At 35.2% G+C, this 72,089-nt stretch overlaps 2 protein-coding genes, 2 non-coding genes and 2 pseudogenes across 4 annotated transcripts; 3 read left to right on the forward strand and 3 right to left on the reverse strand.

The window, feature by feature from the left end:
* Nucleotides 1-3,057: 3,057 nt before the first annotated feature.
* On the reverse strand, nucleotides 3,058-3,663 carry LOC124820701 (uncharacterized). Its single transcript, XM_047292453.1, has 2 exons — nucleotides 3,383-3,663; nucleotides 3,058-3,271 (listed from the first exon to the last, which is right to left on the reverse strand). The coding sequence occupies exons 1-2, from the start codon at nucleotides 3,661-3,663 to the stop codon at nucleotides 3,058-3,060; spliced, it is 495 nt and encodes a 164-aa protein (XP_047148409.1).
* Nucleotides 3,664-20,928: 17,265 nt separating this feature from the next.
* On the forward strand, nucleotides 20,929-21,035 carry LOC148200502 (small nucleolar RNA R71). The gene has a single exon (XR_015786444.1). It is a non-coding gene; the product is annotated as a small nucleolar RNA R71 (small nucleolar RNA).
* A 10,512-nt stretch (nucleotides 21,036-31,547) lies between these two features.
* LOC148200503 (uncharacterized) lies at nucleotides 31,548-35,762 on the reverse strand. Its single transcript, XM_088112968.1, has 3 exons — nucleotides 35,482-35,762; nucleotides 35,174-35,370; nucleotides 31,548-31,588 (listed from the first exon to the last, which is right to left on the reverse strand). The coding sequence occupies exons 1-3, from the start codon at nucleotides 35,760-35,762 to the stop codon at nucleotides 31,548-31,550; spliced, it is 519 nt and encodes a 172-aa protein (XP_087969094.1).
* Nucleotides 35,763-53,025: 17,263 nt separating this feature from the next.
* Nucleotides 53,026-53,132, forward strand: LOC148200504 (small nucleolar RNA R71). The gene has a single exon (XR_015786445.1). It is a non-coding gene; the product is annotated as a small nucleolar RNA R71 (small nucleolar RNA).
* Nucleotides 53,133-64,116: 10,984 nt separating this feature from the next.
* LOC148200505 (uncharacterized) lies at nucleotides 64,117-67,308 on the reverse strand (annotated as a pseudogene).
* A 2,123-nt stretch (nucleotides 67,309-69,431) lies between these two features.
* LOC148200506 (pentatricopeptide repeat-containing protein At2g02980, chloroplastic pseudogene) lies at nucleotides 69,432-70,778 on the forward strand (annotated as a pseudogene).
* The last annotated feature ends 1,311 nt before the right edge of the window (nucleotides 70,779-72,089 follow it).

Raw genomic sequence — 72,089 nt, forward strand, 5'->3', positions numbered from 1 at the left:
TCATCTTTTCGTACCGAAGCAAGTAGCAAACAGCCAAAGTTATACTTACTCTTCTTTCGTTTCTTGTTGATTAGTTTGTCCCGCTTTTCAAATGTCAACTATATATTGTCAAATAGTTTAATAATGAATTAAAAGTTTATTAAATGGGCCACACCATAAAATATATAATAGTACGGAAATACAGAGCTTCCTTACAAATATAACAGATTGTTTCTTTCAAAACTAAAAATGAAATTTATAAAAAGATCCTGGCATCTAAATTAAATTTAAAAAATCTTCTTTTTAAATTATTCGTCAGAATGATTGTACAATAATACATACACGCAAGCGCATATATCTATCTATATATATATAATATATATTGCAATTATTTGAAAAACACTATTATTTATTTAAAAGAATTTAGAAAAAACAATTAGTTTGCATTTGTTTGAAAACATTGAAATAAAAATAGAAATTGAATTTTATAAAAATAGTAAACATTATTTTTATATATAGTGATTTTGAGTTTTTTGTTTTCTATATTAGTGGTACTAAAAGAAATACTAATAACATATTAACGTCGTCTTATAAAAAACAAATGCTAAACTGTATTATAATTTTTTTAAAATGCAATTTCTATAGAATATTATTAGTAATGTTTTAAAATTAGTGTTATTGTTATTATCATTGCCACTGAAAATCTTCTTAATTAGAATTTTTAAAATGCATTTTGAGATCAATTATTAGTGAGTCAAACTATGGGATTGTTTGATGAATGGTTTGTTTAAAATTTTACAATAAAAAGGATAAATGATATCAGTTACATTATATTGTAATAAAACTGCACACCATAATTATAACAATGTTTCTCTTCACACATACTGACTCAGACTTGGCCAAACCCTTTACTATCTAGTATAAATGTCGAGCCATGAATAGTTTTGTACCTGTGTGCAGAAACAGTTGACTCACTCAAAACTGTCACATAAGGTTAGTCCTTAAAAACGCCCTTTGCCACCATGAAGAAAGGCCCCAGGCTAGGACCTCCTGCTCTTCTCAATACATGACTCATCACTCTTTAATTGAGCATGGATGATCATTAGAGTGTCAGGATAACCTACATATCGACTTCTTACAATTTATACTAGTTTCACATGAAACCCTAAATAAGAAATTCCTCCTTGGAACTCTCTACACAACTTTGTAAGCATTGATATCACTTCACATTCACATAGTACACCAATACGTAAGACTACTGATCATACATAAAGGAATAGAAACAATCATACAAGTCATAAAAAAACACCCAATAACACAATTTATTCATAGCATATTGATACTATTATTTAGGTAAGGAAAACAACTTTGAAACCCTCACCATTAGCACCAGAAGGGTCCAAAACCCCCAAAACGACCTAAAGAACGTCAAAAACCGATAACCAGAACCCCAAATTTGAAATCCCAAAAACTGAAAAAAGATCTAATTCTGCTGGGTTGCACCTAGCACCCGAAAAAGGGGTGCCCGGATGCCAGACCCTTGGAACAGGGGCGCCCAAGCGAATTATTCTCGCAAAAACGCCCGAGGGCCCCTTTGGAGGGCGCCCAACGCTGCACCAGGTTCTAAAATTCACATATTTTTACTTTGGTGACCCTCTATACAAGTTTAAATGATTCCTAAACACTCTTAGGTGCTGAGAAACATCTAAGAACATACCTCTTGCTTGAATTGACCACTCCAAACCCAAATTGACCTATGAAAACTCAAATTCACTCTAATAAGCTACCCAACTCAAATCTACCTCTAATACCACACATGTTACTGATTTTGCTGCGCAACCAATTTTATATTGACTCAATAATGGACTCTAATCCAACTCTCACTCCAACAGAACTGCCCATTTTTAAATTCACTACCCACACCCTATTAAAGGACTTAAATTCACTTCAATCAAGCCTCATCAACACTTTTATGCATAATAAACCAGATTTTACTAGTTTAATCACCCTCACAAGTCCAAATAGACTTCAAAACAACCCCTAAATATCCCTCTTTTCCCAACCCAATGCTTACTAAAAAATCCACCTACCAAAATCCTAAATTTTCCCTCCCAAATAAGTAAGATTTGTGCTCATTTTATCTTCCTCCCATAACATCCTAAACTTTAACCATCTAATGTTGATAACAAACCATAAATCACTCCAAAACCAATTACAAACTGCATATTCCACAAATATAATCATTATTTCAAAACTTGACATACCCACTTCATCAATTTAAGCTACAAAACTAGAGTATAGTTTTGACACCTTCCCAACCATCATTATTAATACCCTTTTATCTCAACAACACATTAACTTCATCATATCATAACTCATAACAACAACCAAACTTCATAATTCTAAAACACAACATAGTGTACTCGCATTCAACATTTTTCCCAAATTTAACATCATAAATTACCATATAACCAAACACACACAATTCACAAATTTCAAACATCTTACAATACATATGAAAAGTAAATTAGCTTCCCTTACCTTGGAAAAAGCTAAGACAGTCCAATAATTACTCGACCGACGCTCCCACCACGAAGAATTTTAGGTAAACGCCTATAATTGACAGAATGATAGTTGGGATGAAATCTTAGGACCCATAATTAACCAAGAATCAAAGAAGAAAAACACTTTATACATGCGGGACAAATTTGATACACATTATCAAAGACAAAGATAGACTGAGAAAAAGGGTTAGAAACTTACTTGCTCTATTGTAGAAATTGATCGGTGGATAATGAAGACAACTTAGCGGTGATCACATAGGAACTTCCTGATCGTCAAATAGATGATTATAAAAGAAGAAAGGGTAGAGAGAAGGTAGAGAGAGTTTAGAGAGCGGGTTCTAGAGAGATGAAGTATTTTTGAGTAATGAGACAATTGTATGAAGTTTTTATCTATAATATTGACTTATTTACTATTTTAAAATAAAATAGTCGGTCTCAATATTTTAAAACACCTATTTACTCTAATATCCATTTTTAGGTTCTTACATTCTCCTCAACAACAAAATTTTCGACCTCAAAAATTAGACTTACTCATGACTCCCTCTAACTCCCAAGTAGAGTCACCTGTCCTTTTATCCCAGACAACTTTGATTAGACTGATGGTCTTTCTTCTAAGTTGTTTCATCTGGCTCTCCACAATCCCTATGGGAAGAACATCCACTAAGAGATCATCTATGACATGCATATCGTCCACCTCTAACACATAAGAAGGATCTGACACATATTTCCTAAGCTGTGAGACATGAAACACTAGATGTAGATTTATAAGTTGAGGAGGTATAGCTATCTCATAGGCCACTGGTCCTACTCAGCTTAGAATATGATACAAACCAATGAACCTTGGAGACAACTTCCTAGAACGAATGTCTTTACTTATACCAGTAATAGGAGTCACTCTAAGGAAAATGTGATCCCCAACCGCAAACTCTAACGGTCTCCGTCTTTTATCAACATAGGATTTTTGCCTACTCTGAGAAGCCTTCATCCTTTCCTGTATAAGCTTCAATTTCTCAGTGGTCTGCTGAATCAACTTCGGTCCAACTAATACTGACTCTCCCTCTTGAAACCAACAAAGAGGCGTCCGACAACGTCTACCATACAGTGCTTCAAATGGTGCCATACCAATGTTGGACTGATAACTGTTGTTGTAGGTGAACTCCACCAATGACAACACCTCATCCTAGACTTCCAAATGATCCAAAACACACGTCGACAACAAATCTTCAAGTGATTGGATCATTCTCTCAAACTGACCATCTGTCTAGGGATGATACGTGAACTCATCTGCAATCTGCTTCCCAGCTCACTTTGCAAAGTCTGCCAAAACCTGGATGTAAATCGTGGATCTCTGTTAGACACTATGCTCGACGGTACTCCATGCAGCCTTACTATTTCTCTTATATATAATTGAGCAAGCTTTGTCATAGACATCCTCAGGTTCACTGCCAAGAAATGAGCACTCTTAGTTAACCTGTCATCTATAACCCAAATAGCATAATGACCTCTAATCGTCCGTGGTCAATGGATAACAAAGTCCATGGCTATCCTATCCCACTTCCACTTAGAAATCTCCAACTACTGTAACAAACCACCCAGTCGTTGATGCTCCACCTTTTCTCTTTGACAAGTCAAACAAGCAAAAATAAATTGTACTACATCTCTTTTCATCCCAAACCACCAAAAAGATTCCTTGAGATCCTGATACATCTTAGTCATGCTAGGATGCATGCTAAAATGACTCTAATGTCCTTCTTCAAGGATCAATCTCTTCAGTTCAACATCATCAGGAACACAGACTCTGCCTCTGAATCTCAATACACCATTAGCTCCCAAAACAAACTCTTTTCCCTATTTTGTACGCAGTAAACTTACTAATTTTTATAGTTCGACGTCGGATAATTGTTTGTCTCTGATTTATGAACCAAGCCAAAATCTTACCCCTTTTGCCTTGGTTCACAATCGAGGCAAAAGGCCTACCCCTTTTTGCCTCGCCTTTATATGTCTCGGTTGCGGAACCGCTACCTATAGGCAAAAATAATCGTTCTCATTTCCTTGACTACACTAGTGAAACTAAACTTCTGTTACATCACCATCCAAAGCTTGCTCAACCGAGACATTTTCACCCTTTGCTCACACCCACCAGATGATCATTGTAACAAGAACCAAACATACACAACAACCAAACACAAAACACACAAAAAAGGCTAGGCTAATGAAGAAAAGAATCAGACATAGAATATTAAGATTCATCATGCATCATATTTCACACAAAGTAAATCAAACATCATAATCATGCCAAAGACCAAGCACTAGTAGAAAAATGGGATACTAACGCGCCCATTGGCAAATACTTATTGTTTCCATACCGGAGAGCTATGTTGTGTGGTTATGCTCATTGCATAAGTGTCCTCCCAAACATATCAGACAAGTAGTTGATTGGTAACAACCTCAATGTTTGGACTTTCTTTGTTATACAAATGAATGCTAAAACCTTTTGCTTTCAATAGTTCCATTGGAACACATATGATTTTGTCTGAGAGATCAAATGCTAACAGTATAAAGCTTGCATGGTTGACTCTCAAGGTTTGACATATACTAAAGTCATACTTTCTTATAGTTGTTTTGTTTTAATGATTTTCACTAACTTTTTACAATTGTGAATATATTAATGTAGTGTCACAAACAAAGTGAGCATATGAGTGTGGATACTACGTAATGTTTCAGATGACACACACTATTCGTGCCCATATTAGAAGTGGCAAGAAAACGGTAATATTTAAATTTAATGAATTTTGATTTTATCCATCATTTGGAATTCATATACACTAATTAATATCATATGTCTTGTGCAGAGATTGAAGACTCCTACTCCACTTCCTGAGAAGCCACTTACATTCCTAAGGAAGGCACTTGCAAAACATTTAATTAGATTATATAATAGTTCATAATTATTAGGATTTAGAATACATTAGCACATGTTGATTTATAGTTATTAAATTTTTTACATTATCCTTTAAAAATTATGTGTTGATTCTGTATTGTATATATTGTGTTTTACATGCAAGTCTGTTTTTGTGATAGTGCATATCATAAAACCAGACTTGCTATTAAAAAAAATTCCAGAAAAATAGGCCTCGATTGTGGCCAAAACCGAGGTAGAAAGCCTGTCTATGACCCCGGTTCAACCACAACCAGTGCCCTAGGGTGCACGTGATTTTTTTAAAAAAAATAAAGGTCTTTGGCATCAGTTCTAGCTTGAACTGCCGTCATAGGCCCACATTATTATCTCGATTGAACCGAGGTAATAACCCCTCCCCTTCCCCTCTTTTTTTTTCTTCCTTACTACTTCTGGTGTAGAAGAACCGAAGCAATGTCCATTGGGATATTACCTCGGTTGGAACCGAGACCAAAAGTCCCCCACCTTTTTACCTCGCCAGTATAGGCCTCGGTTTGAAAACCGAAGTGTATTGTCAGAAACAACCGTTATCATTTTCCTTCGCTGCACTAGTGAAAGTTGCACCATCTATATAAAGTATGAATGCCAAGCTATGGCGGGTAATGCACTTGTAATGGTGAAACAACTGGCCTACTCCAAGCTACCACAGAAGGTTAGTCCGTTAAACAACGCCTTAGGCCAAGGTAAAGCCCCTAGACTAGGACCTCCTACTACTTTCACCACATGCCTCACCCCTCTGTACTTGAGAATAAGTGATCATTAGAGTGTCAAGATAACCCCAAGACTAAGCTCCCTACATTACAAAATTCAATTGATATTACTAAACAAGGCTTACATTATCATTTCATTTTTATCCATAAGAAACAAAAAAAAAGTATAGAACAAAAGAAACCAACCTACATACAGAATGCCCCAACAAAATTAAAATTTTAAGTTTTTTAAAGATAATCTATTATCACACCTGATAATCGATTATTCCCGAGAGAAATCATGTAAAAATGATTTTCGAACTACAATAATAGATTATCATATGTGATAATTGATTATTTCTGAGAGCTTTGAAGAAATAATTACCTTCTGGCTAGAATAATCGATTTTGGAATAATCGATTATCAAGTGAGACAATCGATTATTCTTGTCAGTTTTTTTACAATAACCTGATTTTTCTAGTTTTGGTGCATCGTAGACATATCCAAATGATCAATTTAGGATATGTAACACAAAGATTAATACGAAGACATGTTTATAGATGAAAATAGAGTATTACATTGGTCATTTGGATAGAAATTAGATGCACAAAACTAACACAAAAGTGCCTAAACTCAAATTCACACCTCTAATTCAGAATTTTGTAACCTAAGGGTGTGAACAAGTCACAATGAACCCAATTATAGACCTCAAACCCTCATTTTCATCACAGACCCTATACTTTAGAATTTCACTAGTCAAAACCCCCCAAAAATGAATAAAAGTCATACAAAACTCATCTTATCAACTACCAATAAGTTCTACATCAGATTTCTCCAATCTCAAGGTCTCAACCAGTCTAAAATGACCTTATAAGAACACCAAAAAGTGAATTTTACTCATACAACCTATACTTCAAATTTTCACCTATCAACACTGCATTTTATGCCTAGAAATTACTTATAAATTAATCCAACCACTTCTCCTCAATACTATAACAGAGTTGACATCGTTCAACATCTCAACAACAACATTCAAAACCAAAATCATTTCCAAACTTAACTAGCAATGCATACCAACATAATTCAATAAAAAATCAACATTCCAAACACTAAATTATCAAAATATAACACTAGCTTCCCTTACATTAAGCCAAAGCTACTAAGCTTTATTAACATTGAAACTCTGAGTTAGAGTTCAAGGAACTCTAGAAACACCAACAAGACACAAAATTGTGATCACAAAGAGTCCTTAGATCCTCTAACCAACAAAGAACTAGGAATGGAGATCAAGAAACACATGCGTCAAGAAATCACTAAGCATGATCTCAAACTAAGAATTGCAGGAAAAAGGAATCGAAACTTGTTAGAATCGCTGCAACGGAATTATTAGCGTGGAACAAATCAAGAGGGGGGGGGGGGGTGAATTGGTTATATACTTTTATTGTGCCTTTTATTATTTTTCTCTTAATTTTTCTTACTGGGCAGATAATTAAATATAAATGACAGAGTAAGGAAAAGAGAAAAATTGCACAGGTGATTTTATCCTGGTTCAGATCACTCGGATCCTACGTCCAGTTGCTTATCTCAAACAAGATAAACCTTTTTCACTAACACAAAACAATTACAAATATTAGTCACAAAGAAAAACAATTTGTAAGAGTTTAGAAATACCACCTCTCTTGAAACCACAAGAGACGAACTTACACTTCCTTTGAATCTTCACAAAGGATGACCACCTCCTTCGAATGCTTCACGAAGGATGATTCTCCTCCAGGCACTTCCTCGGATACACCAAGGATGAACAAGTTATTCCTCTGTCACCGCAGTAGCACTTCAGGACTTTGCAGACAAGAGTTTCCTTAGCTTCAACAATCTCACAGAGTTCTCAAAGAGTTCAGAGATCTTTAGCACAAGGGAAGAGTTGTTTTTGATATCAGGAGTGAGCCATCTTATAGACTCAGCCTAATACCCTTCCATTCTTCGAAAACGGGCCATCTAACGCTTTTAATCGATTAACACAAGTATTAATCGATTAAAATGAGTACAACGGCTAGTTTTTCAAATCTGAAACCCCCAACGGCTAGTGTTAATCGATTATTCTCAGGAATAAGCGATTAACTAATCGATTATTATTAGCTTTAATTGATTATTACAGGGGCAATTGGACTTTCAGTGCCAGCCTCATTTTAATCGATTAAAACTGGGTTTAATCGATTAAAACAGCTTGTGGATGATTCTCAACAGTAAATAAATCAAATATAAATTACAAGAATCAACCCTAATACATATTTGAGCATTATTACATCAACTTTGATTATTATAAAAGCTTTATAAAATACAGAGATCTTCAATTTGTCTTTATGGATCTTGACTTGTGCAAATCTGTTCATCATCAAAACTTCATCTTTGATTTTTGCTAACATTCTCCCCCTTTTTGATGATGATAAAAAATTCTTCTGAGTTTAAAGCTTTTTAATAATCTGAAACAACCACAACTTACGAAAGGAGAGATTAATAGAAAAATAAAGAAATAAAGAGTTTAAACTATCTTCTCCCCCTTTTTGATCATAAGAAAAAAAACATGTGCTCCCCCTTAATAAAAAGAAATTATGCATAGAAGAAAAAGAAAGGAACAACAACTTTTTATTGAATTTTAAGAAGTGCATAATTATAAAGATAAACAACAAAACCAACAAAGAGGATCTAGAACTCATCACTTGCGTCACTATTAAAGTGACGCTCTAAGTCTGAAATCTTAGTGTCTAGATGCTTGAGATGAGTACATATTTCTTCATGGCGAGTGTTTTGAATGTTCATCATCTCATTTTGGAGGCGAGCCATCTCAGTCATTTGTCTAGAGAGACTCTCTAGACTATATTCCTCGTGCACATGAGATGGGCCAGCAACATGTGTGGGGTCAGGCATGGGGATATCCGCAGCTTCGTCTTCATTTTCTTGCCCACCAATGGCATCCTCAGGGTGGATGTAGGAAAGTCCTTGTTTGATAAAACCCATTTGCCTCAGGGAGTTATCTCCAATCTTATGACCCGGAAGGACAGTCTCATGATGTTCATTTGTGACATCTACTCCTTTGTACTCACAAATTTGGGAAACAAGAAGAGGATATGGAAGAGGTGCAGCATCTAACCTTTTGGCTTTGAACATTATTGTCTGAATCAGGTGAGGCTAATTGAGTGGAATGCTCTGAAGTATTCCATACATAATGATGAGATCAGTCTCAGAGCATTGGGCATGATTTGACCCTCTAGGGCACAAAAGCCACACAATAAGGTAATGCAAGAGGCGTGCTTCCATCTTGAGTCCACCGGTAAGGAAGAGACGAGCATTGTGTTGTCGAGGATTGCGAAGAAATGACTGGTACACCACTATCTTGTTGAATTGAGCAAAGTCATTCAGAATAATTTGAGAATTTTCTAAAACAGGGACTTTTGCTACATTTGTCCAAATGTCATTGTCCAAGACAATGTCCACACCTTTCACCTTTGTTTGGAAAACCCCATCACGAATCTTAAATTAAAATAGAAGATGCGCACAAGATCCGGATAGTACCTTCCACGGAGTTCCATTATGTGTTGAACTCCTTGTTCAATGATGAGATTGGGAAAGGAGAAATTGTAGGATGTATACCAAACGAGATCAATGAATTTTTGTTTGATGAGCTTCCTTTCCTTCCAAAATTGGGAGAATGACTGTTGATCTTGCTCATCGGAAAGCCACCCTTCTATGGTAGCATCTCTTCTGCGAACATTACTTTCCGAAACACCACTTGTTCTTCTTCTCCTTCTTCTTGAAGATTCAGCCATTGAGATGGATGGAAAGTAGAGAGTTTGGTGAAAGAAAAGAGAAAGCAAGAGGGATATGCTCAAGATTGGTTTAAGTATGGAGAGTGGGGACCAAGTGGGGTATAAATAGGCTCAAAAATGCTCCCCAACGTTCAGATTTTGGGTTTTTGCCCGTTAATAGCCGTTGGCAACGGCTAGTTTAATGAAAACTGCACAAATTTTTCGAAAAAAACAGTCTGGAGCGCATTTAATCGATTAAAATGAATTTTAATCGATTACATAATCGATTAATACTTGGATTAATCGATTAAACCATTCGTAAATGTATAGGTAATGCTTTTAATCGATTTACATGCAGATTAAACACGGTAAGCAACGAAAAATGCAATATTGAGTCCAAGAATGCCTATTTTACTAGTTCTAATATGCCTAGATCTCTTCTAAGCTCAAAAAATCTATCCTTAGGCAATGCTTTGGTGAAAATGTCCGCTAATTGATGCTTAGAATCTATGAATTCCGTTTCACAATCGCCTTTTTGGACATGGTCTCTAATGAAGTGATGCCTAATTTCTATATGCTTGGTTTTAGAATGCATGATAGGATTTTTGGTAAGTTTTATAGCACTTGTGTTATCACACTTAAGCAGAATATGATCTAAATGAATATCATAGTCTTCTAATTGCTGTTTCATCCATAAGATTTGTGCACAACAACTACCCGTAGCAATGTATTCAGCTTCAATGGTTGACAAGGCTACACAGGCTTGTTTCTTAGAGTGCCAAGAGACTAAGGAACTACCTAAAAAGTGACAGGTTCCACTAGTGCTTTTCCTATCTATCTTACAACCTCCATAATCAGCATCAGAAAATCCTACAAGACTAGGCTCAGCTCCTGAAGGATACCATAAACCAAAGGATGTTGTCCCCTTAAGGTATTTAAAAATGCGTTTTACTACAGTAAGATGAGACTCTCTAGGGCTTGACTGATACCTAGCACACACACATACACTTTGCATGATGTCAGGTCTACTAGCAGTAAGATATAATAGAGAGCCAATCATACCTCTGTATTTGGTCTGACTTACCTCTTTACCTGTCTCATCTTTGTCTAAGTAGCAGGATGTTCCCATGGGAGTTGATGCTTCTTTAGCATTGTCCATCTCAAACTTTTTAAGGATTTCCCTGCAATACTTGATTTGAGATATAAAGGTTCCTTCCTCCATTTGTTTGATTTGAAGTCCGAGGAAGAAAGTAAGTTCTCCCATCATTGACATCTCAAATTCTCCCTGCATGGACTTAGCAAAATTCTCGCAAAGAGTTGCGTTAGATGAACCAAAAATAATATCATCTACGTATACTTGAATAATTAGAAAATGTTTTCCAATTCTTTTAATAAATAATGTTGAATTAATTTTTCCTCTGTTGAAACCATTTTCTACAAGAAAATTGCTAAGACGTTCATACCAAGATCTAGGTGCTTGTTTTAAACCATATAGTGCTTTCTTTAATTTGTAGATGTGATTTGGGTTTTTAAAATCCTCAAAACCAGGTGGTTGTTCAACAAATACATCTTCCTTGATGTAACCATTTAGAAAAGCACTTTTAACATCCATTTGAAATAATTTAAATTTCATTATAGATGCATAAGCAAGAAGTAGGCGTATTGCGTCTAACCTGGCAACTGGAGCGTATGTCTCATCATAATCTATACCTTCTTCTTGACTATATCCTTTTGCCACAAGCCTAGCTTTATTCTTGGTGATGTTTCCTTCTTCATCCAGTTTGTTTCTGAACACCCACTTTGTTCCAATTACTTGATGAGTGTCTTTTCTGGGAATTAATTCCCACACTTGATTTCTTTCAAACTGGTTGAGTTCTTCTTGCATTGCGATACACCATTTTTCATCTTGAAGGGCTTCTTGAATATTCTTTGGTTCAATCTGTGACACAAAAGCAACATTCATACAATAATTTACAATATTACTTCTTGTGTTTACCCCTTGTGTGATATCGCCAATTATGTTGTCCAAAGATAATCCTCTAGGTTGTCGCCATATTTTATTTAAATCTTCATCTTGAGGATTGTCATGATTCTTCTCTTCATTTGTCTCCTTTGATGAATCTTCACGTGTTCCTGCATCAGATTCTTCTGACTCAAGAGGTTTTGCCTCAAGGTCCACAATTTCATCAAAAGTAACATGTATGGATTCCTCTATTATGAACGTTTTCCTATTAAAAATTCTATATGCTTTGCTTGTTAAAGAATATCCAAGAAAAATTCCTTCATCAGCTTTTGAATCAAATTTTCCCAAATTTTGTTTTCCATTGTTTAAAACATAGCATTTGCATCCAAAAATTTTTAAATGGGAAACATTTGGTTTTCTATTTTTGAAAAGCTCGTAAGGAGTACGTTTTAAAATAGGTCGAATTATCATTCTGTTTAAAACATAGCAAGCAGTACTCACAACATCAGCCCAAAATTGTTTAGGAACATTATTTTCATTTAACATAGTACGAGCAAGTTCCTCTAAGGATCTATTCTTTCTTTCTACAACTCCATTTTGTTGGGGAGTTCTAGGTGAAGAAAAGTTATGAGAAATACCATGTTCTTCACAAAAATTTTCAAATAATTCATTTTGAAATTCACCACCATGGTCACTTCTAATAGCTTTTATTCTTAGATCCTTTTCATTTTGAATTAAAACAGCAAACTTTTTAAATTCTTTAAAAGCTTCACTTTTAAGAGTGAGAAACAAAGTCCAAGTATATCTTGAAAAATCATCAACAATAACCAAAGCATAATAGTTTCCACCAAAACTTTTTATCCTTGAAGGACCAAATAAATCCATATGTAAAAGTTCTAAAGGTTTTAAAGTAGAAACAATATTTTTTGAATGAAAGGAATTTTTAACTTGTTTACCCTTTTGACATGCATCACACAATTTATCTTTTACAAACTTTAATTTAGGTAAACCAATTACTAGATCTCTAGATATAAGTTTGTTTAATTGTTGCATATGTATATGAGCAGCACGCCTATGCCATAACCATGGGTTTTCCTCTTTAACAACTAAACATGAAATATTTTTATTTGATGCATTTTCTAAATCAATTAAATAAATATTATTATGTTTAACTCCTTTTAATGCAATTTCAGAAGAATCATTCTTAAAAATAGTGCAAGAATTCTTCTCAAAGGTTACCTTGAATCCTTTGTCGCACAATTGACTTATGCTAATTAAGTTATGCCTTAGTCCTTCTACATATAGCACGTCTTTGATCATCAAGGTGTCTTTGCTTCCTATATCCCCTTTTCCAAGAATTCTTCCTTTGTTGTTGTCACCATAGGTAACAAAACCTTGTTCCTTTTCTTTAAAATTTGTGAACTTCGTCTTGTCTCCTGTCATGTGTTTTGAGCAACCACTATCGAGACACCACATGACTTTTCTTGATTTCTGTAATACCTGCAAAAAAAAGGAACAACCAAGCTATTTTAGGTACCCAACTTCTTTGTATGGGTCCTTTTGGGTTAGATTCAAATTATTTAGCAACCCAAGCATATCTTCCACTAGAAACACCAAAATGTTTAATTCTGCATTTGTTTGAGGTATGGCCTTTTCTCATGCAGTAAAAACAGGATACAACATTTGTGTTTCTATTAATCGTTCCTTTTTCTACCCATGCTCTTCGGGTTCTATATTTATTTTTAGGAACAAATTTCTTAGCAGCTTTATTTTCAGAGATTTTACTACATTCTCCAGTAGTTGTATTTTCAGAAAAATATTTGAATTTTATGCAAGATTCACATTCATTATTAGCAATATATTTTTCTTTTTCATAATATAAAACTTTACTTTTCAAATTTCTGATTTCTTCTGCTTGATATAAAAATTTATTGTTCAAACTTCTGTTTTCTTCAGACAAATTTGTAAATTCAGTTTTCAAAGCATCATTTATTTTAGAGAGATTTTCAGAAGTAAACTTCAAATTTTCATTTTCTTCAAGAAGGTTGTCAAATTCATATTTTAAATTTTTAAAATCCTTTTTCAGCTTTTTATGAGAAATATCTAATTTTTCATATTCAATTAATAATGCAACATAAGTTTCATCCAATTCATCTTCATCAATGTGACTATCATTATCAAAATAGTGTGAATTACTTATGTGGCTGACATTATCATCATCTGCCATCAAACAGATGTTTGCTTCTTCATCTGAGTCGCTTGAATCTGAAATGGTCTCATTGTCGTCTTCCCATGCAATGTAGGCCTTCTTTTTCTTGAAGAATCTTTTCTCCTTTTTGTCTTCACCCTTCTTTTGATTTGGGCAGTCTGCTTTTAGATGCCCCTTTTCTCCACAGCCGTAGCATCGGTAATTTGAGGAAGATACTTGATTATCTTTCTTTTCGTATCTAAATCTTCCCTTACCTTTAGACTTCATGAACCTGTTTAATCTTTTGATCACAAGACTTAAATTTTCCTCTTCGTCTGAGTCTTCATCTTCCGATTTACCTTTGCTTCTTTCAACCTCCGACTTTAATGCCAAACTCTTCTTGTTGTTTTTGGCTTTTGCTTCTTCTTCATCAAGTCTTCCAAGATCTAGTTCATGTTCTCTCAAATTTCCAAAGAGTGCCGCCATAGTCATGGTGTTGAGGTTTTGTGACTCCGAGATTGCAGTCACCTTTGGTTGCCACGACCTGTCTAAAGACTTCAAGATTTTAATGTTAAGTTCATCGGTATCAAATGACTTACCCAGTCCAATGAGATGATTGACAATGTTGGTGAAGCATTTTTGAACGTCTGAAATTGTTTCTCCTTGCTTCATCCGGAACATTTCATACTCTTGGATTAAGGAGTTCTTCCTTGCCCTCTTTACATCATCTGTTCCTTCATGCGTCACTCTGAGTACGTCCCACATTTCTTGAGCAGTTTTGTAGACAGAGACCCTGTAGAACTCATCAACAGTCAACGCTGATGCAATGATATTCCGGGCTTTTACGTCATTCTGAAATCTTTTCTTTTCTTCAATGGTCCATTGACCACGGGGCTTTGGTTCCTGTGTATTGTTAGTAGGAACAGAAGAGCCAGACGTAATAACATCCCAAATTTCACAATCAATAGATTCAATAAATATTTGCATTCTTACCTTCCAGAATGCATAGTTCTCACCTATGAATAGTGGGGGTCTATTGATTGATGCACCCTCTGCAAAGGTTTGATGTGATCCTGCCATTTGAATGACTATCAAAGCAAGCTCTGATACCAATTGTTAGAATCGCTGCAACGGAATTATTAGCGTGGAACAAACCAAGAGGGGGGGGGGGGTGAATTGGTTATATACTTTTATTGTGCCTTTTATTATTTTTCTCTTAATTTTTCTTACTGGGCAGATAATTAAATATAAATGACAGAGTAAGGAAAAGAGAAAAATTGCACAGGTGATTTTATCCTGGTTCAGATCACTCGGATCCTACGTCCATTCGCTTATCTCAAACAAGATAAACCTTTTTCACTAACACAAAACAATTATAAATATTAGTCACAAAGAAAAACAATTTGTAAGAGTTTAGAAATACCACCTCTCTTGAAACCACAAGAGACGAACTTACACTTCCTTTGAATCTTCACAAAGGATGACCACCTCCTTCGAATGCTTCACGAAGGACGATTCTCTTCCAGGCACTTCCTCGGATACACCAAGGATGAACAAGCTATTCCTCTGTCACCGCAGTAGCACTTCAGGACTTTGCAGACAAGAGTTTCCTTAGCTTCAACAATCTCACAGAGTTCTCAAAGAGTTCAGAGATCTTTAGCACAAGGGAAGAGTTGTTTTTGAGATCAGGAGTGAGCCATCTTATAGACTCAGCCTAATACCCTTCCATTCTTCGAAAACGGGCCATCTAACGCTTTTAATCGATTAACACAAGTATTAATCGATTAAAATGAGTACAACGGCTAGTTTTTCAAACCTGAAACCCCCAACTGTTACCAATAAGGAGTATTGGTAAAACCTGAAGATGTGTTTTGATGATGCTGCAACTTATAGATTTTGGATGTAGTAGGAAAATATTTAAAAAAGCAACTTGTAGATTTTGAATGTAGTAGGAAAATGTTAAACATTGTATTTTTTACTAGTATAATCGATTATGGTTAAGCAATAATCGATTATCACAAGTCATACTTGAATAATCGATTATCACTTCATATAATCGATTATCACATTTTTGAAATCCTGTAACGGACTTGAATAATCGATTATCACTTACAATAATCGATTATTCATGGCAGTTGAGAGCTGACCTTTGGCACTCAGTGTACTTGGCTATATAATTTGATTTGGAGAAATCAGAAGGTAACGTTTTTTGAACTGAGAAAGCTTAGAACATTGTGTGTCAGAGGAACGTTCTTAGAGAGCTTTTTGTTCATTGTTCCCTTGCTTGGTCTTGTGAAAGGAGAGGCTCGCGTATCGTGTGTTGATAGTCGGAGCAGACTCTCTTCAAGTTAGCAAGGTGCTCTGCCTGGTCTTGTGAAAGGAGAAGCTTGTGAATCGTTGGTCGATTGCTGGAGCGGTTCTCTTTAAGTTGGTAGAGTGATTCTTTTCATTTTATTTCTGTTCATTATCTTGTAATCTGTTAAACCATTTTTAGTGAAAAAGGTTAATCACTATTTATAGTGATTAACGACTGGACGTAGAATCTTTTGATTCGAACCAGGATAAAAATTATGTGTTGATCTTCTTATTCCCTACACTCATATTATTTTACGTATATCAACTGTTTGATTAATTTTCTGAAAGAAAATTATTTTTACTAAAAGGACAAAATTAATTTTAATTGTGATCGAATACGCTTCCCGCTCTCTGAGTTTTAATTCCGCTGCGCTATACTCTTCGAAAAATACCCCCTCCGATACCATCACCAACGGCTAGTGTTAATAGATTATTCTCAGGAATAATCGATTAACTAATCGATTATTATTAGCTTTAATCGATTATTACAGGGGCAATTGGGTTTTCAGTGCCAGCCTCATTCTAATCGATTAAAACTGGGTTTAATCGATTAAAGCAGCTTGTGGATGATTCTCAACAGTAAATAAATCAAATATAAATTACAAGAATCAACCCTAATACATATTTGAGCATTATTACATCAACTTTGATTATTATAAAAGCTTTATAAAATACAGAGATCTTCAATTTGTCTTTATGGATCTTGACTTGTGCAAATCTGTTCATCATCAAAACTTCATCTTTGATTTTTGCTAACAAAACTTACTTGTTCTATACCAGAAACTAATCACTTAAAAATGGAGATTACTTAGTCCTAATCTCCTAGGAACTTCCTGATTGTCAAACAGATGATCGAGGAGCCAAATATCTTAGAGAGAAATGAGAGAGAACTAGGGGAAAAGTTTTAGAGAGATGGTTTGTGTTTTAAGTAATGAGACGAGTTTAAGAAATTTTATTTATTTTATTGAATTATTTTAACTTTTAAAAACTTGGTCTCATTATTTTAAAACACTTATCAACTCTAATACTCTATTTTCTTGGTTCTTACACTACCCACTAAGAAACTACTTATAAAATGATTAAAATTATATATTTTAACGATAAAAAATTGTTACAAATAAAATTTATGATAATTAAAATAACCATTAGAATTAGATATATAAAAATAATTTGTAAAAGCAAAATTTAAAATGTTGGTATTATTAGAAACGAAAATAGTTTACAGTATAAAACCATCCATAAATAACAACTAATTTTAGAGATCAAGAATAATTAATTACTATAATTACTAATTTAGAAACTAATTTATAAATTAAAAATTAATAGTATTTAAAGTAGCTTATTTTGTGAATAAAAAACTATAATTTGTTTGTACATTAGATATTAAATTAGTATTATAACATTAACTATCAATATTTTGGTTATCAAAAAACTTATTGTCTAAAATGATTTAGTGTCTAAATTAATATACCAATAAATTTTAATTTGTAAATTAGTTTTTAAATTAGTCATGTAACTAATTAATTTTGTCTGTAAAATTAGTTATTATATGAAAAGACTATAATGTCACTGATGGTTAAAAACCATTACAAAAATTCCTCTAATAATATAATATTTTATCATATTTTTGACCATTAAAAACTGCATAAGAATATAACATATTTTATTATCTTTTATGACGTGTTACATGTATAAAAGCGAAAAAACCTATGACATAGTTTTCATTAATTTATGCCAATAAGTTATCTATTTTATTTAAATTATTTTAGAATATGGTAATAAAAGTATTAATGATTTTACCATATTAAAAAAATGCTTAAATATGTTTTTAGTCCTTAAACTATCAAGCGAATTTGTTTTTAGTCCCCATTGTTCGACGTTCATATATGTTAACGTTACCGTGTACACCGATCGACGTTCATATAATACAATGGATTACCATAAAAATGCATCGCTGGGCGAGGGTAACGTCATACATCATTACGGTCGACGTTAACCTTATGTCCAGCCTCCTTCTGTTTAACGTCAAATCTTCCTTTAAATATAAGTTATTTATTTAAATATTAGACGTCAAACTCTTTACTACGTGATGTGCAAATAAACAACAAGTAACGTCGTTCTATGGACTTTGACATTAACGTTATGTCCATCCTTTTTCTGTTGGACGTCAACTTTACGTCAAATCCCCTTACACTTGACGCCAAATCTTCCTTTAAATATAAATATTTATTCAAATAATAGACTTCAAACTCTTTATTACTTGACTTGACTATAAACAACAAGTACCGTCGTTCTACGTACTTCGTATCGACATTAACTTTACGTCCAACCTCTTTTCTGTATGACGCCAAATCTTCCTTTAAATATAACTATTTATTCACATATTAGACGTCACTTTCTTTAGTATGTGACGTGTATATAAAACAGTAATATCTCCCTATAGTATTCCACATCAGAATTACGTCTCTTGATATGACATCGATCACGAATTCGTCGTTAAAAGCCTAAAATTTTCAACATTGAACGATGTTTTTGTACTAGTGCCAATATGCAAATTAAACTAATTCAAAAGACCAAATTGGTATCCTTAACCTTGTATTTGATTCATAAACTTGTTTATAACTTAAATTGGGACAATTTTCTCAATTGAGTATAAATTCAAAGCATTTAGACCAACTCAATTACCCAAAAGACCAAACAATAGTTCATACTCTTTAAAAACCATATTTTTACAAAGCAAGGTGCCAACAAAGTCACAAACACTAGTAAAAAATTCGCTTTTTAACTTGACCAATAGGCTTCAGTTTATAGAAAATCGAAGCCTATCAAAACGTGGTGACATGTTGTAAATAAGCCGAACTTATACGCATCGGTTCCCATTGACCCAAGGCATAAATGTGCTATGACCTCGGTTAACAGGACACTTGAAACCTAAAATGTAAACCTGTCCACTTGAAGCAGAAGCTTTTTGGCTATCAACATCATTAAAGGGAGATACTGCCTTAGTTATTCAACGTATCGAGGCAGAAAGACTTGTTCATCCTCTCTGCAAACACCTGCTATGCCTGATCAGTCAAACCTTAGGCATCGGTTGCCCTAGGAACCGAGGTCATTGGTCTTGCACCACCTGACATTTATGATTTCTGAACGTTCTATACTTTCTGTCCAGCTCTTTATACCTCGGTTTCTCCTTTAACCGATGCCATATTGGGATATTGCCTCGGGTTTTAAATAACCGAGGTAGTAGCTCTTCTTAAGTTCTGAACTTAACTTACTGACTGTTCATTTGCGTCGCCCAACAACTTCTTCTTCCTCGCGCTCTCCCCTTCTTCCTCTGCAGTTTCGTCCACCATTGTCATTCCTCATCTAAATACTTTTTCTTTTTACTGAGGAATTTCTTCACATATTTTGCATAAGCAGGAATTTGTTGTAGTGCTTCAGTCAAGGGCATAGTAATCTCAAGTTGATTAAATATCTTCTTGAACCGATCCATTTGTCTCTCCTTATCCTTTTGTGAATTATTTTTAGGATAATTTGTTTCGCCAACACTTTCTCTTTTTATCTTCAACCTTCCTTCTTGTCTCTACTTTCTTCTTCTTCAATTACCTTATTTTGATCATCCTCTTCTTGTGCTTGAATCTCTTTATTTGTTGGCTTCTTCTTCGAATCAAAGCCCACTTCTTTTCCACTTCTGGTTATTATGACATTACATTCCTCCCTAGGGTGAACTTCATTATTAGCCACAAATTTCTTTTCAGATGTCTCCTCAAGCTTCTTTGCAAGCTGACCCATTTGTGTCTCCAAATTTCTCATAGAAGTGTCTGTGCTCTTTTGATTTGATATGGACATTTGTATGAATTCTTGAAGAGTTTCTTCCAGTTTGGATGTCCTATCATAAAGATTAGGTTGTTGTTGAAACTGTTGTTGTGGTGGTCTACTAGAACTAGCCTGACCCAAGCTAGGATGAGGTCTCCATCCTTGATTATAATTACCATAATTGCCTGGACGACCTTGATTTTGCATGTAATTTACCTCTTCCTTTTCATTGGTCTGAATAACACATTGTCCATTTTGGTGCTCTCCACCACACAGTTCACAACCTTACACAGTTTGATGATGTTGTGCCTGTGATACAGTTTGGAGTTCCTTTGGTAGTTGTGAGAACTTTTTCATCAAAGACTCAAGTTGTTGGGTCATGATTTTATTTTGGGCTAACAAGGCATCTTGGGATTGCAATTCAAACATTCCTTTCTTTTGGGTTTGAACTTGCTCACTTTGAACATCATTGTCACTAGATGCCATATTCTCAATTATCTCATGTGCCTCATCAGGTGTCTTCCACCTAATGTTACCTCCAACTGAGGCATCTAGCATAAGCTTTGTGTGAGATTTTAAACCTCTAAGAAAAGGTTTAATTGAGTAGGAACGTCAAACCCATGAATTGGAGTTTTTCTCAGCAACCCCTTGAACCTATCCCATGTTTGACTCAACGACTCTTCAGGCTCTTGTTGAAAGGAGGATATTTCCTGTTTGCCTTTATTTATCTTGGATTGGGGGAAATATTTATGCAAAAACTTTGACACAACGTCCTCCCAAACAGTCAGACTTCCCTCATGAAAAGAATTTAGCCAAAGCTTGGCATTTCCTACCAGTGAGAAGGGAATAGGACTTAGTCTAATTGCTTCATCTGGCACATGTAAAATTTTTACAGTGTTACAAAAAATCTCATTAAAAGTTGTCAAATGATCGTAGGGATTTTCGTGTGACAGTCTTGTAAACTGATTACTTTGAACAAGGTGAATCAATGCTGACTTCATTTCCATATGAGCAGCATTCACCACAGGTCGGGCTATATTGTTGAAAGATGAAGGTATAGACACAAAAGCATAATCTTCCAACGTACGCCTAACTCTTAGTTGTTCATTATCATTATGTCCCTCCATATCCTTATCTTCTTGATCAGATGAAGAAAAAGTGTTGGAAGTAGTAGACAAGCTAGCTTTTCTAGCTTCTTTTTTTCGATTTTCTCTCCTACGTCTACTGTTATTCCTAGGGGTTGTTCTCTCAATCTCAGAATCAAACAATAAATTCTCAGATTTTGTTCTGCTTCTCATGCAGAACAACAATCTCAAGTGATCAACCCAAAGAAATAACAATAGAAACAAAACACAATTTATATACAAAAATTAAAAATAATGGATATACAGACAATGAAACAGAACTGAAATTGATAAATAATAAATAGGTTTAATCCTTTTTGACGTCCCTATTTGTGTAGGAATGTCTCAGATAGGTCCTCGTTTTCTAAAGTGTATCAAAATGGTCCTTAATTTTGAAAATTTATATCAATTGAGTCCTTTCCGTTAAGTTGGCTGGACGGCGTTAAAAAAATTGATGAGTGAGATGCTGAGATGACGAACGAACGCTCGTCCACCAGCGAACGAACGCTCGTCGACCTCTTACCGTTGGACGACCGTTCGTTCCACACTGGACGACCGTTCGTTCGGTGGTCGCCGAGCGTTCGTTCGCTGGTGGACGAGCGTTCGTTCGGTGGTGGACGCGTGTTCGTTCGTCATCTCAGCATCCCACTCATCAATTTTTTTAACGCCGTCCAGCCAACTTAACGGAAAGGACTCAATTGATATCAATTTTCAAAATTAAGGACCATTTTGATACACTTTAGAAAACGAGGACCTATCTGAGACATTCTTACACAAATAGGGACGTCAAAAAGGATTAAACCTAATAAATAATTGAAATAACAATAACAACAAATTCCCCAGCAACGGCGCCAAAAACTTGATAACATTTTGGCAAGTATGCCAAATCGTTCAATTAATACAATGAATTAAGTCAAGAGTATCGTTCTCCCAAGGGAATTTGAGTTATGTTATTCAATTAAAAATTATTTATCAAGATCAATTACTGATGATAACATTTGTGATTTCAATTTGGAAATTAGCATGAAATTAAATACGTAAAAAATTAAGATTGAAAAATACGATAAAAGATCACTGGAATTGGTCTTTGACTAACATTACAGTAAAATCCTAGACAACATACATTCTCTGTTCAAGCATTCACATAAGAGTATCTTGGTTTAATTCCTTAAAACAAGTTCTAAAATTATCTATTGAATTATTAATTCCTTAATTAATTCAGCAGATAATTTTGCATTAGATTCAGATGTTGAGAATGACCAAAAGCACATAAGTTATTCCTAGTGTAGTTACTTTTAGTTTCTTTTCTTATGTTTCTGGTTCTAAAAATACTTCCCAGTACAAAAGAACTTTTAAAGAGAATTATACTTCCATATAATCAAAATCAAATCAAGAAAAGAACAAGAACATAAACATATATTGCATAGGAAATTTACATTAATGTGTCGTCATACAACCAATTCCAATGAACAAAAAATTTAGCCTATCGTAGACATCTCAAACGTACTCTTTACAACAATTCCTTGCAGAAAGTGAAGTCTTGATGTCTTGAAAGGTCTCCTGGTCGTCTCCTGAGTTCTCCAATATTTTTCTGGCTTTGTTCGTGTGTTAGAAGATAGTTTTTGTCTTTCTGTCACGTCTTTTAAAGCCACTTAACTTCATTAATTCGCTCAGCGCACATGTACTGGTGTGCTATGCGAATCTTCTTAACTATTGCACTTTAACTGATGTTATTCGCTCGGCGCACAGGTATTGGTGCACTATGCGAATTTCCTTTTTCTGGTTGTGCGAATTTTAGCTTGCGCTATGTGTGAATTGGCTGACAGACTCCAAATTATAGACCTTTTCCTGTACAATAAGTTACATAAAAATCTACTTCCTATTACAACTTTTCACTGAGTAATAATATGAATAATTATAAGATTGAGATCATTTATAAGTGTAAAAAAAACTCTTTTTCACACTTATCACTACTCAAACTCAAGAATGGAATTTAGAGAGTTTTCTAAAACATCGCCCAACTAAGTTTAATAGCAAGACCAGTCCACATGAGGTAGATTAGTAGATGACAAATATGGAATAAAGTTTTTAGGCAAGGAGATGTCTAGTTGACAACAAGTTAGCTTTCTGTCAATTCATGCTTATTAGAGAAGCCAACCACTAGTGGGGTAGTATGAAGATGTTGTTAGAGGAAGGTGAAGAGTATCACCTGTGAGATATTTAAGAAGAAGTGTTATGTCGAATACTTTCCTGATAGTGTGAAATTTGCGAAAGAGGTGGAATTCATGTAGTTAGTTCAAGGAGGGATGTCTGTATTTGAATATGCAGAAAAATTTAAACATCTAATAAGGTTCCACACTTTGAAGATGAACAAGGAATGATAATCACTAGTGAAAAAATAGGATACTAACGCGTCTATTATGCTTCGATTGATCAGAAATCGAAGCATAAGTTGGCGCGGTGGCATTTTTGAAATTTTCACTAACATTTATGCCTCGGTTCTAAAATAACTGAAGCCATAAGGGGTGTATGGCATCGGTTGCCCATATAACCGAGGCCATATAGTCTGCGAAACCTGCCAACATAAGACTTTTCACCTGACAAAAATATGTGCAAGGGTTTCAACCTCGATTGTTCTCAGAACCGAGGCCAAAAACCCTCTGCTCCACTGACATTCCCACCTTACACTCTGACGTTTAAACTGACAGACTTTTGTCAGATGGGTATATGGCCTTAGTTGTTTGCAGAGTTGAGGCCAGAGAGTATGTCAATTACAATGTTACATTTACTGACCCTGTAAAATAATTAAAATATATATATATATATATATATATATATATATATATATATATATATATATATATATATATATATATATATATATATATATATATATATTTTGGCATCGGTTTGGCGCTTAATCAAAGTAAAATGGTTGATGAAAATTTCCAAAATGCCATTTAAAATTAATTTTTTATTTTTTCTATGGACATTAGGCATATGTTTTTTGTAGAACCGAGGTAGTATCCCCTGCCAGGGTTAAAATTTCGCAAAAAAGCAAACAATTCCTTCTTCTCCAGCGATCACCTCTGCAACTTCTTCTTCTTCCTTGCACCGCCACGAACCTTCTTCTTGCTTCCATACGCCTCTGTTTTGCCTCTGTCGTTACTGTAAAAGGATTTCCTTCCTCTTTTTTCATCGTCAACGTTTGTATCCGATCAAATTCGACTTTGGTCGCTAGAGTTTTTTTGGTTTTGGATTGGTTTGATGCATTTTTTATTGTTTTGGATCATCAAACTTACGTTTTGTTGTATTTTTGTGTAGGTATTGTGTTTTTGCTTTGAAAATTGTTCCGTTTCATAACGGAGGTTGTCGCATCTTCTCGGTTATTGTTTGGTTTTTCACAGTCCTAGGTTCCTATTATTGTGTTTATTAACTTTCTTTTGTTCACTTTTAATTTTTTGTATGTTGAATATAATAATTATGTATGATTGAATGTTTGAATTGATCATATGAATGCTTATTAATTATATGATTGAATTGATTATATGTTGAATATGTTGTATAATTGTATGATTGTATCATTGTAATTTTGTAGAATATTTACGTATATGGATTGAAATTGAATTAATTTACCACGCATTAGTGCTGAGTACGAGAGAGAGGTAGAGGAATTTATACAATTTGCGCAACGTAATGAGGGAAGAAGTGATGATGAAGTGAAGTTTAGATGTCCTTGTGTTAACTGTTTAAATGGGAGAAAGTTAAACGCAACCCAAATTAGGAGACATCTTATCTGTGATGGTTTCCTGCGATGCTATTCAACATGGATATGGCACGATGAAGAAATACATTTTCTGACTTTCTCCTAAACTGAGAATGTTATTGATTCCACCATGGAAGAACATCGACTAGATGAAGACAAATTAGAGGACATGATCCGTGATGTTGGCGTAGAAAATTTTGCCAAAGCTCATGTGTGTGAGACAATGTCGACTGATGCAGAAACACATTTGTATGTCGGTTCAGATAAGATCACACGGTTGTCAGTGGAGTTAAGGCTCATGAATTTGAAGGCGACCAATAGATGGACTGATAAGAGTTTCACAAAATTGTTGACGTTGTTGAATGAAATGCTGCTAGATGGAAATATACTACCGAATCGTAATCATGATGCGAAGAAAATTCTTTGTCCGATGGGTATGGAGTATAAAAGGATACATATTTGTCCCAATGACTGCATTTTATATAGGAAAGAGTTTGAACTTTTGAAAAAGTGTCCAAAATATGGTTATCACGATACATCTCAAAAAATAATAGTGAAGATAATGGTCAGATAGAGAAAAATGGATCTGCTTTAAAAGTAGTTTGGTACCTTCCAATTGTGCCCAAGCTTAAGCGTTTGTTTGCGAATCCAAAAGATGCTAAAAATCATAGATGGCATGCAGATGAGAGAAAAATTGACGGGCTGCTTCGTCATCCAGCTGATTCAAAGTAATGGAATAATATTGATCAACAATTCCCCCAATTGGGTCAAGAATGTAGAAATCTTAGGCTTGGTTTAGTCATTGATGGAATGAACCCATTTGGTAATTTAAGTACCAATCACAGTTGTTGGTCAGTTATTTTGATAATTTACAACTTATCTCCTGCATTGTGCATGAAGAGGAAATACATGATGTTGTCTAAGATGATATCTGGCCCAAAGTAGTCTAGAAATGACATAGATGTTTATCTAAGCCCATTAGTTGAAGACTTGAAGTTGTTGTGGGTTGATGGGGTTGAAATATTTGATGCCTTCGCTTCTGAAACTTTTGTGGTGCGTGTAATGTTATTTTGCACCATTATTGACTTCCCAGCTTATGGTAATTTTTCAAGATACAGTGTCAAGGGTCATAAAGCATGTCCTATATGTGAAGAAAACACTACAACTGAGCAATTGAAACACGGAAGGAAGACGATATATCTACGTCATCGGAGATTTTTAAAATGTAATCATCCATATCAAAGGTTAAAAAAGCATTCAATGGATATCAAGAGAGGGACGAAGAACCAAATCCACTTATTGGTCTTCAAATCCTTGAAAAAGTTAATAAAATACATCATGTATTTGGGAAAATTTCCAAGAAGTCATCTCTAACGACCCCTTGGAAGAAGCAAACAATATTCTTTGATCTTCCATACTAGTCAAAGTTAGATGTTAGACATTGCATAAATGTGATGCATGTAGAGAAGAATGTGTGTGATAGCTTGATTGGTACACTGCTCAACATTTAGGAAAAGACAAAAGATGGAGTGAATGCTCGTTTGGATCTGGTTGACATGAAAATCCGAGAAGAGTTGGCACCCAGGAAGATTGGTAAACATACTTATTTGCGCTCTGTATGTTACAATTTTTCCAGACAAGAGAAGATAAGTTTTTGCCTTTGTTTAAAGAGTACCAAGGTACCACAAGGATACTCTTCAAATATCAAGAGTTTAGTGTCGATGCAAGACTTAAAGCTTGTTGGCATGAAGTCTCACGATTGTCACGTCTTAATGCAACAGTTGTTATCGGTGGCTATTCGTGGAATTTTGCCCAAAAAGGTTAGGCAGACCATAAATAAGTTGTGTTCATTTTTCTCGTCAATTTGTTGTAAAGTCATCGATCCTACAAAGTTAGATGAACTTCAAGGCGAGATTGTTATCATCTTGTGTCAACTAGAGATGTTTTTCCCTCCATCTTCTTTTGACATGATGGTACATTACTTGTTCATTTGGTTAGTGTGCGGATCAGTACACTTAAGATGGATGTATCATATTGAGCGTTATATGAAGATTTTGAAAGCAATTTTTCACTATACACTTAGCTTTCTACATCATACTTTGTTAGTGAATTGTGCTTAATTCTAATTTATTGTTGCATTTTCACTATTTGGGCTTAATTTCAAGACTAATTATTATTTTAATTAATTTGAATTATTTGGGCTTAATTATTTCAAATACTATTTGTAGGATAGTCACTGTTAGAAGGTTGAGAAAAGGGTCTGAACATATTATACAGAACTGAACGGCCTGTTGAAGCCTTGATCGAATGGTCTGCTGAAGACTTGAACGAACGGTTTGTTGAAGACTTGATCGAACAGTCTGTTAAAGCCCACACCGAACAGTCTATGAAAGCTTGCACTTAATGGCTGAGCACAATGACAGAACCGAACGGTCTCAACAGTGTTGCATGACCGACGATCTCGTAGAGACTACACCGCACACCAGTGAGCAAACCAGGGGAGCATTGCTGACCGAACGGTGTGAGCCTTTCAAGACCGATCGGTCAGATGAGATGACCAGAAGAACTCAGCAGTAGTGTTGGAAGCACATTCTGGGACTTCAAGAGGGTGGCCACGTCAGTGTTAGAGTTTAATTTCGTTTTAGAATGTCAATGGGTCAAACCTTAGGACTTTGGGCCCAATTTTAGGTCATTTTGTAGGACAAGCCCATTGGAAAGGCAATTTTTTAATTTGGGGTTTATATACCCTAAAATCACTTTCACTTTCCAAGTCTCCAGTCGCCACTCACATTTTTCTTGGGAGCGTCTTCTTCTTCCTCCCCCTTAGGGGAGGTTTAGGTTTTGGCTTTCTTTACATTTCATGTATTGAACTCATTCTCTTTACAATTCCATGGTTGAATTTTTTGTTGCACTCAAGTTTCTTGTTCATTTACGTTCACTGCATTTTACTGTTCATCTTCTTTGTTTTTACTGTTATGCGTTCTGGTTTCTTGTTTATTGTTCATGCTCGTTTTCAATCGTTGTTTCCATTCACGTTTTGCGTTTCTATTTTTGGATTTGCGTTCTACGCTTAAGTTCAATTGGTGCATTTTAATTCACTGCAATTTCATTTCTGCCAGCGCGTTTACTGTTCCAGCGTTTTTGTTTCTACAACTTCGTACCAGTTGCGTTTTTGTTTCTGCACGTTTACTTTCAGTGCAACTGCATTGATACCAATCGGTCAGTGCATTTAGACCAATCGGTTCTTAGCTTGTTTACTTAATATCGTTCGGCAGCACTTAGTTTTCCATTTGCATTTCCATTCGCTTACTGCTTTAACACCGATCGGTCTCCTCTCCAGGACCGTTCGATCTGTGACCAGAACCGATCGGTCTTCAACACCCTTGTTGTTAGAGCTGATCAGCCTGGTTAATAGAATTGTTCGGCCTTGTGAAGAACCGTTCAGTCTTTACTGTTTTCCACATTTATTTCCATGCTTTCAGTTTTGTTATTTATGTTTAATTTCGTGCTTTAAGTTCAAGTTAAATTGCATTAAAAAACACTTTGAACCCCCCCCCCCCACTGCGTGTTTGACCTAAGTCTCAGACCACATTTGGTCCTTGAGAGACGACCTAGGAATCACTTCCTAGTATTATACTGCATTCTTATTGCACATCAAATTTGTATGGGCCACGAGAACCCATCAAATTTGATAAATCTTGATGGATATGCATGTTTAGAAGTGATAAAGGAAATTTTGTTCTTGAGCCTCTCTAGCCAAATAAGCTTACCTCGTTTTGATCCTTTGATAACCCCTTTGAGCCTATGCTTTCCCCCTTTCCTTTGTTTTGAAGCTCATACACTAGCCCTAAGTGGAAAACCATGATCACCTTAACCTTAAGGAATTTTGGAGCTTTGGAAGTGTTTTGGGAACAAGTGTGGTCTCCCGGGGGATTCTGATGAATTGACTAGTTGGTTCCTCTTCTTGTTTTGTGTTTGTAAATATGTTGTGTATCTTGTCTCTTATAGTTGTGTCCTAAACAGAGAGAAAAGAAAAGAGACAGGATGAGAAAAAAAAAATATAGAGAAAAAAAAAAAATAAAAAAAAGAAAAAAAAAAATAGACAGGATGAAAAAAAAAAAAAAAAAAAAAATATTGTGAATAATGGAGTCAAGAAGAGGATTGAATTAGAGGTTTGGGTGTGATTTGATTGTGTTTACACTTGTTCCCTATTGCTCCTCTATTTCTTTTGGTTTATAGCTTCTCATCCATATTATATCCTCCCTTGTCCTTGGCCCCATTACAACCATGAAAAGACCTTTTGATTTGAACATGCATATGTTTTGAGTGTTGATATTAGAGTCTTGCCAAGTCTGTTGTTGTTTGCTTTCTTGAGTGCATTGAGTTGAAATTCTTTACCTTATACACTTGAAAGAAACACTGATAGTGCATCTGTGAGGTTTTGTTACTTTTGATTCACCTCTTGAGCTGATTGATCATTTTGCCATGTCTTGAATTGCTTGGATGATTTCTATGAGTAGCATTCTCTGATTATTTGTTTGAAGGATGTTGTCTACTCCTTTTCTTTTTCCAAAATCATTGAGGATTGTGTAATTTTGTTTTGTGTCTTGTGTGTCTTTTTTGTTTCTGTGTCTGGATGTTGTGTCACACTCTTGATGTGTTTAGAATGGTTCCTTGTTCCGCGTCTTGATTTTTCCTAGGAGTGCAAAAGACTAAGTGTGGTTTATTTTGATGAGTCACCATTATTCATTATACACTTAGCTTTCCGCACCATATTTTATTAGTGAAGTGTGTTTAATTATCCATTTTTATCTCATTTTCACTATTTGGGCTTAATTTCAAGACTAATTCTTATTTTAATTGATTTGAATTATTTGGGCTTTATTATTTCAATTACTATTTGCAGGACAGTCACTGTTAGAAGGTTGAGAAAAAGGGTCTGAACATATTGTACAGAACCGAATGGTTAAAGACTATTTGACCGAGCGGTCTGACAAATGTCTTGACCGAGCGATCTGACGAAGTCGTGACCGAACGGTCTGCCAATTTCAATACCGAACGACCTGTTGTAAGCCTGCACCAAATGAACGAGCACTATAGAACCGAATGGTCTGAGCAGTGTTGCACCGAATGGTGAGAGAACGAATGACAGACCACTGTTGTCTGAGAATGAATGATCGAGCAGTCTGGGAGTGCAAGACCGAACGGTCTTATAAAGACTGCAACTCATCAGTTCCTGAGCCTACAGAGCATTGTGAGCCGAATGGTCTGATTTCTTATTGACCGAACGGTTAGATGAGGTGACTGTTAACAATTCGGCAACTGTACCGAATCGTATCAAGTAATAATAAATGGTAAGACCAAGTATCGTTTCCCTAGAGACTCACGGCTTGAACATTCTTGTGGTTTCTTGATTAATTTAGACTTGTAAACAAATTCATGGTGTTTATACTGCACAAAATAAATATGAATGCAAGTGTTGATCAATTGACTTGAGGAATGCACAGGTGATTGATATAAAATATGGAATGATTATGTTGTTGAGGTTTCTGACTTATCCTATCCACTCTCATGTATTTATGAATTCATCTTCTTCATTAATGTTAATGACACTTTCTAATTTACCTTAAACCCGATGTCTCGGTGAAGAAAGTATACTCTTAATTACTAGTTCACAATGTCTTGTATCCCCAACAATTAATTATGCATTACATCACAAGAATATCCTGACAACCTTCTTGTGTGAATTGACCTTGGGAGCTCTGTGTAACATAACAAAACTTCATAATCATTTGAAAGATCTATGTAATATATATAACAAAAATGTTGTAAAAATATGAGAAATGACATCTTACAATTCTTTCAGATATCTCTCTGGCAGAGTCGGAAGTGTAGGAGCCCGATGGTCTTATACGGGCTAACTTCCACTTCTCATGCTGAGATGGTGGTGAAGGAGGAGGAGGGTCACCACCCTTAGAAAGTGGAAGTCTACTATCTGACTTATACTTCATTATTTTTTCCTCAAGCTTCCTATATCCACCACGAGACAGTAGGTGTGGATTTTTATTCTGAGCACTTATTCCTTGTGCTTTTGACCTGTTTTCCTGTGACAAAATGAAACAATTGTCATAAAAAAGAATAGTGTATGATAAATTGAATGATTTTACCTACACTAACTTGCCACGTCTCGGATGAACGAAGCTCTACAAACTGACGCCATGTTTCTTCGTCAATTGCTGAATATTTGAAACATGGATTTTCATTACTTTTTGGTCCAAATATATATCTGGACGTCAATTTTTGTCTTCAACCCTCGAAATCTTTCTAGAATTGCTGATAAACACCTATTCCTTAAGCTTTCGACATTTGGCATATCGAATGTCATCTGCAACAAAGAAAGTAATAACCTTATATCAATACAAATTTATCAATATAATGAATCTAGAATTTGGAGCAATATTGTTTAACTTACCAATAGATCTTGCCAGATGAGATTTCGATCAGCCTCAGATACATGGTCAAAGGATGGAGTAAGTATAGAGATATGATCACGTGCTAGTACTCCAAGGTAAGACCTAAATACATCTGCATTTGGGCCAGATGCAACTCTAGTGACCACGTCAATAATGACAGGTGTCCTCTCACTTGAATTTCTTCTAAGTATAAGTTGTCGTAACCTCGTCGCTCCTCTCGTCCATCTAGAAGTGGTGGGGACTTCATCGCCTGACGAATGAGGTGACTCAGCCATATATCTGTCACAATAAATAATATGAAAGATTAATAAAACACTTATAAAATAACATATATTATTTAACAAAAGCCATAAATATTTACACAAACATGAAATTCATACATAATCATATGGATTGGTCATATGTATATTCCCTCATTGTGATCTTCCCGAATTGTTTGTATATCATCAATTAGAGGGTCGTCATCCAAATTTATTGTCGTTTTAAATGGATGGTTGTCAGCAATATCTAGATTACTTAGATTCTCTTCTTTGTCTTCAATTTGTCTTTTTNTAAAGTTTTATTAATGGGCCACACCATAAAATATATAATAGTACGGAAATACAGAGCTTCCTTACAAATATAACAGATTGTTTCTTTCAAAACTAAAAATGAAATTTATAAAAAGATCCTGGCATCTAAATTAAATTTAAAAAATCTTCTTTTTAAATTATTCGTCAGAATGATTGTACAATAATACATACACGCAAGCGCATATATCTATCTATATATATATAATATATATTGCAATTATTTGAAAAACACTATTATTTATTTAAAAGAATTTAGAAAAAACAATTAGTTTGCATTTGTTTGAAAACATTGAAATAAAAATAGAAATTGAATTTTATAAAAATAGTAAACATTATTTTTATATATAGTGATTTTGAGTTTTTTGTTTTCTATATTAGTGGTACTAAAAGAAATACTAATAACATATTAACGTCGTCTTATAAAAAACAAATGCTAAACTGTATTATAATTTTTTTAAAATGCAATTTCTATAGAATATTATTAGTAATGTTTTAAAATTAGTGTTATTGTTATTATCATTGCCACTGAAAATCTTCTTAATTAGAATTTTTAAAATGCATTTTGAGATCAATTATTAGTGAGTCAAACTATGGGATTGTTTGATGAATGGTTTGTTTAAAATTTTACAATAAAAAGGATAAATGATATCAGTTACATTATATTGTAATAAAACTGCACACCATAATTATAACAATGTTTCTCTTCACACATACTGACTCAGACTTGGCCAAACCCTTTACTATCTAGTATAAATGTCGAGCCATGAATAGTTTTGTACCTGTGTGCAGAAACAGTTGACTCACTCAAAACTGTCACATAAGGTTAGTCCTTAAAAACGCCCTTTGCCACCATGAAGAAAGGCCCCAGGCTAGGACCTCCTGCTCTTTTCAATACATGACTCATCACTCTTTAATTGAGCATGGATGATCATTAGAGTGTCAGGATAACCTACATATCGACTTCTTACAATTTATACTAGTTTCACATGAAACCCCTAAATAAGAAATTCCTCCTTGGAACTCTCTACACAACTTTGTAAGCATTGATATCACTTCACATTCACATAGTACACCAATACGTAAGACTACTGATCATACATAAAGGAATAGAAACAATCATACAAGTCATAAAAAAACACCCAATAACACAATTTATTCATAGCATATTGATACTATTATTTAGGTAAGGAAAACAACTTTGAAACCCTCACCATTAGCACCAGAAGGGTCCAAAACCCCCAAAACGACCTAAAGAACGTCAAAAACCGATAACCAGAACCCCAAATTTGAAATCCCAAAAACTGAAAAAAGATCTAATTCTGCTGGGTTGCACCTAGCACCCGAAAAAGGGGTGCCCGGATGCCAGACCCTTGGAACAGGGGCGCCCAAGCGAATTATTCTCGCAAAAACGCCCGAGGGCCCCTTTGGAGGGCGCCCAACGCTGCACCAGGTTCTAAAATTCACATATTTTTACTTTGGTGACCCTCTATACAAGTTTAAATGATTCCTAAACACTCTTAGGTGCTGAGAAACATCTAAGAACATACCTCTTGCTTGAATTGACCACTCCAAACCCAAATTGACCTATGAAAACTCAAATTCACTCTAATAAGCTACCCAACTCAAATCTACCTCTAATACCACACATGTTACTGATTTTGCTGCGCAACCAATTTTATATTGACTCAATAATGGACTCTAATCCAACTCTCACTCCAACAGAACTGCCCATTTTTAAATTCACTACCCACACCCTATTAAAGGACTTAAATTCACTTCAATCAAGCCTCATCAACACTTTTATGCATAATAAACCAGATTTTACTAGTTTAATCACCCTCACAAGTCCAAATAGACTTCAAAACAACCCCTAAATATCCCTCTTTTCCCAACCCAATGCTTACTAAAAAATCCACCTACCAAAATCCTAAATTTTCCCTCCCAAATAAGTAAGATTTGTGCTCATTTTATCTTCCTCCCATAACATCCTAAACTTTAACCATCTAATGTTGATAACAAACCATAAATCACTCCAAAACCAATTACAAACTGCATATTCCACAAATATAATCATTATTTCAAAACTTGACATACCCACTTCATCAATTTAAGCTACAAAACTAGAGTATAGTTTTGACACCTTCCCAACCATCATTATTAATACCCTTTTATCTCAACAACACATTAACTTCATCATATCATAACTCATAACAACAACCAAACTTCATAATTCTAAAACACAACATAGTGTACTCGCATTCAACATTTTTCCCAAATTTAACATCATAAATTACCATATAACCAAACACACACAATTCACAAATTTCAAACATCTTACAATACATATGAAAAGTAAATTAGCTTCCCTTACCTTGGAAAAAGCTAAGACAGTCCAATAATTACTCGACCGACGCTCCCACCACGAAGAATTTTAGGTAAACGCCTATAATTGACAGAATGATAGTTGGGATGAAATCTTAGGACCCATAATTAACCAAGAATCAAAGAAGAAAAACACTTTATACATGCGGGACAAATTTGATACACATTATCAAAGACAAAGATAGACTGAGAAAAAGGGTTAGAAACTTACTTGCTCTATTGTAGAAATTGATCGGTGGATAATGAAGACAACTTAGCGGTGATCACATAGGAACTTCCTGATCGTCAAATAGATGATTATAAAAGAAGAAAGGGTAGAGAGAAGGTAGAGAGAGTTTAGAGAGCGGGTTCTAGAGAGATGAAGTATTTTTGAGTAATGAGACAATTGTATGAAGTTTTTATCTATAATATTGACTTATTTACTATTTTAAAATAAAATAGTCGGTCTCAATATTTTAAAACACCTATTTACTCTAATATCCATTTTTAGGTTCTTACATTCTCCTCAACAACAAAATTTTCGACCTCAAAAATTAGACTTACTCATGACTCCCTCTAACTCCCAAGTAGAGTCACCTGTCCTTTTATCCCAGACAACTTTGATTAGACTGATGGTCTTTCTTCTAAGTTGTTTCATCTGGCTCTCCACAATCCCTATGGGAAGAACATCCACTAAGAGATCATCTATGACATGCATATCGTCCACCTCTAACACATAAGAAGGATCTGACACATATTTCCTAAGCTGTGAGACATGAAACACTAGATGTAGATTTATAAGTTGAGGAGGTATAGCTATCTCATAGGCCACTGGTCCTACTCAGCTTAGAATATGATACAAACCAATGAACCTTGGAGACAACTTCCTAGAACGAATGTCTTTACTTATACCAGTAATAGGAGTCACTCTAAGGAAAATGTGATCCCCAACCGCAAACTCTAACGGTCTCCGTCTTTTATCAACATAGGATTTTTGCCTACTCTGAGAAGCCTTCATCCTTTCCTGTATAAGCTTCAATTTCTCAGTGGTCTGCTGAATCAACTTCGGTCCAACTAATACTGACTCTCCCTCTTGAAACCAACAAAGAGGCGTCCGACAACGTCTACCATACAGTGCTTCAAATGGTGCCATACCAATGTTGGACTGATAACTGTTGTTGTAGGTGAACTCCACCAATGACAACACCTCATCCTAGACTTCCAAATGATCCAAAACACACGTCGACAACAAATCTTCAAGTGATTGGATCATTCTCTCAAACTGACCATCTGTCTAGGGATGATACGTGAACTCATCTGCAATCTGCTTCCCAGCTCACTTTGCAAAGTCTGCCAAAACCTGGATGTAAATCGTGGATCTCTGTTAGACACTATGCTCGACGGTACTCCATGCAGCCTTACTATTTCTCTTATATATAATTGAGCAAGCTTTGTCATAGACATCCTCAGGTTCACTGCCAAGAAATGAGCACTCTTAGTTAACCTGTCATCTATAACCCAAATAGCATAATGACCTCTAATCGTCCGTGGTCAATGGATAACAAAGTCCATGGCTATCCTATCCCACTTCCACTTAGAAATCTCCAACTACTGTAACAAACCACCCAGTCGTTGATGCTCCACCTTTTCTCTTTGACAAGTCAAACAAGCAAAAATAAATTGTACTACATCTCTTTTCATCCCAAACCACCAAAAAGATTCCTTGAGATCCTGATACATCTTAGTCATGCTAGGATGCATGCTAAAATGACTCTAATGTCCTTCTTCAAGGATCAATCTCTTCAGTTCAACATCATCAGGAACACAGACTCTGCCTCTGAATCTCAATACACCATTAGCTCCCAAAACAAACTCTTTTCCCTATTTTGTACGCAGTAAACTTACTAATTTTTATAGTTCGACGTCGGATAATTGTTTGTCTCTGATTTATGAACCAAGCCAAAATCTTACCCCTTTTGCCTTGGTTCACAATCGAGGCAAAAGGCCTACCCCTTTTTGCCTCGCCTTTATATGTCTCGGTTGCGGAACCGCTACCTATAGGCAAAAATAATCGTTCTCATTTCCTTGACTACACTAGTGAAACTAAACTTCTGTTACATCACCATCCAAAGCTTGCTCAACCGAGACATTTTCACCCTTTGCTCACACCCACCAGATGATCATTGTAACAAGAACCAAACATACACAACAACCAAACACAAAACACACAAAAAAGGCTAGGCTAATGAAGAAAAGAATCAGACATAGAATATTAAGATTCATCATGCATCATATTTCACACAAAGTAAATCAAACATCATAATCATGCCAAAGACCAAGCACTAGTAGAAAAATGGGATACTAACGCGCCCATTGGCAAATACTTATTGTTTCCATACCGGAGAGCTATGTTGTGTGGTTATGCTCATTGCATAAGTGTCCTCCCAAACATATCAGACAAGTAGTTGATTGGTAACAACCTCAATGTTTGGACTTTCTTTGTTATACAAATGAATGCTAAAACCTTTTGCTTTCAATAGTTCCATTGGAACACATATGATTTTGTCTGAGAGATCAAATGCTAACAGTATAAAGCTTGCATGGTTGACTCTCAAGGTTTGACATATACTAAAGTCATACTTTCTTATAGTTGTTTTGTTTTAATGATTTTCACTAACTTTTTACAATTGTGAATATATTAATGTAGTGTCACAAACAAAGTGAGCATATGAGTGTGGATACTACGTAATGTTTCAGATGACACACACTATTCGTGCCCATATTAGAAGTGGCAAGAAAACGGTAATATTTAAATTTAATGAATTTTGATTTTATCCATCATTTGGAATTCATATACACTAATTAATATCATATGTCTTGTGCAGAGATTGAAGACTCCTACTCCACTTCCTGAGAAGCCACTTACATTCCTAAGGAAGGCACTTGCAAAACATTTAATTAGATTATATAATAGTTCATAATTATTAGGATTTAGAATACATTAGCACATGTTGATTTATAGTTATTAAATTTTTTACATTATCCTTTAAAAATTATGTGTTGATTCTGTATTGTATATATTGTGTTTTACATGCAAGTCTGTTTTTGTGATAGTGCATATCATAAAACCAGACTTGCTATTAAAAAAAATTCCAGAAAAATAGGCCTCGATTGTGGCCAAAACCGAGGTAGAAAGCCTGTCTATGACCCCGGTTCAACCACAACCAGTGCCCTAGGGTGCACGTGATTTTTTTAAAAAAAATAAAGGTCTTTGGCATCAGTTCTAGCTTGAACTGCCGTCATAGGCCCACATTATTATCTCGATTGAACCGAGGTAATAACCCCTCCCCTTCCCCTCTTTTTTTTTCTTCCTTACTACTTCTGGTGTAGAAGAACCGAAGCAATGTCCATTGGGATATTACCTCGGTTGGAACCGAGACCAAAAGTCCCCCACCTTTTTACCTCGCCAGTATAGGCCTCGGTTTGAAAACCGAAGTGTATTGTCAGAAACAACCGTTATCATTTTCCTTCGCTGCACTAGTGAAAGTTGCACCATCTATATAAAGTATGAATGCCAAGCTATGGCGGGTAATGCACTTGTAATGGTGAAACAACTGGCCTACTCCAAGCTACCACAGAAGGTTAGTCCGTTAAACAACGCCTTAGGCCAAGGTAAAGCCCCTAGACTAGGACCTCCTACTACTTTCACCACATGCCTCACCCCTCTGTACTTGAGAATAAGTGATCATTAGAGTGTCAAGATAACCCCAAGACTAAGCTCCCTACATTACAAAATTCAATTGATATTACTAAACAAGGCTTACATTATCATTTCATTTTTATCCATAAGAAACAAAAAAAAAGTATAGAACAAAAGAAACCAACCTACATACAGAATGCCCCAACAAAATTAAAATTTTAAGTTTTTTAAAGATAATCTATTATCACACCTGATAATCGATTATTCCCGAGAGAAATCATGTAAAAATGATTTTCGAACTACAATAATAGATTATCATATGTGATAATTGATTATTTCTGAGAGCTTTGAAGAAATAATTACCTTCTGGCTAGAATAATCGATTTTGGAATAATCGATTATCAAGTGAGACAATCGATTATTCTTGTCAGTTTTTTTACAATAACCTGATTTTTCTAGTTTTGGTGCATCGTAGACATATCCAAATGATCAATTTAGGATATGTAACACAAAGATTAATACGAAGACATGTTTATAGATGAAAATAGAGTATTACATTGGTCATTTGGATAGAAATTAGATGCACAAAACTAACACAAAAGTGCCTAAACTCAAATTCACACCTCTAATTCAGAATTTTGTAACCTAAGGGTGTGAACAAGTCACAATGAACCCAATTATAGACCTCAAACCCTCATTTTCATCACAGACCCTATACTTTAGAATTTCACTAGTCAAAACCCCCCAAAAATGAATAAAAGTCATACAAAACTCATCTTATCAACTACCAATAAGTTCTACATCAGATTTCTCCAATCTCAAGGTCTCAACCAGTCTAAAATGACCTTATAAGAACACCAAAAAGTGAATTTTACTCATACAACCTATACTTCAAATTTTCACCTATCAACACTGCATTTTATGCCTAGAAATTACTTATAAATTAATCCAACCACTTCTCCTCAATACTATAACAGAGTTGACATCGTTCAACATCTCAACAACAACATTCAAAACCAAAATCATTTCCAAACTTAACTAGCAATGCATACCAACATAATTCAATAAAAAATCAACATTCCAAACACTAAATTATCAAAATATAACACTAGCTTCCCTTACATTAAGCCAAAGCTACTAAGCTTTATTAACATTGAAACTCTGAGTTAGAGTTCAAGGAACTCTAGAAACACCAACAAGACACAAAATTGTGATCACAAAGAGTCCTTAGATCCTCTAACCAACAAAGAACTAGGAATGGAGATCAAGAAACACATGCGTCAAGAAATCACTAAGCATGATCTCAAACTAAGAATTGCAGGAAAAAGGAATCGAAACTTGTTAGAATCGCTGCAACGGAATTATTAGCGTGGAACAAATCAAGAGGGGGGGGGGGTGAATTGGTTATATACTTTTATTGTGCCTTTTATTATTTTTCTCTTAATTTTTCTTACTGGGCAGATAATTAAATATAAATGACAGAGTAAGGAAAAGAGAAAAATTGCACAGGTGATTTTATCCTGGTTCAGATCACTCGGATCCTACGTCCAGTTGCTTATCTCAAACAAGATAAACCTTTTTCACTAACACAAAACAATTACAAATATTAGTCACAAAGAAAAACAATTTGTAAGAGTTTAGAAATACCACCTCTCTTGAAACCACAAGAGACGAACTTACACTTCCTTTGAATCTTCACAAAGGATGACCACCTCCTTCGAATGCTTCACGAAGGATGATTCTCCTCCAGGCACTTCCTCGGATACACCAAGGATGAACAAGTTATTCCTCTGTCACCGCAGTAGCACTTCAGGACTTTGCAGACAAGAGTTTCCTTAGCTTCAACAATCTCACAGAGTTCTCAAAGAGTTCAGAGATCTTTAGCACAAGGGAAGAGTTGTTTTTGATATCAGGAGTGAGCCATCTTATAGACTCAGCCTAATACCCTTCCATTCTTCGAAAACGGGCCATCTAACGCTTTTAATCGATTAACACAAGTATTAATCGATTAAAATGAGTACAACGGCTAGTTTTTCAAATCTGAAACCCCCAACGGCTAGTGTTAATCGATTATTCTCAGGAATAAGCGATTAACTAATCGATTATTATTAGCTTTAATTGATTATTACAGGGGCAATTGGACTTTCAGTGCCAGCCTCATTTTAATCGATTAAAACTGGGTTTAATCGATTAAAACAGCTTGTGGATGATTCTCAACAGTAAATAAATCAAATATAAATTACAAGAATCAACCCTAATACATATTTGAGCATTATTACATCAACTTTGATTATTATAAAAGCTTTATAAAATACAGAGATCTTCAATTTGTCTTTATGGATCTTGACTTGTGCAAATCTGTTCATCATCAAAACTTCATCTTTGATTTTTGCTAACATTCTCCCCCTTTTTGATGATGATAAAAAATTCTTCTGAGTTTAAAGCTTTTTAATAATCTGAAACAACCACAACTTACGAAAGGAGAGATTAATAGAAAAATAAAGAAATAAAGAGTTTAAACTATCTTCTCCCCCTTTTTGATCATAAGAAAAAAAACATGTGCTCCCCCTTAATAAAAAGAAATTATGCATAGAAGAAAAAGAAAGGAACAACAACTTTTTATTGAATTTTAAGAAGTGCATAATTATAAAGATAAACAACAAAACCAACAAAGAGGATCTAGAACTCATCACTTGCGTCACTATTAAAGTGACGCTCTAAGTCTGAAATCTTAGTGTCTAGATGCTTGAGATGAGTACATATTTCTTCATGGCGAGTGTTTTGAATGTTCATCATCTCATTTTGGAGGCGAGCCATCTCAGTCATTTGTCTAGAGAGACTCTCTAGACTATATTCCTCGTGCACATGAGATGGGCCAGCAACATGTGTGGGGTCAGGCATGGGGATATCCGCAGCTTCGTCTTCATTTTCTTGCCCACCAATGGCATCCTCAGGGTGGATGTAGGAAAGTCCTTGTTTGATAAAACCCATTTGCCTCAGGGAGTTATCTCCAATCTTATGACCCGGAAGGACAGTCTCATGATGTTCATTTGTGACATCTACTCCTTTGTACTCACAAATTTGGGAAACAAGAAGAGGATATGGAAGAGGTGCAGCATCTAACCTTTTGGCTTTGAACATTATTGTCTGAATCAGGTGAGGCTAATTGAGTGGAATGCTCTGAAGTATTCCATACATAATGATGAGATCAGTCTCAGAGCATTGGGCATGATTTGACCCTCTAGGGCACAAAAGCCACACAATAAGGTAATGCAAGAGGCGTGCTTCCATCTTGAGTCCACCGGCAAGGAAGAGACGAGCATTGTGTTGTCGAGGATTGCGAAGAAATGACTGGTACACCACTATCTTGTTGAATTGAGCAAAGTCATTCAGAATAATTTGAGAATTTTCTAAAACAGGGACTTTTGCTACATTTGTCCAAATGTCATTGTCCAAGACAATGTCCACACCTTTCACCTTTGTTTGGAAAACCCCATCACGAATCTTAAATTAAAATAGAAGATGCGCACAAGATCCGGATAGTACCTTCCACGGAGTTCCATTATGTGTTGAACTCCTTGTTCAATGATGAGATTGGGAAAGGAGAAATTGTAGGATGTATACCAAACGAGATCAATGAATTTTTGTTTGATGAGCTTCCTTTCCTTCCAAAATTGGGAGAATGACTGTTGATCTTGCTCATCGGAAAGCCACCCTTCTATGGTAGCATCTCTTCTGCGAACATTACTTTCCGAAACACCACTTGTTCTTCTTCTCCTTCTTCTTGAAGATTCAGCCATTGAGATGGATGGAAAGTAGAGAGTTTGGTGAAAGAAAAGAGAAAGCAAGAGGGATATGCTCAAGATTGGTTTAAGTATGGAGAGTGGGGACCAAGTGGGGTATAAATAGGCTCAAAAATGCTCCCCAACGTTCAGATTTTGGGTTTTTGCCCGTTAATAGCCGTTGGCAACGGCTAGTTTAATGAAAACTGCACAAATTTTTCGAAAAAAACAGTCTGGAGCGCATTTAATCGATTAAAATGAATTTTAATCGATTACATAATCGATTAATACTTGGATTAATCGATTAAACCATTCGTAAATGTATAGGTAATGCTTTTAATCGATTTACATGCAGATTAAACACGGTAAGCAACGAAAAATGCAATATTGAGTCCAAGAATGCCTATTTTACTAGTTCTAATATGCCTAGATCTCTTCTAAGCTCAAAAAATCTATCCTTAGGCAATGCTTTGGTGAAAATGTCCGCTAATTGATGCTTAGAATCTATGAATTCCGTTTCACAATCGCCTTTTTGGACATGGTCTCTAATGAAGTGATGCCTAATTTCTATATGCTTGGTTTTAGAATGCATGATAGGATTTTTGGTAAGTTTTATAGCACTTGTGTTATCACACTTAAGCAGAATATGATCTAAATGAATATCATAGTCTTCTAATTGCTGTTTCATCCATAAGATTTGTGCACAACAACTACCCGTAGCAATGTATTCAGCTTCAATGGTTGACAAGGCTACACAGGCTTGTTTCTTAGAGTGCCAAGAGACTAAGGAACTACCTAAAAAGTGACAGGTTCCACTAGTGCTTTTCCTATCTATCTTACAACCTCCATAATCAGCATCAGAAAATCCTACAAGACTAGGCTCAGCTCCTGAAGGATACCATAAACCAAAGGATGTTGTCCCCTTAAGGTATTTAAAAATGCGTTTTACTACAGTAAGATGAGACTCTCTAGGGCTTGACTGATACCTAGCACACACACATACACTTTGCATGATGTCAGGTCTACTAGCAGTAAGATATAATAGAGAGCCAATCATACCTCTGTATTTGGTCTGACTTACCTCTTTACCTGTCTCATCTTTGTCTAAGTAGCAGGATGTTCCCATGGGAGTTGATGCTTCTTTAGCATTGTCCATCTCAAACTTTTTAAGGATTTCCCTGCAATACTTGATTTGAGATATAAAGGTTCCTTCCTCCATTTGTTTGATTTGAAGTCCGAGGAAGAAAGTAAGTTCTCCCATCATTGACATCTCAAATTCTCCCTGCATGGACTTAGCAAAATTCTCGCAAAGAGTTGCGTTAGATGAACCAAAAATAATATCATCTACGTATACTTGAATAATTAGAAAATGTTTTCCAATTCTTTTAATAAATAATGTTGAATTAATTTTTCCTCTGTTGAAACCATTTTCTACAAGAAAATTGCTAAGACGTTCATACCAAGATCTAGGTGCTTGTTTTAAACCATATAGTGCTTTCTTTAATTTGTAGATGTGATTTGGGTTTTTAAAATCCTCAAAACCAGGTGGTTGTTCAACAAATACATCTTCCTTGATGTAACCATTTAGAAAAGCACTTTTAACATCCATTTGAAATAATTTAAATTTCATTATAGATGCATAAGCAAGAAGTAGGCGTATTGCGTCTAACCTGGCAACTGGAGCGTATGTCTCATCATAATCTATACCTTCTTCTTGACTATATCCTTTTGCCACAAGCCTAGCTTTATTCTTGGTGATGTTTCCTTCTTCATCCAGTTTGTTTCTGAACACCCACTTTGTTCCAATTACTTGATGAGTGTCTTTTCTGGGAATTAATTCCCACACTTGATTTCTTTCAAACTGGTTGAGTTCTTCTTGCATTGCGATACACCATTTTTCATCTTGAAGGGCTTCTTGAATATTCTTTGGTTCAATCTGTGACACAAAAGCAACATTCATACAATAATTTACAATATTACTTCTTGTGTTTACCCCTTGTGTGATATCGCCAATTATGTTGTCCAAAGATAATCCTCTAGGTTGTCGCCATATTTTATTTAAATCTTCATCTTGAGGATTGTCATGATTCTTCTCTTCATTTGTCTCCTTTGATGAATCTTCACGTGTTCCTGCATCAGATTCTTCTGACTCAAGAGGTTTTGCCTCAAGGTCCACAATTTCATCAAAAGTAACATGTATGGATTCCTCTATTATGAACGTTTTCCTATTAAAAATTCTATATGCTTTGCTTGTTAAAGAATATCCAAGAAAAATTCCTTCATCAGCTTTTGAATCAAATTTTCCCAAATTTTGTTTTCCATTGTTTAAAACATAGCATTTGCATCCAAAAATTTTTAAATGGGAAACATTTGGTTTTCTATTTTTGAAAAGCTCGTAAGGAGTACGTTTTAAAATAGGTCGAATTATCATTCTGTTTAAAACATAGCAAGCAGTACTCACAACATCAGCCCAAAATTGTTTAGGAACATTATTTTCATTTAACATAGTACGAGCAAGTTCCTCTAAGGATCTATTCTTTCTTTCTACAACTCCATTTTGTTGGGGAGTTCTAGGTGAAGAAAAGTTATGAGAAATACCATGTTCTTCACAAAAATTTTCAAATAATTCATTTTGAAATTCACCACCATGGTCACTTCTAATAGCTTTTATTCTTAGATCCTTTTCATTTTGAATTAAAACAGCAAACTTTTTAAATTCTTTAAAAGCTTCACTTTTAAGAGTGAGAAACAAAGTCCAAGTATATCTTGAAAAATCATCAACAATAACCAAAGCATAATAGTTTCCACCAAAACTTTTTATCCTTGAAGGACCAAATAAATCCATATGTAAAAGTTCTAAAGGTTTTAAAGTAGAAACAATATTTTTTGAATGAAAGGAATTTTTAACTTGTTTACCCTTTTGACATGCATCACACAATTTATCTTTTACAAACTTTAATTTAGGTAAACCAATTACTAGATCTCTAGATATAAGTTTGTTTAATTGTTGCATATGTATATGAGCAGCACGCCTATGCCATAACCATGGGTTTTCCTCTTTAACAACTAAACATGAAATATTTTTATTTGATGCATTTTCTAAATCAATTAAATAAATATTATTATGTTTAACTCCTTTTAATGCAATTTCAGAAGAATCATTCTTAAAAATAGTGCAAGAATTCTTCTCAAAGGTTACCTTGAATCCTTTGTCGCACAATTGACTTATGCTAATTAAGTTATGCCTTAGTCCTTCTACATATAGCACGTCTTTGATCATCAAGGTGTCTTTGCTTCCTATATCCCCTTTTCCAAGAATTCTTCCTTTGTTGTTGTCACCATAGGTAACAAAACCTTGTTCCTTTTCTTTAAAATTTGTGAACTTCGTCTTGTCTCCTGTCATGTGTTTTGAGCAACCACTATCGAGACACCACATGACTTTTCTTGATTTCTGTAATACCTGCAAAAAAAAGGAACAACCAAGCTATTTTAGGTACCCAACTTCTTTGTATGGGTCCTTTTGGGTTAGATTCAAATTATTTAGCAACCCAAGCATATCTTCCACTAGAAACACCAAAATGTTTAATTCTGCATTTGTTTGAGGTATGGCCTTTTCTCATGCAGTAAAAACAGGATACAACATTTGTGTTTCTATTAATCGTTCCTTTTTCTACCCATGCTCTTCGGGTTCTATATTTATTTTTAGGAACAAATTTCTTAGCAGCTTTATTTTCAGAGATTTTACTACATTCTCCAGTAGTTGTATTTTCAGAAAAATATTTGAATTTTATGCAAGATTCACATTCATTATTAGCAATATATTTTTCTTTTTCATAATATAAAACTTTACTTTTCAAATTTCTGATTTCTTCTGCTTGATATAAAAATTTATTGTTCAAACTTCTGTTTTCTTCAGACAAATTTGTAAATTCAGTTTTCAAAGCATCATTTATTTTAGAGAGATTTTCAGAAGTAAACTTCAAATTTTCATTTTCTTCAAGAAGGTTGTCAAATTCATATTTTAAATTTTTAAAATCCTTTTTCAGCTTTTTATGAGAAATATCTAATTTTTCATATTCAATTAATAATGCAACATAAGTTTCATCCAATTCATCTTCATCAATGTGACTATCATTATCAAAATAGTGTGAATTACTTATGTGGCTGACATTATCATCATCTGCCATCAAACAGATGTTTGCTTCTTCATCTGAGTCGCTTGAATCTGAAATGGTCTCATTGTCGTCTTCCCATGCAATGTAGGCCTTCTTTTTCTTGAAGAATCTTTTCTCCTTTTTGTCTTCACCCTTCTTTTGATTTGGGCAGTCTGCTTTTAGATGCCCCTTTTCTCCACAGCCGTAGCATCGGTAATTTGAGGAAGATACTTGATTATCTTTCTTTTCGTATCTAAATCTTCCCTTACCTTTAGACTTCATGAACCTGTTTAATCTTTTGATCACAAGACTTAAATTTTCCTCTTCGTCTGAGTCTTCATCTTCCGATTTACCTTTGCTTCTTTCAACCTCCGACTTTAATGCCAAACTCTTCTTGTTGTTTTTGGCTTTTGCTTCTTCTTCATCAAGTCTTCCAAGATCTAGTTCATGTTCTCTCAAATTTCCAAAGAGTGCCGCCATAGTCATGGTGTTGAGGTTTTGTGACTCCGAGATTGCAGTCACCTTTGGTTGCCACGACCTGTCTAAAGACTTCAAGATTTTAATGTTAAGTTCATCGGTATCAAATGACTTACCCAGTCCAATGAGATGATTGACAATGTTGGTGAAGCATTTTTGAACGTCTGAAATTGTTTCTCCTTGCTTCATCCGGAACATTTCATACTCTTGGATTAAGGAGTTCTTCCTTGCCCTCTTTACATCATCTGTTCCTTCATGCGTCACTCTGAGTACGTCCCACATTTCTTGAGCAGTTTTGTAGACAGAGACCCTGTAGAACTCATCAACAGTCAACGCTGATGCAATGATATTCCGGGCTTTTACGTCATTCTGAAATCTTTTCTTTTCTTCAATGGTCCATTGACCACGGGGCTTTGGTTCCTGTGTATTGTTAGTAGGAACAGAAGAGCCAGACGTAATAACATCCCAAATTTCACAATCAATAGATTCAATAAATATTTGCATTCTTACCTTCCAGAATGCATAGTTCTCACCTATGAATAGTGGGGGTCTATTGATTGATGCACCCTCTGCAAAGGTTTGATGTGATCCTGCCATTTGAATGACTATCAAAGCAAGCTCTGATACCAATTGTTAGAATCGCTGCAACGGAATTATTAGCGTGGAACAAACCAAGAGGGGGGGGGGGGTGAATTGGTTATATACTTTTATTGTGCCTTTTATTATTTTTCTCTTAATTTTTCTTACTGGGCAGATAATTAAATATAAATGACAGAGTAAGGAAAAGAGAAAAATTGCACAGGTGATTTTATCCTGGTTCAGATCACTCGGATCCTACGTCCATTCGCTTATCTCAAACAAGATAAACCTTTTTCACTAACACAAAACAATTATAAATATTAGTCACAAAGAAAAACAATTTGTAAGAGTTTAGAAATACCACCTCTCTTGAAACCACAAGAGACGAACTTACACTTCCTTTGAATCTTCACAAAGGATGACCACCTCCTTCGAATGCTTCACGAAGGACGATTCTCTTCCAGGCACTTCCTCGGATACACCAAGGATGAACAAGCTATTCCTCTGTCACCGCAGTAGCACTTCAGGACTTTGCAGACAAGAGTTTCCTTAGCTTCAACAATCTCACAGAGTTCTCAAAGAGTTCAGAGATCTTTAGCACAAGGGAAGAGTTGTTTTTGAGATCAGGAGTGAGCCATCTTATAGACTCAGCCTAATACCCTTCCATTCTTCGAAAACGGGCCATCTAACGCTTTTAATCGATTAACACAAGTATTAATCGATTAAAATGAGTACAACGGCTAGTTTTTCAAACCTGAAACCCCCAACTGTTACCAATAAGGAGTATTGGTAAAACCTGAAGATGTGTTTTGATGATGCTGCAACTTATAGATTTTGGATGTAGTAGGAAAATATTTAAAAAAGCAACTTGTAGATTTTGAATGTAGTAGGAAAATGTTAAACATTGTATTTTTTACTAGTATAATCGATTATGGTTAAGCAATAATCGATTATCACAAGTCATACTTGAATAATCGATTATCACTTCATATAATCGATTATCACATTTTTGAAATCCTGTAACGGACTTGAATAATCGATTATCACTTACAATAATCGATTATTCATGGCAGTTGAGAGCTGACCTTTGGCACTCAGTGTACTTGGCTATATAATTTGATTTGGAGAAATCAGAAGGTAACGTTTTTTGAACTGAGAAAGCTTAGAACATTGTGTGTCAGAGGAACGTTCTTAGAGAGCTTTTTGTTCATTGTTCCCTTGCTTGGTCTTGTGAAAGGAGAGGCTCGCGTATCGTGTGTTGATAGTCGGAGCAGACTCTCTTCAAGTTAGCAAGGTGCTCTGCCTGGTCTTGTGAAAGGAGAAGCTTGTGAATCGTTGGTCGATTGCTGGAGCGGTTCTCTTTAAGTTGGTAGAGTGATTCTTTTCATTTTATTTCTGTTCATTATCTTGTAATCTGTTAAACCATTTTTAGTGAAAAAGGTTAATCACTATTTATAGTGATTAACGACTGGACGTAGAATCTTTTGATTCGAACCAGGATAAAAATTATGTGTTGATCTTCTTATTCCCTACACTCATATTATTTTACGTATATCAACTGTTTGATTAATTTTCTGAAAGAAAATTATTTTTACTAAAAGGACAAAATTAATTTTAATTGTGATCGAATACGCTTCCCGCTCTCTGAGTTTTAATTCCGCTGCGCTATACTCTTCGAAAAATACCCCCTCCGATACCATCACCAACGGCTAGTGTTAATAGATTATTCTCAGGAATAATCGATTAACTAATCGATTATTATTAGCTTTAATCGATTATTACAGGGGCAATTGGGTTTTCAGTGCCAGCCTCATTCTAATCGATTAAAACTGGGTTTAATCGATTAAAGCAGCTTGTGGATGATTCTCAACAGTAAATAAATCAAATATAAATTACAAGAATCAACCCTAATACATATTTGAGCATTATTACATCAACTTTGATTATTATAAAAGCTTTATAAAATACAGAGATCTTCAATTTGTCTTTATGGATCTTGACTTGTGCAAATCTGTTCATCATCAAAACTTCATCTTTGATTTTTGCTAACAAAACTTACTTGTTCTATACCAGAAACTAATCACTTAAAAATGGAGATTACTTAGTCCTAATCTCCTAGGAACTTCCTGATTGTCAAACAGATGATCGAGGAGCCAAATATCTTAGAGAGAAATGAGAGAGAACTAGGGGAAAAGTTTTAGAGAGATGGTTTGTGTTTTAAGTAATGAGACGAGTTTAAGAAATTTTATTTATTTTATTGAATTATTTTAACTTTTAAAAACTTGGTCTCATTATTTTAAAACACTTATCAACTCTAATACTCTATTTTCTTGGTTCTTACACTACCCACTAAGAAACTACTTATAAAATGATTAAAATTATATATTTTAACGATAAAAAATTGTTACAAATAAAATTTATGATAATTAAAATAACCATTAGAATTAGATATATAAAAATAATTTGTAAAAGCAAAATTTAAAATGTTGGTATTATTAGAAACGAAAATAGTTTACAGTATAAAACCATCCATAAATAACAACTAATTTTAGAGATCAAGAATAATTAATTACTATAATTACTAATTTAGAAACTAATTTATAAATTAAAAATTAATAGTATTTAAAGTAGCTTATTTTGTGAATAAAAAACTATAATTTGTTTGTACATTAGATATTAAATTAGTATTATAACATTAACTATCAATATTTTGGTTATCAAAAAACTTATTGTCTAAAATGATTTAGTGTCTAAATTAATATACCAATAAATTTTAATTTGTAAATTAGTTTTTAAATTAGTCATGTAACTAATTAATTTTGTCTGTAAAATTAGTTATTATATGAAAAGACTATAATGTCACTGATGGTTAAAAACCATTACAAAAATTCCTCTAATAATATAATATTTTATCATATTTTTGACCATTAAAAACTGCATAAGAATATAACATATTTTATTATCTTTTATGACGTGTTACATGTATAAAAGCGAAAAAACCTATGACATAGTTTTCATTAATTTATGCCAATAAGTTATCTATTTTATTTAAATTATTTTAGAATATGGTAATAAAAGTATTAATGATTTTACCATATTAAAAAAATGCTTAAATATGTTTTTAGTCCTTAAACTATCAAGCGAATTTGTTTTTAGTCCCCATTGTTCGACGTTCATATATGTTAACGTTACCGTGTACACCGATCGACGTTCATATAATACAATGGATTACCATAAAAATGCATCGCTGGGCGAGGGTAACGTCATACATCATTACGGTCGACGTTAACCTTATGTCCAGCCTCCTTCTGTTTAACGTCAAATCTTCCTTTAAATATAAGTTATTTATTTAAATATTAGACGTCAAACTCTTTACTACGTGATGTGCAAATAAACAACAAGTAACGTCGTTCTATGGACTTTGACATTAACGTTATGTCCATCCTTTTTCTGTTGGACGTCAACTTTACGTCAAATCCCCTTACACTTGACGCCAAATCTTCCTTTAAATATAAATATTTATTCAAATAATAGACTTCAAACTCTTTATTACTTGACTTGACTATAAACAACAAGTACCGTCGTTCTACGTACTTCGTATCGACATTAACTTTACGTCCAACCTCTTTTCTGTATGACGCCAAATCTTCCTTTAAATATAACTATTTATTCACATATTAGACGTCACTTTCTTTAGTATGTGACGTGTATATAAAACAGTAATATCTCCCTATAGTATTCCACATCAGAATTACGTCTCTTGATATGACATCGATCACGAATTCGTCGTTAAAAGCCTAAAATTTTCAACATTGAACGATGTTTTTGTACTAGTGCCAATATGCAAATTAAACTAATTCAAAAGACCAAATTGGTATCCTTAACCTTGTATTTGATTCATAAACTTGTTTATAACTTAAATTGGGACAATTTTCTCAATTGAGTATAAATTCAAAGCATTTAGACCAACTCAATTACCCAAAAGACCAAACAATAGTTCATACTCTTTAAAAACCATATTTTTACAAAGCAAGGTGCCAACAAAGTCACAAACACTAGTAAAAAATTCGCTTTTTAACTTGACCAATAGGCTTCAGTTTATAGAAAATCGAAGCCTATCAAAACGTGGTGACATGTTGTAAATAAGCCGAACTTATACGCATCGGTTCCCATTGACCCAAGGCATAAATGTGCTATGACCTCGGTTAACAGGACACTTGAAACCTAAAATGTAAACCTGTCCACTTGAAGCAGAAGCTTTTTGGCTATCAACATCATTAAAGGGAGATACTGCCTTAGTTATTCAACGTATCGAGGCAGAAAGACTTGTTCATCCTCTCTGCAAACACCTGCTATGCCTGATCAGTCAAACCTTAGGCATCGGTTGCCCTAGGAACCGAGGTCATTGGTCTTGCACCACCTGACATTTATGATTTCTGAACGTTCTATACTTTCTGTCCAGCTCTTTATACCTCGGTTTCTCCTTTAACCGATGCCATATTGGGATATTGCCTCGGGTTTTAAATAACCGAGGTAGTAGCTCTTCTTAAGTTCTGAACTTAACTTACTGACTGTTCATTTGCGTCGCCCAACAACTTCTTCTTCCTCGCGCTCTCCCCTTCTTCCTCTGCAGTTTCGTCCACCATTGTCATTCCTCATCTAAATACTTTTTCTTTTTACTGAGGAATTTCTTCACATATTTTGCATAAGCAGGAATTTGTTGTAGTGCTTCAGTCAAGGGCATAGTAATCTCAAGTTGATTAAATATCTTCTTGAACCGATCCATTTGTCTCTCCTTATCCTTTTGTGAATTATTTTTAGGATAATTTGTTTCGCCAACACTTTCTCTTTTTATCTTCAACCTTCCTTCTTGTCTCTACTTTCTTCTTCTTCAATTACCTTATTTTGATCATCCTCTTCTTGTGCTTGAATCTCTTTATTTGTTGGCTTCTTCTTCGAATCAAAGCCCACTTCTTTTCCACTTCTGGTTATTATGACATTACATTCCTCCCTAGGGTGAACTTCATTATTAGCCACAAATTTCTTTTCAGATGTCTCCTCAAGCTTCTTTGCAAGCTGACCCATTTGTGTCTCCAAATTTCTCATAGAAGTGTCTGTGCTCTTTTGATTTGATATGGACATTTGTATGAATTCTTGAAGAGTTTCTTCCAGTTTGGATGTCCTATCATAAAGATTAGGTTGTTGTTGAAACTGTTGTTGTGGTGGTCTACTAGAACTAGCCTGACCCAAGCTAGGATGAGGTCTCCATCCTTGATTATAATTACCATAATTGCCTGGACGACCTTGATTTTGCATGTAATTTACCTCTTCCTTTTCATTGGTCTGAATAACACATTGTCCATTTTGGTGCTCTCCACCACACAGTTCACAACCTTACACAGTTTGATGATGTTGTGCCTGTGATACAGTTTGGAGTTCCTTTGGTAGTTGTGAGAACTTTTTCATCAAAGACTCAAGTTGTTGGGTCATGATTTTATTTTGGGCTAACAAGGCATCTTGGGATTGCAATTCAAACATTCCTTTCTTTTGGGTTTGAACTTGCTCACTTTGAACATCATTGTCACTAGATGCCATATTCTCAATTATCTCATGTGCCTCATCAGGTGTCTTCCACCTAATGTTACCTCCAACTGAGGCATCTAGCATAAGCTTTGTGTGAGATTTTAAACCTCTAAGAAAAGGTTTAATTGAGTAGGAACGTCAAACCCATGAATTGGAGTTTTTCTCAGCAACCCCTTGAACCTATCCCATGTTTGACTCAACGACTCTTCAGGCTCTTGTTGAAAGGAGGATATTTCCTGTTTGCCTTTATTTATCTTGGATTGGGGGAAATATTTATGCAAAAACTTTGACACAACGTCCTCCCAAACAGTCAGACTTCCCTCATGAAAAGAATTTAGCCAAAGCTTGGCATTTCCTACCAGTGAGAAGGGAATAGGACTTAGTCTAATTGCTTCATCTGGCACATGTAAAATTTTTACAGTGTTACAAAAAATCTCATTAAAAGTTGTCAAATGATCGTAGGGATTTTCGTGTGACAGTCTTGTAAACTGATTACTTTGAACAAGGTGAATCAATGCTGACTTCATTTCCATATGAGCAGCATTCACCACAGGTCGGGCTATATTGTTGAAAGATGAAGGTATAGACACAAAAGCATAATCTTCCAACGTACGCCTAACTCTTAGTTGTTCATTATCATTATGTCCCTCCATATCCTTATCTTCTTGATCAGATGAAGAAAAAGTGTTGGAAGTAGTAGACAAGCTAGCTTTTCTAGCTTCTTTTTTTCGATTTTCTCTCCTACGTCTACTGTTATTCCTAGGGGTTGTTCTCTCAATCTCAGAATCAAACAATAAATTCTCAGATTTTGTTCTGCTTCTCATGCAGAACAACAATCTCAAGTGATCAACCCAAAGAAATAACAATAGAAACAAAACACAATTTATATACAAAAATTAAAAATAATGGATATACAGACAATGAAACAGAACTGAAATTGATAAATAATAAATAGGTTTAATCCTTTTTGACGTCCCTATTTGTGTAGGAATGTCTCAGATAGGTCCTCGTTTTCTAAAGTGTATCAAAATGGTCCTTAATTTTGAAAATTTATATCAATTGAGTCCTTTCCGTTAAGTTGGCTGGACGGCGTTAAAAAAATTGATGAGTGAGATGCTGAGATGACGAACGAACGCTCGTCCACCAGCGAACGAACGCTCGTCGACCTCTTACCGTTGGACGACCGTTCGTTCCACACTGGACGACCGTTCGTTCGGTGGTCGCCGAGCGTTCGTTCGCTGGTGGACGAGCGTTCGTTCGGTGGTGGACGCGTGTTCGTTCGTCATCTCAGCATCCCACTCATCAATTTTTTTAACGCCGTCCAGCCAACTTAACGGAAAGGACTCAATTGATATCAATTTTCAAAATTAAGGACCATTTTGATACACTTTAGAAAACGAGGACCTATCTGAGACATTCTTACACAAATAGGGACGTCAAAAAGGATTAAACCTAATAAATAATTGAAATAACAATAACAACAAATTCCCCAGCAACGGCGCCAAAAACTTGATAACATTTTGGCAAGTATGCCAAATCGTTCAATTAATACAATGAATTAAGTCAAGAGTATCGTTCTCCCAAGGGAATTTGAGTTATGTTATTCAATTAAAAATTATTTATCAAGATCAATTACTGATGATAACATTTGTGATTTCAATTTGGAAATTAGCATGAAATTAAATACGTAAAAAATTAAGATTGAAAAATACGATAAAAGATCACTGGAATTGGTCTTTGACTAACATTACAGTAAAATCCTAGACAACATACATTCTCTGTTCAAGCATTCACATAAGAGTATCTTGGTTTAATTCCTTAAAACAAGTTCTAAAATTATCTATTGAATTATTAATTCCTTAATTAATTCAGCAGATAATTTTGCATTAGATTCAGATGTTGAGAATGACCAAAAGCACATAAGTTATTCCTAGTGTAGTTACTTTTAGTTTCTTTTCTTATGTTTCTGGTTCTAAAAATACTTCCCAGTACAAAAGAACTTTTAAAGAGAATTATACTTCCATATAATCAAAATCAAATCAAGAAAAGAACAAGAACATAAACATATATTGCATAGGAAATTTACATTAATGTGTCGTCATACAACCAATTCCAATGAACAAAAAATTTAGCCTATCGTAGACATCTCAAACGTACTCTTTACAACAATTCCTTGCAGAAAGTGAAGTCTTGATGTCTTGAAAGGTCTCCTGGTCGTCTCCTGAGTTCTCCAATATTTTTCTGGCTTTGTTCGTGTGTTAGAAGATAGTTTTTGTCTTTCTGTCACGTCTTTTAAAGCCACTTAACTTCATTAATTCGCTCAGCGCACATGTACTGGTGTGCTATGCGAATCTTCTTAACTATTGCACTTTAACTGATGTTATTCGCTCGGCGCACAGGTATTGGTGCACTATGCGAATTTCCTTTTTCTGGTTGTGCGAATTTTAGCTTGCGCTATGTGTGAATTGGCTGACAGACTCCAAATTATAGACCTTTTCCTGTACAATAAGTTACATAAAAATCTACTTCCTATTACAACTTTTCACTGAGTAATAATATGAATAATTATAAGATTGAGATCATTTATAAGTGTAAAAAAAACTCTTTTTCACACTTATCACTACTCAAACTCAAGAATGGAATTTAGAGAGTTTTCTAAAACATCGCCCAACTAAGTTTAATAGCAAGACCAGTCCACATGAGGTAGATTAGTAGATGACAAATATGGAATAAAGTTTTTAGGCAAGGAGATGTCTAGTTGACAACAAGTTAGCTTTCTGTCAATTCATGCTTATTAGAGAAGCCAACCACTAGTGGGGTAGTATGAAGATGTTGTTAGAGGAAGGTGAAGAGTATCACCTGTGAGATATTTAAGAAGAAGTGTTATGTCGAATACTTTCCTGATAGTGTGAAATTTGCGAAAGAGGTGGAATTCATGTAGTTAGTTCAAGGAGGGATGTCTGTATTTGAATATGCAGAAAAATTTAAACATCTAATAAGGTTCCACACTTTGAAGATGAACAAGGAATGATAATCACTAGTGAAAAAATAGGATACTAACGCGTCTATTATGCTTCGATTGATCAGAAATCGAAGCATAAGTTGGCGCGGTGGCATTTTTGAAATTTTCACTAACATTTATGCCTCGGTTCTAAAATAACTGAAGCCATAAGGGGTGTATGGCATCGGTTGCCCATATAACCGAGGCCATATAGTCTGCGAAACCTGCCAACATAAGACTTTTCACCTGACAAAAATATGTGCAAGGGTTTCAACCTCGATTGTTCTCAGAACCGAGGCCAAAAACCCTCTGCTCCACTGACATTCCCACCTTACACTCTGACGTTTAAACTGACAGACTTTTGTCAGATGGGTATATGGCCTTAGTTGTTTGCAGAGTTGAGGCCAGAGAGTATGTCAATTACAATGTTACATTTACTGACCCTGTAAAATAATTAAAATATATATATATATATATATATATATATATATATATATATATATATATATATATATATATATATATATATATATATATATATTTTGGCATCGGTTTGGCGCTTAATCAAAGTAAAATGGTTGATGAAAATTTCCAAAATGCCATTTAAAATTAATTTTTTATTTTTTCTATGGACATTAGGCATATGTTTTTTGTAGAACCGAGGTAGTATCCCCTGCCAGGGTTAAAATTTCGCAAAAAAGCAAACAATTCCTTCTTCTCCAGCGATCACCTCTGCAACTTCTTCTTCTTCCTTGCACCGCCACGAACCTTCTTCTTGCTTCCATACGCCTCTGTTTTGCCTCTGTCGTTACTGTAAAAGGATTTCCTTCCTCTTTTTTCATCGTCAACGTTTGTATCCGATCAAATTCGACTTTGGTCGCTAGAGTTTTTTTGGTTTTGGATTGGTTTGATGCATTTTTTATTGTTTTGGATCATCAAACTTACGTTTTGTTGTATTTTTGTGTAGGTATTGTGTTTTTGCTTTGAAAATTGTTCCGTTTCATAACGGAGGTTGTCGCATCTTCTCGGTTATTGTTTGGTTTTTCACAGTCCTAGGTTCCTATTATTGTGTTTATTAACTTTCTTTTGTTCACTTTTAATTTTTTGTATGTTGAATATAATAATTATGTATGATTGAATGTTTGAATTGATCATATGAATGCTTATTAATTATATGATTGAATTGATTATATGTTGAATATGTTGTATAATTGTATGATTGTATCATTGTAATTTTGTAGAATATTTACGTATATGGATTGAAATTGAATTAATTTACCACGCATTAGTGCTGAGTACGAGAGAGAGGTAGAGGAATTTATACAATTTGCGCAACGTAATGAGGGAAGAAGTGATGATGAAGTGAAGTTTAGATGTCCTTGTGTTAACTGTTTAAATGGGAGAAAGTTAAACGCAACCCAAATTAGGAGACATCTTATCTGTGATGGTTTCCTGCGATGCTATTCAACATGGATATGGCACGATGAAGAAATACATTTTCTGACTTTCTCCTAAACTGAGAATGTTATTGATTCCACCATGGAAGAACATCGACTAGATGAAGACAAATTAGAGGACATGATCCGTGATGTTGGCGTAGAAAATTTTGCCAAAGCTCATGTGTGTGAGACAATGTCGACTGATGCAGAAACACATTTGTATGTCGGTTCAGATAAGATCACACGGTTGTCAGTGGAGTTAAGGCTCATGAATTTGAAGGCGACCAATAGATGGACTGATAAGAGTTTCACAAAATTGTTGACGTTGTTGAATGAAATGCTGCTAGATGGAAATATACTACCGAATCGTAATCATGATGCGAAGAAAATTCTTTGTCCGATGGGTATGGAGTATAAAAGGATACATATTTGTCCCAATGACTGCATTTTATATAGGAAAGAGTTTGAACTTTTGAAAAAGTGTCCAAAATATGGTTATCACGATACATCTCAAAAAATAATAGTGAAGATAATGGTCAGATAGAGAAAAATGGATCTGCTTTAAAAGTAGTTTGGTACCTTCCAATTGTGCCCAAGCTTAAGCGTTTGTTTGCGAATCCAAAAGATGCTAAAAATCATAGATGGCATGCAGATGAGAGAAAAATTGACGGGCTGCTTCGTCATCCAGCTGATTCAAAGTAATGGAATAATATTGATCAACAATTCCCCCAATTGGGTCAAGAATGTAGAAATCTTAGGCTTGGTTTAGTCATTGATGGAATGAACCCATTTGGTAATTTAAGTACCAATCACAGTTGTTGGTCAGTTATTTTGATAATTTACAACTTATCTCCTGCATTGTGCATGAAGAGGAAATACATGATGTTGTCTAAGATGATATCTGGCCCAAAGTAGTCTAGAAATGACATAGATGTTTATCTAAGCCCATTAGTTGAAGACTTGAAGTTGTTGTGGGTTGATGGGGTTGAAATATTTGATGCCTTCGCTTCTGAAACTTTTGTGGTGCGTGTAATGTTATTTTGCACCATTATTGACTTCCCAGCTTATGGTAATTTTTCAAGATACAGTGTCAAGGGTCATAAAGCATGTCCTATATGTGAAGAAAACACTACAACTGAGCAATTGAAACACGGAAGGAAGACGATATATCTACGTCATCGGAGATTTTTAAAATGTAATCATCCATATCAAAGGTTAAAAAAAGCATTCAATGGATATCAAGAGAGGGACGAAGAACCAAATCCACTTATTGGTCTTCAAATCCTTGAAAAAGTTAATAAAATACATCATGTATTTGGGAAAATTTCCAAGAAGTCATCTCTAACGACCCCTTGGAAGAAGCAAACAATATTCTTTGATCTTCCATACTAGTCAAAGTTAGATGTTAGACATTGCATAAATGGGATGCATGTAGAGAAGAATGTGTGTGATAGCTTGATTGGTACACTGCTCAACATTTAGGAAAAGACAAAAGATGGAGTGAATGCTCGTTTGGATCTGGTTGACATGAAAATCCGAGAAGAGTTGGCACCCAGGAAGATTGGTAAACATACTTATTTGCGCTCTGTATGTTACAATTTTTCCAGACAAGAGAAGATAAGTTTTTGCCTTTGTTTAAAGAGTACCAAGGTACCACAAGGATACTCTTCAAATATCAAGAGTTTAGTGTCGATGCAAGACTTAAAGCTTGTTGGCATGAAGTCTCACGATTGTCACGTCTTAATGCAACAGTTGTTATCGGTGGCTATTCGTGGAATTTTGCCCAAAAAGGTTAGGCAGACCATAAATAAGTTGTGTTCATTTTTCTCGTCAATTTGTTGTAAAGTCATCGATCCTACAAAGTTAGATGAACTTCAAGGCGAGATTGTTATCATCTTGTGTCAACTAGAGATGTTTTTCCCTCCATCTTCTTTTGACATGATGGTACATTTACTTGTTCATTTGGTTAGTGTGCGGATCAGTACACTTAAGATGGATGTATCATATTGAGCGTTATATGAAGATTTTGAAAGCAATTTTTCACTATACACTTAGCTTTCTACATCATACTTTGTTAGTGAATTGTGCTTAATTCTAATTTATTGTTGCATTTTCACTATTTGGGCTTAATTTCAAGACTAATTATTATTTTAATTAATTTGAATTATTTGGGCTTAATTATTTCAAATACTATTTGTAGGATAGTCACTGTTAGAAGGTTGAGAAAAGGGTCTGAACATATTATACAGAACTGAACGGCCTGTTGAAGCCTTGATCGAATGGTCTGCTGAAGACTTGAACGAACGGTTTGTTGAAGACTTGATCGAACAGTCTGTTAAAGCCCACACCGAACAGTCTATGAAAGCTTGCACTTAATGGCTGAGCACAATGACAGAACCGAACGGTCTCAACAGTGTTGCATGACCGAACGATCTCGTAGAGACTACACCGCACACCAGTGAGCAAACCAGGGGAGCATTGCTGACCGAACGGTGTGAGCCTTTCAAGACCGATCGGTCAGATGAGATGACCAGAAGAACTCAGCAGTAGTGTTGGAAGCACATTCTGGGACTTCAAGAGGGTGGCCACGTCAGTGTTAGAGTTTAATTTCGTTTTAGAATGTCAATGGGTCAAACCTTAGGACTTTGGGCCCAATTTTAGGTCATTTTGTAGGACAAGCCCATTGGAAAGGCAATTTTTTAATTTGGGGTTTATATACCCTAAAATCACTTTCACTTTCCAAGTCTCCAGTCGCCACTCACATTTTTCTTGGGAGCGTCTTCTTCTTCCTCCCCCTTAGGGGAGGTTTAGGTTTTGGCTTTCTTTACATTTCATGTATTGAACTCATTCTCTTTACAATTCCATGGTTGAATTTTTTGTTGCACTCAAGTTTCTTGTTCATTTACGTTCACTGCATTTTACTGTTCATCTTCTTTGTTTTTACTGTTATGCGTTCTGGTTTCTTGTTTATTGTTCATGCTCGTTTTCAATCGTTGTTTCCATTCACGTTTTGCGTTTCTATTTTTGGATTTGCGTTCTACGCTTAAGTTCAATTGGTGCATTTTAATTCACTGCAATTTCATTTCTGCCAGCGCGTTTACTGTTCCAGCGTTTTTGTTTCTACAACTTCGTACCAGTTGCGTTTTTGTTTCTGCACGTTTACTTTCAGTGCAACTGCATTGATACCAATCGGTCAGTGCATTTAGACCAATCGGTTCTTAGCTTGTTTACTTAATATCGTTCGGCAGCACTTAGTTTTCCATTTGCATTTCCATTCGCTTACTGCTTTAACACCGATCGGTCTCCTCTCCAGGACCGTTCGATCTGTGACCAGAACCGATCGGTCTTCAACACCCTTGTTGTTAGAGCTGATCAGCCTGGTTAATAGAATTGTTCGGCCTTGTGAAGAACCGTTCAGTCTTTACTGTTTTCCACATTTATTTCCATGCTTTCAGTTTTGTTATTTATGTTTAATTTCGTGCTTTAAGTTCAAGTTAAATTGCATTAAAAAACACTTTGAACCCCCCCCCCCCACTGCGTGTTTGACCTAAGTCTCAGACCACATTTGGTCCTTGAGAGACGACCTAGGAATCACTTCCTAGTATTATACTGCATTCTTATTGCACATCAAATTTGTATGGGCCACGAGAACCCATCAAATTTGATAAATCTTGATGGATATGCATGTTTAGAAGTGATAAAGGAAATTTTGTTCTTGAGCCTCTCTAGCCAAATAAGCTTACCTCGTTTTGATCCTTTGATAACCCCTTTGAGCCTATGCTTTCCCCCTTTCCTTTGTTTTGAAGCTCATACACTAGCCCTAAGTGGAAAACCATGATCACCTTAACCTTAAGGAATTTTGGAGCTTTGGAAGTGTTTTGGGAACAAGTGTGGTCTCCCGGGGGATTCTGATGAATTGACTAGTTGGTTCCTCTTCTTGTTTTTTTCTTGTAAATATGTTGTGTATCTTGTTTCTTACAGTTGTGTCCTAAATAAAGAGAAAAGAAAAGAGACAAGATGAGAAATGAAAAAACAATGAGAAAAATAAAAAATTTTGAATAATGGAGTCAAGAAGAGGATTGAATTAGAGGTTTTGGGTGTGATTTCATTGTATTTTCACTTGTTCCCTATTGCTCCTCTATTCTTTTTGGTTCGTAGCTACTTATCCATATTTTATTCTCCCTTGTCCTTGGCCCAATTTCATCCATAAAAGACCTTTTGATTTGGACATGCATATGTTTTATAAGTGTTGATATTAGAGGCTTGCCAAGTCTATTTGTTGGTTGCTTTCTTGAGTGCATTGAGTTGACGTTGCTTACATTAGACACTTGAGAGAAACAATGATAGTGCATCTGTTAGGTTTTGTTACTTTTGATTCACCTCTTGAGCGGATTGATCATTTTTCCATGTTCTGGACTTGCTTGGATGATTTCTATGAGTAGCATTCTCTGATTATTTGTTTGAAGGATGTTGTCTACTCCTTTTCTTTTTCCAAAATCATTGAGGATTGTGTAATTTTGTTTTGTGTCTTGTGTGTCTTTTTTGTTTCTGTGTCTGGATGTTGTGTCACACTCTTGATGTGTTTAGAATGGTTCCTTGTTCCGCGTCTTGATTTTTCCTAGGAGTGCAAAAGACTAAGTGTGGTTTATTTTGATGAGTCACCATTATTCATTATACACTTAGCTTTCCGCACCATATTTTATTAGTGAAGTGTGTTTAATTATCCATTTTTATCTCATTTTCACTATTTGGGCTTAATTTCAAGACTAATTCTTATTTTAATTGATTTGAATTATTTGGGCTTTATTATTTCAATTACTATTTGCAGGACAGTCACTGTTAGAAGGTTGAGAAAAAGGGTCTGAACATATTGTACAGAACCGAATGGTTAAAGACTATTTGACCGAGCGGTCTGACAAATGTCTTGACCGAGCGATCTGACGAAGTCGTGACCGAACGGTCTGCCAATTTCAATACCGAACGACCTGTTGTAAGCCTGCACCAAATGAACGAGCACTATAGAACCGAATGGTCTGAGCAGTGTTGCACCGAATGGTGAGAGAACGAATGACAGACCACTGTTGTCTGAGAATGAATGATCGAGCAGTCTGGGAGTGCAAGACCGAACGGTCTTATAAAGACTGCAACTCATCAGTTCCTGAGCCTACAGAGCATTGTGAGCCGAATGGTCTGATTTCTTATTGACCGAACGGTTAGATGAGGTGACTGTTAACAATTCGGCAACTGTACCGAATCGTATCAAGTAATAATAAATGGTAAGACCAAGTATCGTTTCCCTAGAGACTCACGGCTTGAACATTCTTGTGGTTTCTTGATTAATTTAGACTTGTAAACAAATTCATGGTGTTTATACTGCACAAAATAAATATGAATGCAAGTGTTGATCAATTGACTTGAGGAATGCACAGGTGATTGATATAAAATATGGAATGATTATGTTGTTGAGGTTTCTGACTTATCCTATCCACTCTCATGTATTTATGAATTCATCTTCTTCATTAATGTTAATGACACTTTCTAATTTACCTTAAACCCGATGTCTCGGTGAAGAAAGTATACTCTTAATTACTAGTTCACAATGTCTTGTATCCCCAACAATTAATTATGCATTACATCACAAGAATATCCTGACAACCTTCTTGTGTGAATTGACCTTGGGAGCTCTGTGTAACATAACAAAACTTCATAATCATTTGAAAGATCTATGTAATATATATAACAAAAATGTTGTAAAAATATGAGAAATGACATCTTACAATTCTTTCAGATATCTCTCTGGCAGAGTCGGAAGTGTAGGAGCCCGATGGTCTTATACGGGCTAACTTCCACTTCTCATGCTGAGATGGTGGTGAAGGAGGAGGAGGGTCACCACCCTTAGAAAGTGGAAGTCTACTATCTGACTTATACTTCATTATTTTTTCCTCAAGCTTCCTATATCCACCACGAGACAGTAGGTGTGGATTTTTATTCTGAGCACTTATTCCTTGTGCTTTTGACCTGTTTTCCTGTGACAAAATGAAACAATTGTCATAAAAAAGAATAGTGTATGATAAATTGAATGATTTTACCTACACTAACTTGCCACGTCTCGGATGAACGAAGCTCTACAAACTGACGCCATGTTTCTTCGTCAATTGCTGAATATTTGAAACATGGATTTTCATTACTTTTTGGTCCAAATATATATCTGGACGTCAATTTTTGTCTTCAACCCTCGAAATCTTTCTAGAATTGCTGATAAACACCTATTCCTTAAGCTTTCGACATTTGGCATATCGAATGTCATCTGCAACAAAGAAAGTAATAACCTTATATCAATACAAATTTATCAATATAATGAATCTAGAATTTGGAGCAATATTGTTTAACTTACCAATAGATCTTGCCAGATGAGATTTCGATCAGCCTCAGATACATGGTCAAAGGATGGAGTAAGTATAGAGATATGATCACGTGCTAGTACTCCAAGGTAAGACCTAAATACATCTGCATTTGGGCCAGATGCAACTCTAGTGACCACGTCAATAATGACAGGTGTCCTCTCACTTGAATTTCTTCTAAGTATAAGTTGTCGTAACCTCGTCGCTCCTCTCGTCCATCTAGAAGTGGTGGGGACTTCATCGCCTGACGAATGAGGTGACTCAGCCATATATCTGTCACAATAAATAATATGAAAGATTAATAAAACACTTATAAAATAACATATATTATTTAACAAAAGCCATAAATATTTACACAAACATGAAATTCATACATAATCATATGGATTGGTCATATGTATATTCCCTCATTGTGATCTTCCCGAATTGTTTGTATATCATCAATTAGAGGGTCGTCATCCAAATTTATTGTCGTTTTAAATGGATGGTTGTCAGCAATATCTAGATTACTTAGATTCTCTTCTTTGTCTTCAATTTGTCTTTTTCCTTGAAGAGCAACAAACCAATGATCAGACGCAGGATCTTTGACATAAAAAATCTGACTTGCTTGATATGCCATGATAAACGGTTCGTCTCTATAACCAACCTTTCGAAAATCAACAGGTGTCATACCAGATTCATCTATTTTGACACCACTCTTATTGTCGACCTACTTACATTTGAAGAGTGCAACGGAAAACTTAGTGTAATCAACCTCCCATATCTCTTCAATTCTACCATAATATTTCATGGATCCAATTACAGGATTTTGATCTTTGGATGTGAAAAATTGTAACGACTCAGCTTCTGGATTGACGCCACAATTTTGTATTGTGCTTTTATCATCCAAAGTTTTTGTATAGAATGTGCAATTATTAATTTCATAGCATGTACACAACAACAAACTTCAAACCATTTGCTAGCCACAACAAAGTCTCAGAAGACCGTGATTCTTTCAAAACTTCATGTTTGAACCAACACAAGAATGTTTTGTTATGCTCCATCAACTGCCATTTCTCTGATTGTCTTGGATACTTGTCCTTTACAACGACTTTGTGTGCTTCCAAAAATGGGATCACTTCATATGTGTGGTTTAATATGTACATATGTGCTTGCATCAATTCTTCATGACTTTTCGTCACCAGATTCACACCTCGTATTCTTTTACTTGTAGAATATCTATTCAAGCATGATGTCCGAGGGACTCCTATCGGATTTGCCTTAGTCATATAATCAGAGTAAAACTCGATACTTTCTTCAGCAATATATCTTTAAATCATTGAACCTTTTGGACGATATTGATTTTTGACGTACACTTTCAAAATCTTCATATAACGCTCAATAGGGTACATCCATCTTAAGTATACTGGTCCACACAACTTTATTTCTCTGACCAAATGAACAAGTAAATGCACCATGATGTCGAAAAAGGATGGAGGGAAAAACATTTCTAGCTAACACAAGATGATGATAATTTCGCTTTGAAGTTCATCTAACTTTGTAGGATCAATAACTTTACTACAAATTGACGAGAAAAATGAGCACAATCGAGTTATGGTCTGCCTAACTTTTTTGGGCAAAATTCCACGAATTGCCACCGGTAACAATTGTTGCATTAAGACGTGGCAATCATGAGACTTGAGTCCAACAAGCTTTAAGTCCTGCATTGACACTAAGCTCTTGATATTTGAAGAGTATCCTTGTGGTACCTTGATACTCTTTAAACAAAGACAAAAACTTATGTTCTCTTGTCTGGACATTGTGTAACATGCCGGGGGCAAATAAGTATGTTTTCCAATCTCTCTTGGTGCCAACTCTTCTCGGATCTTCATATCAATCAAATTCAAACGCGCATTCACTCCATCTTTTGTTTTTCCCTGGATGTTTAGTAGTGCACCAATCAAGTTATCACAAACATTCTTCTCTACATGCATGACATCTATGTAATGTTTAACATCTAACTTTGACCAATATGGAAGATCAAAGAATATTGATTTCTTCTTCCAAGGGGTAGTTACATAAGACTTCTTGGACATTTTCCCAAATACATGATGTACTCTATTAACTTTTCAAGAACTTCAAGTCCAGTAACTCATGATGCATTGTCTTTCTCTTGTTCTCCACTGAATGCTTTCTTTAACCTTCGATATGGATGATTAGATTGTAAAAATTGTCGATGACGCATATACACTGTCTTCCTTCCGTGTTTTAATTGATGAGCTGCAGTGTTTTCTTCACATATAGGACATGCTTTATGACCCTTCACACTGTACCCTGACAAATTACCGTAAGCTGGGAAGTCATTAATGGTGCAAAATAACATGGCATGCATCATGAAAGTTTCTGAACCAAAGGCATCAATTATTTCAACCCCATCAACCCACAACAACTTCAAGTCTTCAACTAGTGGCCGGAGACAAACATCTATGTCATTTTCAGGCTGCTTTGGACCAGATATCAACATTAACAACATCATGTACTTTCTTTTCATGCACAATCCAGGAGATAAATTGTAAATTACCAGTATAACGGGCCAACAGCTGTGATTGGTACTTAAATTACCAAATGGGTTCATAGCATTAGTAGCTAAGCCAAACCTAAGATTTCTACCAGTATGAGGGAATTCTTGATCAATATTTTTCCATTGCTTTCAATCAGCTGGATGACGAAGCATCCCATCTGTTGTTCTCTCGTCTGCATGTCATCTTAGGTTTTTAGCGTCTTTGGGATTCACAAACAAACACTTAAGTCTAGCCATGAGTGGAAGGTATCAAACTACTTTCAAAGCAAAACCATTCTTTTTTATGTGACCACTATCTTCACTGTTGTTTCTTGACTTGTATCGTGATAACCCACATTTTTTACACTTTATTAAAACTCCATTCTCATTCCTATATAATATGCAATCATTCAGACATGCATGTATCCGTTTAAACTCCATACCCATCGGACAAATAATTTTTTTGGCATCATAATTACGAGTGGGTAATGTATTTCCATCTGGCAACATTTCATTCAACAACGAGAACAATTCTATAAAACTCTTATTGGTCCATCCATTGGTCGCCTTTAAATTCATGAGCCTTAACACCGCTGATAACTGTGTGAACTTAGTTGAACCGGCATACAAAGGAGTCTCTGCATCAGTAGACATCGTTTCATACACATGCGCTTGGGCAAAAGCTTTTGCGCCAACATCGCAGATCATGTCCTCTAAGTTGTCTTCTTTTGGTCGATCTTCCATATCCATGGTGGAATCATATACATTTTCAATTGGAGAGACAGTTGGAAAGTCTATTAATTCGCCGTGCCATATCCATGTTGTATAACTTCGTATGAAACCATCACATATAAGATGTTCCCTAATATCAGTTGCGTTCAACTTCCTCCCATTCAAACAGTTCACACAGGGACATCTGAACTTGACTTCATCATCACTACTTGTACTCGCATTACGTTGCGCAAACTCTATAAATTCTTTTATCCCTCTATCGTACTCAGTGCTGATGCATGGTAAATTAATCCATCCTCGATCTGTACGCATGTTTACTGAAATTGTTTACATAATTTCAATAATCTTGAACGATCACTTTGATCTTGTTTGTATTCAAGGTGTGACCATATCCCATTCAAGAAGATTACTTTTTTTAGTTTATTAAACATATCAATTTTAAACAACCTATCTTAAATTTCACGAAATTTTTCCAACATTTCACATTGGTCTTCAGGTTACACGAAATGAAAGTGATTATAAAACACAATCAAATATGCACCCGAAGATCAATACAAAACACAACGGCAAATTTTCATGAAATTTAAGACATGTATATTAAAATTGATATGTTATAATAAACTATAAAAAAATTATTACTCTTCTTAAACTGTCCAACTGGACAGTTGAAGATTCAAAACTTGTAAATTATTATTATCATCTCCTCTATTCATTTGTAAAAAGTACGTTTGTTCAAAAAATCTGGAGATAGTAAATAATTTTTGTATTGTATCTCAAACGGGAAACTAAGGCAAACAAATAATTACATATACAAGCATGCAATATATTCAAACAAACAATATATTGAAGCAAACAACAAATGAGAATAATAAATCGATAATTATAAGAACTTATTAACATACTTGATTTTGTTTTGGGTTAAATATGTTTTTAGTCCCTAAACTATTGGTCGTTTCTGGTTTTCGTCCCTCTTTCAAAATAAGGTACAATTTGGTCCTCATTCGTTTCAAAACGTTCGTTTTAGTCCTCAAAAACTAACACCGTTAAAAATTTGGTCCTCATTTAGTCAACAAAACGAGGACTAAAACCAAAATTCCGAGGACTAAAACGAACGTTTCGAAAAGAATGAGGACCAAATTGTACCTTATTTTGAAAGAGGGACGAAAACCAGAAACGCCCAATAGTTTAGGGACTAAAAACATATTTAACCCTTTTTTTTATCATTTCATTATTTGTTAGTCATGTTTATGAATTATCTTTTTTTTTCTTCATTGCTAATTCTCTCTAGATGTTTAGAACAAATAAGATGTTCACCAATCTTTTTTCTTTAATGCATCTATTATTAGACACACAACAAATATAGTAATTTAATTTAGATTAAATAAAGGGTTATATTGTTTAAAAGTAATTTTAGTGCCTTACTTATCTCATCTTAAATTTGTTCAAAGTTAAACGATGGAGGATTGATTTTGCCAATTACATACTATTAACAACTTGATTAATTTATCCAGCTAACTGAATACCCTATATCCAACAATGTTGTCATCTTTTCCTACTGAACGGATAAAAGTCTTCCTATAGTGTGAGCAAAGGGTTTAGGTAATGTTAGCTTAGATTCATACAACACAATTTTGAACCAAAACTTCATTTGCCAGAAGGTCATTTATTTTGAGTATCACTTTCCATATTATTCCAGAATTCCTTTGAATAAGTACATTTGCATAATTTACAAGAAAATTGATCTGCTTATGTTTCCAAAATAATTTTAAAAACTGATTCATGAATAATTCCTTATTATTTACAAACCTTGTGTTCTACTCTCTTCCATCCAATCCATAATAATAAACACAACAATCGATAACAGTTTTAGCTTTCTGGTTCCATAACATAAACCGCCCCATTCACCATTTAAACAGTGTTCACTCCAAAAAGAAATGCACAAAATTCCGTAACCTTTTCTAATATTAGAACTTACCGTAATGCTTCGGTTATGCATGCAACCAAGGCCTATAAGGTCGTCTTAATTATAAATTTGTCACTGCGTTTTGATAGGCAGCCATTTAATGTAAAATGAAGTATATTATGCGAGTTTAAAAGCAAATATTGTACTAGTGCTCTCACCATGCCACTACTTTCTTCAATTTTCTCTAATAAAAAAAGAAGAAAAAAAATATGTTCATGTCAGAACTAATTAATGGGGTTAGAGTATAGAAAACACGGTAAACAATTCTCTCGTTCTAACAAGGTTCCTTTCTATTTAGGGTTAGACATCTGCATGTTAAATTGAATTTAATTCTTTCTAATGTTTTCATGTAATAGATACCTTATAATATAATTATAGTGTTAATTTTCTAATTTATAAATTAAATGATAAAAATAAATACAAATAAATAAAGAGTAAAACTTGTAATTCCAACAATAAGAAGGTGAAATAGATGGGAGGGCGGGTATGGGAAAACGCCATCACCCTCGTCAGGCGTTCCAAAACCCTTACTCATCTCCTCCAACTTCACTCCCTCTTCCTCAAAACCTCCCTGGACCACCACCCTCTTTTCATCTCCCAACTCCTCTTATCAGCCTCCGCCATCTCCCTCCCCTTTGCCACCACATTCTTCCACTCCCTCCCCACCCTTCCACCCCTCTTCGCCTGGAACACCCTCATCAGAGCCTTCGCCTCCATCCCCAACCCCCACTACTCATTCTCCCTCTTCCGCCTCCTCCAAACCTCAACCCTTAACCCGGACTGCTTCACTTACCCTTTTCTCCTCAAAGCCTGCGCTCGCTCTTCCTGCCTCCCCCTCGGTCGGACCCTCCATTCTCTCACCTTCAAGACTGGATTCTGCTCCGATCCCTATGTGTGTAATGCCCTTTTAAACATGTATGCTGATTGCCATGCTGTAAGGTCAGCGCGCAAGGTGTTTGAAGAAATGACTGTTAAAGATGTTGTGACCTGGAGCTCCATGATTGCCGCTTACGTGGCCTCCAACTCCCCTTTGGATGCTTTTCGTGTCTTTCATCAGATGGGGCAAACGAATGAAAAGCCAAACTCTGTCACATTGGTTAGCTTGCTTTCTGCTTGTACTAAAATGCTTGATGTCCGTGCTGGTCAGTCCATTCATTCTTACCTTATAATGAGTCACATTGACATGGATGTTGCATTGGGAACAGCTTTGTTTGACATGTATGGTAAATGTGGAAAAATTAATGAGGCCGTTGTCGTTTTCAATTCAATGGATGGCAAGAATTTGCAGTCCTTCACTGTCATGATGTCCGTTCTTGCTGATCATGGGAGACATAAAGATGTTATCTCTTTGTTTAACCATATGGAGGATATGGGACTGCAACCAGATAGTTTGGCTTTTGCTGTGATTCTCTCGGCCTGCAGCCACGCTGGACTCGTTTGTGAGGGAAGAAGGTATTTTGATCGGATGGTGAGAATGTATGGCATAAAACCGAGTGTTGAACACTATGGATGCATGGTTGACTTGCTAGGAAGATCTGGCTTGATTGAAGAGGCATATGATATTATCAAGGGCATGCCTATGGAGCCGAATGGTGTTATACTGAGGAGTTTTCTGGCGGCTTGCAGGAATCACGGGTGGATTCCTAGTTTGGATGCTGATCTTCTGTCTAAACTGGAGTCCGAATTGGGAGCTAACTATGTGCTCACTGCAAATGTTTTTTCTACATTTGCTTCCTTCCAGGATGCCAATAACATTAGGTTAGCCATGAAACAGAAAGGGTTGGAGAAAATTCCTGGTTGTAGTTGGGTAGAGGTGTAAAATTGATATTCATTGTATCTTGAGCTTTGAGAGAAGCTTCATTATAAGTTTTAGAACATAGAGGTAATGGTTTTTAGGACCATCTTTCTAAGTTCGTCATCTGTTCATTGAATTGTTAATTGCTTACAGCTAAACAGGTAACTGCACGGGGAAGCCCTCACTGTTAAGACACTGTTTTCAACTCTGTTTTGTTAAGACAGTGTTAGTCTTCGAGATTAAGATATTATATACTTCAGGTAATTTTAATTCGATTAATAATATATTTTAAAACGTATATTTTAACCAAAATTTAAAGATGAGAAGAAACAACATATGTACATATCATGCACACAGAACTATTAGGAACACTCTGTAAAAGCAAGGATAATCCATATACAAAGAGCTCATAACACCTTGTTTTCTATTACCTTTTCCTTAGCTGCAGCAATCTTCTTTCACTTCTTTTGTTTTGAATTTTCATCCTGAATTGCTACTAAGTTTCCTTGACATATTGAGCAAGCTTGTGGACTTGATCAAAGAAGAGTCATATCATAAGGACAAATCCAATTTATAGGACAAATCCAATTTATAGGGCAAATCCAATTTATAGTAAGTGATGTTTTCTTGAAGTCAATCTAGGAAGAAATAGTTTAGTAGGGAATATGATTGCGTAATCAAATCCTCCAAATATTTTAACCATGAATTACTTTCATTCTTCTTAGTAGATAAAGATGAATAGTGTCACCACCATCAAATTCAGAGAAAAGTAGAATCTAGGTGTATGCAGTTGGTTGGACTGAGCGGTTTTTTAACGGTAGTATATAAGTAAACTTTTCAAAACTTCGAGCCACTTTCTGCATGCACCTCTTCTCTCCAAATTTTCTGAAGATCTTTTCTCCTCCTCTCTACAATTCTCCACCTTTCTCTACAAATTCTCACTTTCTCCTCCTTATGATCATCAATCAGATAGTGTTGAGTAATCAGAGTGTCAAAATCTTCCATCTTCACCGATCAAATTAAGTTTGGAGCCGGTAAGTTCATTCTCTTCCTAAGAAAACTATTTTCGGACACTTGCAAGTCAAATTTCTAGTTGCATGTGTTCATCTGTTTCATCTTCACAAATTCTGATCATGTTTTGGTTTGTTGGTTGATTATTCTTTCTTGATCGGTGGGTTATAGGTATTCTAGAAATATTTTGGTTTTGGGGAACGAATTCTGCTGTTTGCTGAGTTGCTATTCGGTTAAAAAGGTAAGGGAAGCTAGTAATTTAATTATGTTTTTCTGTGTTTGGAATTTCTGTTTGAACGTTTGCATGTATGAATAATTGTATGA

Source organism: Vigna umbellata, chromosome 4 (genome assembly GCF_029865625.1).
Source record: "Vigna umbellata cultivar VRB3 chromosome 4, Vumbellata_1.0, whole genome shotgun sequence".
Lineage (NCBI taxonomy): Eukaryota > Viridiplantae > Streptophyta > Magnoliopsida > Fabales > Fabaceae > Vigna > Vigna umbellata.

Bases quoted from the DNA above. Each gene is read 5' to 3' on its own strand.
- LOC124820701 (XM_047292453.1), bottom strand. From the start codon at position 3,663: ATGGCACCATTTGAAGCACTGTATGGTAGACGTTGTCGGACGCCTCTT. The intron at 3,272-3,382 runs GTTCATTGGTTT...CTCACAGCTTAG, and splicing joins TCTAGGAAGTTGTCTCCAAG to GAAATATGTGTCAGATCCTT.
- LOC148200503 (XM_088112968.1), bottom strand. From the start codon at position 35,762: ATGGCACCATTTGAAGCACTGTATGGTAGACGTTGTCGGACGCCTCTT. The intron at 35,371-35,481 runs GTTCATTGGTTT...CTCACAGCTTAG, and splicing joins TCTAGGAAGTTGTCTCCAAG to GAAATATGTGTCAGATCCTT. The intron at 31,589-35,173 runs GTAAGTCTAATT...TCTTTGTTGCAG, and splicing joins GGAGTTAGAGGGAGTCATGA to ATGACATTCGATATGCCAAA.